The following is a 72089-nucleotide window of genomic DNA, read 5'->3' as shown; positions in this document are numbered from 1 at the left end:
GATACACCAGTGTATGTGTGCACATAGCAATCATTTGCACTTATAAAACAATGCAATAACATAACATTGAGTAGGCAAGCTGATGGCTCACGTGTGTATTCATAACTATTCAGAAACCTAAGATCTGAGGACTGTGGTTCAAAGTCAACCCTGACATGAAACTCTGAGACTCTTCAATTCACCAGCAAAAACCAGGAAATGACACTGGAGCTCAACAGGTAGAGATGTAAAGCAGTACCCTTGACCTGAAAACCTCAGGAACAAACCCAGGACGAGTTCAGAAAAAGTTCAAACAGACACACACACACACACACACACACACACACACACACACACACACACACACACACGCCCCCCCCACACTATTACTTTACCCTCAATTGGTGCTATAGGATCACTAATACAAAGGTTGGCCTTTATTTTCCATTCATTCGTCACATATGCCATTCTACTATATTTTAACCTCAATTGTTAAAGGTAAAAATTTGATCCAGGAATTTACTGAAGTTTCCCTGTGCAAATAGGCATAACAAATTATCTACTTGCCTGAGTGTATGACTGACTAGCTGATCAGTCAGGAGAGGGGCTTCTTCATAAAATTCTCCCTAACATTCACATTTTCCTTTTCCTCTTAAAGGAGCATCATTTCATCTTCCTTTATCCTTCTCCTCACCTGTTTACTTTCAATATGTGTAAGTAAGATATTGCACCCACAGTGAGGAGTAACGAAAGACAGAAGTCATACTAAAAGAAATATCACATCCCAGATCCTGCTGTCTCACAGCTGGGCAGAAGCCACTGGATATTACATCCATTAGTATTTTGCTACTCAAGTTCTATTAAAGTCTGAAATATTCCCAATCACCTTATGTATCCAAATTTATACTGACATTCTCCAAAAGAAATAAGAGAAACTATATCAAAACAAAAAAAATGGCATGAAGCCAATGAATTGAGTATTATAAATATATTTGCACACCCTTCTTCTCTCCATTTCTCTACCCCTTTCTTCTTTATTGCACTCCCCTTGACCAACCATGATTTAGATTCTTGGTGTTCATTTAACTGTAAATAGGGTGATCCAAGGAATTAAGTGTCCAGATGGAACACCAGCAGAACTGTTCATGTGAGTGGCACTGTACTTTTCCAAAGGTGCTTTTAGTGTAAGGATCATAACACAGGCAAACTGCTTGGATTCCTGTACGACTTCTCTTTTAAAATGTATCTTTCAGGAGCGTATACAGGATTTGCCACTCAACAAAGCAGTTTATAAAGACAATGTATCTTGATCAATAGCATTCCTTCCATCATTCTCTCCCATCCCTCCCTAACACATCTTTTATGTCAGCTTCCTTAATTCTGTAGAATATGAATTGAATTTCATGATTGCACTCTCTCCCTCCCAACCTTCACATTCATTTCCTCTTTGCAGAACACTTCTCCAAATATACACACACTGTGGGACACAACTCTTTAGAGAGGGCTTTGGTTCCTATAGAGAAGACAGGGATAGAAATGATGCCAGGTTTTTGGGCTCAGAACCAGAAAGAGCAGAGGCTTTCTCCCCCAAACCCATCTTGCTAGAAGGAGCTGCCTAATGTGAGTATGTGTTATGGACTGTTGATGTGTTCAGGGTTCTGGTGGTCTCTGGTGACAGCAGACAGATTTCTATTTCCATTGTATTCTCAGATAGGCAGCTCTGTGTGAGCACTGTAGGGCCTGCCATCTCGTGGTCTGACTGTGACATTGCAACTCTTGATTACAGACACTGGATTTCACTGATGCTCTGCCCGGCCACCAATTCTTCCATTTCCTCTACATCTCCCTTAACATAAGTTGTGCAAATGAGTTCCATTATTAAACTGCCATACACATATACAATTTATTTGGTGATGCTTACCACCTCATACTTTATTCCCCTACTATCTTCTTTTGATGATTTTTTTAATATTGATGGCTATACTGTACTTCACTTACGTACACTCCATCACCCTCTCCCTTCCTTCTGCCCCTCATAATGGATTTCCTCCCCAAACACAAACATGGTTCTTCTTTACATTCATCTTAGTCTCTCTGACCGTGGTCATCTCTCTCATATCTCTCTATCCCTCGCATCTGCATGCACACACAAGTGTACACACGCATGCACACATACTGTAATTCTCCAATGCTGTTACCAAGACGTGGAAAGGTGTGTGTCTTTAGCTGATATACTGAAACATCAAGTTAATATTTCCAGGGATAGAAACATTTGTTTCAACCAAGAAACATTTGCTTATTTTATGCAATTAGCTACTTAATTGTAATTGTTTATTACCTTTAATAATACTTGGACAAAAGCAGTTTAGGAATCCAATCTATCTTGATTGATGTCATCTCTCAACTTCCTCATTTCTTGGCCATACAAAATTGTCACTCAGCAGGAGCACCATGGGTGGTAGAAGAACACATCAGACAACGCATGTCTGATTTGCACATATCAAATAATGTTCCACTCCTGTCATCCCTCAGTATGGATGTTCCCTACCCCTGTAAACCAGCCCAATATCTTCCATCAAAATATTCCACAATGATAATGCCTAGATCTGAGCTGTCTAATCAGTCATCAGTCACATATGGTTCTGGAGCCCTTGAAAGGTAATGAGTGACATGAAAAATGTTTAAGTTAAAATTTTACTAAAACAAATTGAAACACACATAAATAGATAGTATTTATTATAGGAGACAGAACATTTTTTTTGTCCATTTGTGGGACTTGAATTCTTATCCTAGGTGTTGTCCCTAAGCTCTTCAGCTCAAGACCACCAGCTTATCCCTAGAACCAGAACACCACTTCCAAGACAGCACATTTTAATATCTATATTCATGAATGGTATTTTAACAACCGGGCTGGTAATTATTAGCATAGTTGTCTCACAGTCACTGGGCCTTCAGACAACTGCTGGTAAGAGTGACATTCTTGTCCACTCAGCTGTGCAAGGCCCTGGGCTTTAAAATGGAATCCTAGGAAATATCTTTACTATTTTTCTCTTTGAACCACTTTAGATAGTTTTTCTTACCTGGTCACCCATTCTAATATTTTTTTTGTAGCAGCACTTGGGTTATCCTCAGGTTTTCCTCAAGGCTGACACTCAACCACTTGAAGTATCACTTCACTATTGGTTTGTGATGGTTAACGGGAGATAAGATTCTAAGTTGAGTACTGGTGGATCACTTCTATAATCCTAACTATTCGGGAGGCTGAGATCTGAGGATCATGGTGTGGAATTATCTCAGGCACAAAAGTCCATGAAACACACAAGTGGAACTGAGACTGTGGTTCAAGTGGTAGAGTGGTAGCCTTGAGCAAAAGAAGTCAGGACGGTGCCCAGGCCCTAGACAAGGGACCATAAAACGTGTCTCATGTATATTTTTCTTCCTAGAGTTCAGATTGGCTTCAAAATACAATCCTCAGATCTCAGCTTCCAGTGGATCAAGGATTACAGATGTAAGACCTATGTTTCCAAATAACTTTTTGACTATACATTTTAAATGATTTTTGGAACATGAAAGGAATCTCAAGTCTTCCAGAACAGTTTTTTCACTGAAGGTAGCTTTTCAAATACAAATTTAATCTGAAAACTCTTTTCTTTACTAAGTAGGAATTCATGGCTATATAATTTGATTTAATCCCAATGAATTTTGAATCTCATGAGTTTTATTATGTAATTTTTTATGATATCTTTAACATGATTTTTATTTTCTTCTTACACCAACTTTAAAAAAATAAATGTAGTAACATTGTCCAAAAAAGTACTCTTTATCAAACTTATGTAGCTGTAAAACCTGTCTACATCACCTTTATAACAGCAGTAAAGAGTTAAAAACAAATGATGAATTTATCCTTTATATTTGTAAAAATTCCAGGATTCTTTTTGCTACTGATATGTATTTTCATCCTTTTTCTTCAATGAAAACAATCAGATTTTCATTCTCTATTTAAATTTAAATAAGAAGTTTTAAACTAAGCCGTATAATTATGATCACAGAAAGAATATTAAATAAAATGTTTATTTTATTTATATGGAGATGTAATGTGTTTGATATCTTGAAGGTCTAATTAGTCTGTACTTTTAAAGAAATAAAGATTTCATCCTTTTCATTACAGAACTTCTACCACTATTCTATTATTGGAAATAGCCTAGTAGAATATTCTCTACTTTTTTATGAAAGAATTTATTAGCATTGATTTTTACATAATATTTCAATGACATGTTTACCAAATAAGTATTCAAGAAGGGAATCTCTATACACAATCACAAGCTCTTAATTTTTAGAACATAATCAAAATTAGGCTAAGGGTTTGTATATCATAACTATGTATTAATCAATGTAATAAAATATTATGTCTATAGAGTCATAAGTTTTTAGGTCTATGTAGTTGTGTGGCATTTGCAGGGAAGTGGATGAATCTAGAGTGAATCATGTTGAGTGAGACAAGTCAAGACCAAAGGAACAAAAGGCACACGGTATCCTTAATATGTGGCTATTAGATCCAAACAGTGCAAGAGCAAGGACTCAATATTTGCATACCCAATGATATGGACATAGTATGGGAAATATAAACACAACTACATAGACATATTCTCTAAATTTTATAAATCTATTTCTCCCATTTATTTGTTTATCTATTTATTTTTACCAGTCCTGTGCTTGGACTCAGGACTGTCCTTGGGCTTTCTCAAGGCTAGAGCTCTACCACTTGAGCCACACAGCACCACTTCCAGCTTTTTCTATGTATGTAATACCGAGGATTCAAACCTGGGTCTTCATGCATGCTAGGCAAGCACTCTACCACTAGGCCAAACATTGGGCCCTATTTCTCCCTTTTAGTTACTACTCTTTCCAAGTATCCCTTTTAGTCAATGTCCATTTTCAGTATCTTACAGCTCTGATGTTGGCTTCACACATGATGAGTGACACACACCTGGAACAGGCATGAGAAAGTGTCCTTAGTGGACCAAATAGCACCAGAGATATTAGCATGCACAGATCCCCTCCCACGATCCTGACAGATCCTCCCCACCTCCATGATACTAGCCACGGCCTTTAGGGAGAACTCATCAGCCATTTCCTTCTAAACCTTTTTTCCTTAGAGAACAAACAAGAGGCTACTAGGTTGTTGTGGCCACTGTTTGGTTTCTGCTTCTGCAGGAGGACTGACTGCACTTGTGACTGGGGCTTCACTGGACTGCTTCTCCAGGATGTGCAAGCATTTCTACTAGAGACAACTCTATGTTCCTCATGTACACTGTTACTTCTTTTCAGCTGCCACTGTTGCATTGCAGATGTCAGCATAACATGGGTAGTTAGTGCTTTGGACTGTCCCTAGATTCAGGTTCCCAATGAGTATCCAGCTCCGAGATGCGTGTGCAGGGTCCTTGTACTTCATGTGGGGGATTGAGTGAGATCAGCAGAACTTAGTATAGTCATATTTTATATATATATTGAAGAAATATAAATATATATCCTACATATGTTTCTTTGCTATTATTTTATCTGCACAGGTATAGAATTACACTGGAAATACAATCCATATCTTTGGAGTTAAAAAAAAACTCAAGTAGTATGTAGTAACCTTCTTTGTCTTTTCTTACTAATTTTAGTTTGAAGTCTATTTTATCTGATATGAGAATGGCAACTCCAGTCTGTTTATGGGGGCCGTTAGCTTGATAGAGTTTATTCCAACCTCTCACTTTCAAAAGATGATTGATTTTTTGGGTAAGATGTGTCTCTTGAAGACAGCAGAACAATGGCTCTTGCTTTTTGATCCAACTAGACAGCCTATGCCGTTTAATTGGAGAGTTAAGTCCATTGATATTGAGAGTTAGGATTGAGAGATATTTATTAGTTCCTACCATTTTTAAAAGTTTTTATTAGGGCCTGTGTCTTGACAGTTCTTGTGGTCCTTAGATGGTATGCTGTTAGGTGCCATTTCTTTCCCTATATTGCATTTATTTTGGTTTTCTATGTGTAGAACATAGAATTTTCTGTAGTGTTGGTTTTGTTGCTACATATTGTTGCAGCTTTTTCCTGGAATGGAATGTTTTTATTGTTCCCTCAGTTATGAATGAGAGCTTAGCTGGGTACAGTATTCTTGGTTGGTAGTTATTGTTGGTGGGAGTGCAAACTCGTTCAACCACTATGGAAAGCAGTATGGCAGTGCCTCAAAAAGCTAAACATAGAACTCCCCTATCACCCAGCAATTCCACTACTTGGCATTTACCCAACCATCCAGACACAAGGGCATACTAAATCCACTAGCACAACAATGTTCATTCCAGCACTATTCACCATAGCAAACATATGGAACCAACCTAGATGTCCCTCAGTTGATGAGTGGATCAACAAGTTGTGGTATTTGTACACAATGGAATTCTATGCTGCGGTCAGGAAAAAACGACATCGACGCATTTGTTAGGCAATGGAAAGACTTAGAAAAAATCATATTAAGTGAAGTAAGCCAGACTCAAAGGAACTTAGGCTCAATGGTTTCCCTCATTTGTCATAATCAGTAGAAACCTTGGGCTCTTCTAGCAGAGATCTGCAATAGAGCAAAACCTTGATACAAAAGGCCATATAGTATGAAGCTAATTGAAAGGACCTCCAGGATATTGAAACAAAAGCCATATAACGAATGATTGTTGTCCTTAATGTACTATGTTATCTCTCATCTCCTTTGCTGTCCCTTGGGTATCTCATATTGGTATAGGATCTCACTTTGTTATCTGATATATTAAATTTATTTGTATTTGGTTATTTGAAATTTGATAGGGAAGGGGGGAAAAACCAAGACGTGGGGTAGGTGGTGGGTGGGGGGGAGGGTAATGAGTACCAAGACATGTGAAATGGTATCAATGTATGTGAATTAATGCACCTTCTATCTGGCAAATATCATGTAACCCTTTTATTCATTACAATAAAAATATTAAAAAAACACTCAATAAAACAGAGATTATTTCCTTGGGTTGTTTGTCCTGATCATTTAATGATCTTTTTTTGTTTGATTGTTTGTTTCTTATTTTTATTATTATGCATATTTTATTTGCACATATCAATAATTTAAACAAAACAATCAACAGAGGGAAATGACAAATTGTGTTGAGTGAAAGAGCTAAAAAATATTCAACATTGCAAGGCTAGTCAGAATTATGGGAAAACAAGAGAAAATAATTAGGACTCAAAAATAAGGCATAATATTTTCAAACCTTGTAGAAATGCCTATCATATGTACATATATAGATTCATTTAACTATCTTTATACTGTGAATGGCGTGATACATAATTGCAATGAAATACTTCCAAAAATTTTGACCATAATTTTTATCAAAAACAAATACTATCCCAAAGGTGATTGTTGATACATTATACAAATATAATTAACTTTTGGTAATTGACAATTACATGTGAGTGGTTTTTTTTCTCAGATATCACAGAACTTCATTCACTTTAAAATCAGACGCTTTTAAATTTGCCCTCTCTACAACATCAGCTGCATTAAATATAAAAAATTACTTCCATTTTCTGGCAAGAATAACATTGAAACTTAGAATAGTTCTTCAAAACTGAGCACCGCAAACGTACAAATAGTGTATAATGGAATGGTATAGTAATATCACTAGGAAGCAATAAACAAGACATGGGCTACATGATCTAAAATTCCAGACTACATAAATGATCATAGTAGTTGAACTTGGGACATTAGCTATTCAGATTACTTATCATAGCTGCCACATTTGCACCTAGGACAAAGTTTTAACTAGACACAAACGTTAAAAAACACCAACAGAAACCACAAAGAAAAGCCTCTTGTTTCCATATCTGGGAGATCATTTTGCTTAGCATCATTTTTTTGTTTTGTTTTGTTTTTGTCAGTTGTGGGACTTGAACTCTGGGCCTGAGTGTTGTCCCTCAGCCATTCAGCTCAAGGCTACCACCCTACCTCTTGAGCTACAGCACCAATTCAAGCATCACCTTATATGATCATATGCTCATAGCTATTGAGCTGTTATGGTCTTCTGCTGGGTTAATTCCTAGACATATACCAAATATTACAAATGAGGGAACTTATGAAGCCTATGTTTCTATGGTTCTTTGGTTTCTTTAACATGATTTTTTCAGTCTTTCTATTACCTTAAAAATGTTGCGATGTCATTGTATCTGATGGTAGTATAAAATTCCATGGTGTATATATATACTGCATTTTCTTGACCCATTTTCTATTGAGAGGCATTTGGTTGGGTTCTACATCTTATCAGAGGTTAATTTTTGGAGGGTGATGTACAGGGGGGTTACAGTTACATGTCAGGTAGTGGTTACATTGCTTTCTGAACATTGATACCCCTTCCTATGTTTTTCCCTCCCTCCATCCTCTCCAGATCATCTTGTTTCTCTGCTTCCCATCCCTATTTCAAATAAACAAATAAATGTGTATATAATACACCAGTACCAAAGTCACATATAGTAAAAACATGAGATAAACCATAGGGGAAAAAAAGAGAAAAGAAATACCTTCACATAGTACCTGAAGAAAAACGATCACAAACATAAATATCTTGTTTCCATATCCTAGAGTTCATTTTGCTTAGCCTCATTCTATATGGCCTTATGTACAGCTTTTGGGCTGTTATGATTCTTTCCTAGGAGAACTGTTACAAATGAAGGAAAACATGGAGCTTATGTTCCTTTGAGTCTGGTTTACTTTACTTAATATGATTTTTTCCAAGCCTTTCCATTTCCTTACAAATGGGGCAATGTCACTCTTTCTGATGGGTGCATAGAATTCCATTGTGTATAAGTACCACATCTTCTTGATCCAAACATTATGTGACGGGCATCTGGGTTGGTTCCATATCTTAGGTATGATAAATAATGCTGCAATGAACATGGTGGTGGTAGTAGCTTTAGTATGTTTTTCTTTATTGGCATTTGGGTAAATGCCCAGAAGTGCATCATTTATCTGTTAAAGGATCATAATTTCATCTTCCTTTATCATTCTCCTCATCTGTGTAATTTGAATATGTATAAGGTGGCAATTGCCTCCCAAATGAGAATTAACAATATAATAGAAGTCATGCTAAAACAAAAATTACATCTCAAATCCTTCTGTCACATTGGTGGACACAATCTACTGCATATCATACTCACTCTGTGTGTGCTTTAATTTAGTTTAGCTTAGTATATTTTCTCTTATATTGGAATGTGAAATCATTTTTCCTTCATCTTTTTTTCAACTTTATTATATGTTTATTTCTCCACATTGAACACAAATGAACACCTGCCTTAGTATCTTCAAGGGGGGGGGGCAAAAGATAACACAAAGATGGCTTAAAGCAGACTCCATCAGAATTTGATGAGCTTGTTTATGAACAATGATGAGTGAATTAAAAATAGCTGAAAGGCTGCACACATGAGAAGCTACTGTGGCGGTTTGTCTATGTGTTACAGAATTCTAATAGAAGGGACCGGTCCTTATTTCAGTCCATGGTGTGATGGTGCTAGTAGTTGGGAAAGGCTGGATGTGGGCCCCAATTCTTGTCTTAAGCTGATACAGAGCAATGTCAGTCAATGCACTCTGAATTTTTTCCAGAAGCAAGTCTCCGCGATAAACAATGGCTTCCAGACAGGTAGCAGCTTTGTGGTTGTCTTTCTCTAGCTTATACAAACTAGCAGCCTGCAATGCAGCTGTGGATTCTTCACTGAGTAAGGAATCTATCAAAACATCAATGTCATTTGCTGTCCAGGCAATCAGTGCAGCAAAAAAGCAGGCAGTCCGCCATATTGTTCCCACACCTTACTTCATCTTTATATGAGATATAATGCCTTATAAATAATTCTTCAAGTTTTTAACTATATCATTGAATTATCAGTTCTCAGGAATCAACCTTCTTTTACAGGGAAGGAAAAGTACATTGTGCCCATTATTTATTTCATTTTTTCCATAATACTGCATGTGGAATTGACATACAGTTGTAATATCTACCACAATTTTTTTTTGCCAGTCCGGGACTTGAGCTCAGGGCCTGAGCACTGTCCTTGGACTTTCTCAAGGCTAGAGCTCTACCACTTGAGCCTCAGCACCACTTCCGGCTTTTTTTCTATGTATGTGGTACCGAGGAATCGAACCCGGGTCTTCATGCATGCTAGGCAAGCACTTTAACCACTAGGCCAAACTCCCGGCCCCTTACCACAATTTTTCTACCCATTATTCTGAGTTTTAAATGAACACTTCACTATGTTCAGTAGTACTATAGTTCATAAGCATTTTTTCTTTGAGGGCTGGACATGGTAACTCATGCCAGTAATCCCAACTAAACTAGAAGCACAGATTTTAAGATTGGATTCACATCTGCCACCTGAATGGCAGTGAAACACTAGCTCAAAAATCAGGTTGAAGTAGGTGGTGCATGTTTCTGCAGCTATGCAGGTGGTGAAATTAGGAGCATTGCAATAGAAAACCAAGCTAGGTAAAATCCCAAGAACTCAACTAAGAAAAAATCTAAAGTAAAAAAAAAATCTAAAGTAAAAAAAATAAAAAAGATGATGTTGGGATGACTTAATTTGTAGAGGCCAATAAGCAGGAAACCCTGAGTCCAAACACCATTAGAACCAAAAAAACCCAATAGAACCATATGTCTTATTTGAAATTCATCATTTACAACTTACTACTATGCATATAACATCCTCAATAAAAACATGCTTTCAATTCCCTCTATTGTCTATAAAGTCAATATTTTTTTTGCCAGTCCAGGCTTGAGCTCATGGCCTGAGCACTGTCCTTGGACTTTCAAGGCTAAAGCTCTAGCACTTGAGCCTGAGCACACTTCTGGCTTTTTTCTATGTGTGTGATACAGAAGAATTGTACCCAAGGTTTTGTGCATGTTATGCAAGCACTCTATCAGTAAGCCAAACTCTCAATGAGTATTTAACATTTTATCACTCAAGTGTTATTAAGGAATGCAATGTTCACTATCACCATCTGAACCTAAAATTGTACTGAAGTTCTCCAAATGCAATATGAAAAGCTAAAATCAAAATGGAAAATAAAAACACAAAAGGCATAAACCAGAACAATGAAGTAGCAAAATGTCTTTAATTGGTAATGGAATTTATGCATAAAGTGTTTTGAAATCACAAATCAAAAGTTAGGCATAATAACATAGAGCTCCCCTATGACCCAGCAATTTTACTACTTGGCATTTACCCAATCGTCCAGAAACAAGGACATACTAAATCCACTAGCACAACAATGTTCATTGCAGCACTATTTATCCTAGCAAAGGTGTGGAACCAACCCAGATGTTCCTCAGTTGATGAGTGGATCCACAAGATGTGGTATTTATAACAACGGAATTCTATCCTGCTGTCAGAAAGAATGACATCACTCCGTTTGTTAGGAAATGGAAAGACTTAGAAAAAATCATATTAAGTGAAGTAAGCCAGACTCAAAGGAACATAGGCCCAATAGTCTCCCTCATTTGTCAAAATCAGTAGAACCTATGGCTCTCCTCACAGAGATTTACAATAGAACAAAATCTAGAGACATAAAGCCAAATAGTGTGACACTAAATGTAAGGACATCCAGGATAAAGAAACAAAAGCCATATAATGAGTGATTGTTGTTCTTAATGTACTATGTTATATTATCTCTTATCTCTTTTGCTATCCCTTGGTTATAACATATTATTAAATATTTCACCTTGTTATGTGATATTTTTATATGAGCTTAATTGGTTATTTGAAATTGGATAGGGAAGGGGGAAATCAAAATGAGCAGGGATGTGTGTGGGGAAAATGGGGACCATGTCACAGGAAAGGGTATTAATGTTTGTGAAGTAATGCACCTTCTATCTGGTGAATATAATGTAAATCTTCTATTAATTACACTAAAAATAAATAAAAACAAAACAAAAAATAACTTAGAAGTATCTCTGTGCAAGGTGTGAAAATCTGTTAGTTGTTAAAAGACACAAGAATAAATACAGTGCATTTTGATGTTTGTAGTCTTGACTCTACTTTTAATATTTCATCATTCAGCCCAGGACACTCACTGCAGAGACTGAGATATAGACGTTCACTGTCCTGTGATTCTAGGACAGATCGTGCAGGTAGAAGCATGAGGAGTAGCCCTCACTTCTGCTTCCCTTGTATTTTATGTTATGACTTGTATCACTGTGGGAGGATCATCATAACCCTGTTGACAGTAATAAGTGGCAGCATCTTCAGGCTGCAGGCTGCTGATGGTGAGAGTGAAGTCTGTCCCAGATCCACTGCCACTGAACCTGGTTGGGACTCCATCTTCCAAATTATCTGCACCATAGATCAGGGGTTTAGGAGACTTACCTGGATGTTGATGATGCCAGGCTAAACCATATCCAATGTCCTCACTGGCCCTGCAATGATGGTGACTCTGTCTCCTAGATATGCAGCCAAGGAAGATGGAGTCTGGGTCATCTGGATGTCACACCTGAACCCTTTGTACAAACATAAAAGCCAACATCCACATTGTTAATCAACCTCTAAGAAGATTTCCGTGAAGAGTAAAGCATAACGAATAACACTGATCTGTGTTATTCTTCAGCATTGTTCTTTCTTACCTGGGATCCACATCAGCAGGAGCCCCAGGAACTGAGCAGGTGTCCTCATGTCCATGCTGTGTGCCGACTGCTGGACTGACTCCACCACAGGGAGTGAGCAGTCTATTATAAAGTCTGAGGGCTGTGGGCTGTGCTTTGGGCACATGCAAATCAATCACCATGGGCTAGCCTGTGCGGTCTGTCTGGTGAGTAGAACAAACTTTTTACAACTAGGCAAGGCAAGCAGGTAATTTCCTATTCAAAGCTATAGCAGTGGGACAGCAGTTGAGTCCAATGAGCAGACAGTATTGTATTCTTCTATGATTAGAAATAATTCTGAAGATTGTCAGTTAAAATTATGTTCCTAGCTTACTGCCACTGAAACAGACTGGAATCCCAGAGAACATGGTGAAATCCATTCAAGATGAGCCACAGAGAATGGCCTGGCATCCACAAAAATCAGTTCAATTAACTATTTCCATCATTGTGCAGAGCTCTGCTTAGGCCTGTAGGAGGTAGAGGTCAGTTCTCCATGGATAGCAGGCTGGGGAGTAGAGTCTAGGTCTTCCCACCATTTCTACTGATCCTCAAGTAATGAGAGGGAAGCTCATGGCTCTGCACATCTATTGGGAGACTTATTGTTTCCCATCAGTCACTTATTTACTACCAAAAAAGAATGGGTGGGTATTGTTTTATGTCACACAGCAGATCATTTAATTTGACAAAGAATGGAGATTTTCCAAGGCAAAAGGAAACTCTAGAATTTGCTGACGTTATCCTCACATTTTTTGGTGAGACAGGTTCTACAAAAGTATAAGTTAATGCTGCTGCTTTTGGAATTTTCCTCAGTCTAACAGGTGGAATCTACAAATGCTGATCCTAGAGGACAATATCTCATGGCCTGTCACTGACACACAACACATGAGCAGGCAGCAGTGGGACCAGAGACCATAGTGTCAGACTTTGTCTTCACTTGGGCAGAAGTAAGTGGGTATCTTAATTCTGGTCTCTGGAGCCTATGATCAAACTCTCACGTTGTTGGCAGTATCATGAGCTACACCTTCAATCCCTCTGTATGAAATTCTCAGGTGAAATTAGTCTGAAACTTTGTCAGAGTTCTGGCATAGACCCCTGGATAAACTCATTAATGATCCTTTCACTGGTTTTAAAATTGCTCAGTATGAAAATAAATATTCATTTTCTTTTGTTGTGTGAATTCATGTGATACCATAATTCAGAATCCTTAGAGCTCTAAACTATGTCCCTTATTAAGTCAGGAGGGCATATTAGGTCTTACTGAACTTGAACATGAAAGGGACAACTATGATATAAAAAAACATAAATCCTCACTCTATAAACAAAACCTTAATGATTTTTTAAGCCAGAATGCCTGTGAGAACACTGTCAGAATGTAAAGGTATGAGGGGGAGCAGCTGGGGCAGCCCAGCCTCTCACTTCTGCTTCCATGGGAGGTTTTTGTTATGACTTGTATCACTGTGGGTGGCAAATTATTATACTGTTGACAGTAATAAGTGGCAGCATCCTCAGGCTGCAGGCTGCTGATGGTGAGAGAGTAATCTGACCCAGATGCACTGCCACTGAACCTAGTTGGGACTCCATCTTCCAAATTGTCTGCATAATGGATCAGGAGTTTAGGAGCTTTCCCTGGATGTTGTTGGTGCCATGCTAAACCATATTCAATGTCCTCACTGGCCCTGCAAGTGATGGTGACTCTGTCTCCTAGAGATGCAGCCAGGGAAGATGGAGACTGGGTCATCTGGATGTCACACCTGGCTCCTGTGTGGAAACATTAATACACATATCCCTATTACTAATCAAGTTTTAAGAAGGTTTCCCTAAAGAGTAAAACATCATAGATCACATTGAGCTGGGTTATTCCCTAGCATGGTCCTTCCTTACCTGGGAAGCAGAGCAGCAGGAGCCCCAGGAGCTGAGCAGGGGTCCTCATGTCCATCTTGGGTGCCCACTGGACTGACTGCTGCACAGTGGGAGCAGCAGCCTATGAAGAAGTGCTGAGGGCAGTGGGCTGTGCTGTTGGCCATGCAAATCAGCAGCCTCTGGGCAGGGATAAGCACAGAGGTCCCGCTGCTTCATCTCAGTGATTGCACCCATTCTGAGTCTCAGGGGACCTAGATCATCAACAGAATCACCATGTTGCTTTCCTATAGGCTAATCAGGTCAACTATCCCTTTGAGAATCAAATTTCTTTCTATTTCTTTATTTGAGACAAGACATGTAGACTGAAGTTTAGTTCCAGAAATTTACAGACATATTTTGCACAAATTTGGCACAATTCTTTACTATCCAGAAGGGAAAGTGTTGGAATTTCTCTCATTCACTGATAACATTTATGTGGCAACTTAACAGCACTGTAATGAAATTCATAGAAGTGAAATAGGAAAGGGAATCTGTTACATTGATAACAAAATACTTCATGTACTACTCAACCTTATTTTTTCCCTGAATTTCTGAACTTTTATCACAGCTGACCTGCAAAAGCAAGTTCTTTTCTCCCTTCGTGCCTGAGCAATCTTTTTTTTTTCCAAGTGAGTCTTGCGTATACTTTCAAATGTCCATGCTTGAGGTCCTCATATTATTCCATCTGGGTTTAAAATGTCTTCACCTAACCTACTGTGTTTAGAAGCAGAGATTATCCTTGAAAAGGAAAATAAATTCAGTTTATTCTGGAGGCTACATTTTGCTCAAGTTGCATATGTCCCCTTCACTTGGTGGTCTCTTCTAGTTACTAAGAGAACATTGTGTTCCATACCTGGGTTAAAGTTACTGGGCCCAAGTAGTGTGAGTAAAAACCTAAAAAGGAAGATCTTGTTCTTGATATCCATGAAGAGCGTTTTGAATCCAGCAGACTTAGGAGCAACTGTGAGGATAGTTGATTGTGTACAGGAGGGAGAAACAGCATTGTTTACTATATGGAAGCTGCTAAGCTGGAGTAATACAAGGGGACACCCATATGTGTGTGGTGATTTGCCTATGCAGTTGTCGGTGCCCAGGAAGTCACTACTGCATGGATGCAAAGTTGTTTCATCTTATCACCATTACCACAATCTGAGGAGTGTGTAAAAAAATGTGTGGGAGGAAGGGGGAGGGAGATGAGGTTTGATATGCCAATATAAATGGCAGTGCCACAAGAAATTTCACATCATCCAGAAGAACTGTTGGTCACATGGCTAAAACTATGAAGGATAATTAAAGTTATTGATCTTACTCTTGAGGTAAAAAAAGAGTAATTAGATGAAAATTTTGCCTAACTTTAGTTACATATTCATAGATTTTATACAGATTGTGCTGCGGAAAAAGGAAAATAATAGATTTTGTGTAAGATTTTATTTAATTATAACCTTGAGTTGTGGACATAAGTGGAGAAATCACCATAAATTCACATGTGTGTATGTAAAAATACATATATAAATATATATATGAATGTGTGTATATGAATAGATGAAGGTATCTGGATTGATAGTTTTTCCTAGTGTAGAAGTAATGATTCTCTAGTTCCAATAACAGATAAAACTATCACTAAGGGACCTCCAAGCTCTTCTCTCATAAATGAAATTAGTGACTCTTGCAGAAATAACTGATTCTTTATCAAAAGTAGAAGAGCACGATGAGTTTGGACTATTTTGTGTCACTAACTGTGAGATCCTCATGAATGAGGAGAAGGAAAATGTGGAGAGAAAAATTAATATACTCCATTAAATAAATTATAAATCCTTGGCTTAGTAATGATATTTTGATGAGGGATGCAATATTCATGAACTACCAAAACCACAGATTCTCACAATTTCAAAGGGGAAAGAACAACCAGGTAGCAGAGAAATCCAACAGCCATCACCTTAATCTAGAATTGAAATGGAATCATCAGTGATTCAAACCTGGGCCTCCATTAAGAGGATAACACAGGGGGCTGGGAGTTTGGCCTAGTGGTAGAATGCTCGCCTATCATGCACAAAGACCCGGGTTCAATTCCTCGGTACCACATATATTGAAAAAAGCTGGAAGTGGTGCTGAGGCTCAAGTGGTAGAGACCTAAGCCTTGAGAAAGTCCAAGGACAGTGCACAGGCCCTGAGCCCAAGCCCAGGACTGGCAAAAAAAGAGAATAACACAGCAGCACTCCCTGATTTCTCTCACATATATTTCTTATTGAATATACCCTGACGGGAAAAATTCCATAAACCTTTTTGTAGAGACATTCAGCAACATGGCTGATGAAAAAAATTGTAATCAATCTACAAGAAAATTGTGTCCAATAATTCATTTTAAAAAAAGCTATTTTGGAGAATGCAAGTAGAGAAATCACCAAAAATTCACATATGTATCTATATGCAATTATGTGCAGATTTATACATACATATATATTAATAAATGAAAGGATGCATGGATGAATAATTTTTCCAATCCTAGAATAATGATGCTCTAGCTTTGATAACAGATAGCACTGTCACTTAATGGTTCTTCAATCTAGTCTCTCATAAACTAAAACCAATGAATATTGCAGAAATAATTAATTTATTAAAAACAAGAAAAGTGCAAGATAATTTTGGAGTTCAAGCCCTAAGACTAGCAAAATATAATGGTGAATAAAAATATACATAATTCAGATTATCTTAAGTTAACATAAAATTTCTAAATGTCTCCAGTCCCAGTGTAATTTAGCCATTCTCTGCTTATTTATGTCAGAGATTTTTTTTTTGTCTTTTCTCTTTTGGTGCTGGGATCGAACCTAGGATGTTGCACTTGCTAAACAAGCACTTTGCCACTGAGCTACATCCAGCCCTTCTGCCGGGATTTTAGTCTTTATTTCACCTGAGAAGAAAGAACACCTGGAGAAGGATCCTGGTACTGATACCCAATGGACAAAATTTGCCATTGGATGAGGAGACTTTGGGGAAGTGATTAGGTCATTTGAGGTGCTTCCCTCTGGAGGGTTAAAGCTGCTCTTATGGAGTAAATCAGTTCTGATTGTAAATATTTCATTATAAAATGAAAACAACCATATGTTTGGCCACCTCAGCTTGCAGATAGTTCTCTTTCTGTTGTGACAAAAACAATTCAGACCTGATCTGAGTACAGACACATAAGGATATTGCATCTAGGAATTTCTGCATCTAAAACTGTGAGTTAAACAAAACTCATTTTTACTCAGATTTAAGTCAGTTAGTTTGTTCTAAAAAGGGACTGTTGCCTGCTGTGCTTTATGTGTTTGTGTGTATGTGTGTGGGGGTGGATTAAATAATAGAAATGCACTTAAATGATCTAATTGTGAAGGAAAAACCATTTCTCTATCTGTGATACTAATCTACCAAAAACAGCTTGCTAATCCTTACAGCGATCACTTGTTAACTTGCTGAAATACAGATTCATATCTGAGATAATTTTGTAAATTTGTATTTATAACATGCTCTCAAGGATGCTGTTGATTCTGAATTCTAGACACATTCTGAGTAGGAAAGAAAATAATATCTCATCCATGTTTAGTTGTGTTTTCTTCCATTTTATATCAAGAAGTATTCCTGTTTGTGAAATGACCTTACATATTTCATGCAAATACTTCTTTTTCCTTGGACTGAAACTGACTGAAACCCATGCTATTGAAGGGATTGAGTCCTGCCTTAATTCCCCAGGGTCAAGCAAGACACCAAGATCACACCAACAAGCTGGAGCACATACCTAGGCAATTCCTACCTGGGCTGAAACCACTCTCTGTCCCCAGGTGGTAATAGCCCCTCAAAACCGGTGGAACATTCCACTGTGGGCCTGACCGTGAACATCACCCTCAGCCCCACGAGACCAGAACCCATTTTCTAACTTTGCTTCCTTGTTAAGCCCTATAGAAACCTACCCACCAAAGGGGGCGGAGGTGTCCCAGCTCACAAGCCCAACAGGTTCCTCTCCCAGGCCACTGGGTCTGGAGAGTGGGGGGTGCTGAGACTCTGCCTTACAACAGCGGGTGAAACAGAAAAAGAAGGAGCAATACCAAACTCATTTTATGAAGCTAATATTACTCTCATCCCCAAACCAGGGAAGGACCCAACAAAAAAAGAAAACTACAGACCTATCTCTCTAATGAACACAGACGCAACACTCCTCAATGAAATATTGGCCAACAGAATCCAGAAACAAACTTAAAAAATCATACACTATGATCAAGTAGGCTGCATCCCACAGATGCAAGGCTGGTTTAACATTCACAAATCAATCAATGTAATACATCACATCAATACAGCTAAGGATAAGAATCATATGGTAATTTCTCTGGATGCGGAGAAGGCATTTGACAAAATACAACATCCATTCATGTTAAAAGCACTAGAAAAAATAGGAATAAGAGCTACATTCCTCAAAATACTGAAATCCATATATGAAAAACCTACAGCCAGTATTATACTAAATGGTGAAAGACTGGAACTATTCACCTTAAAATCAGGAACTAGACAGGGATGCCCACTCTCTCTACTTCTCTTCAATATAGTGCTGGAACCCTTAGCCAGAGCAATAAGGCAATAAAAGGACATCAAAGGGATCCATATAGGGAAAGAAGAAAGTAAACTATCCCTATGGAAGCCTACCCCAAAATCTAGTCCCCAGCACAATCTCCATTCCTTCGGGAAGCTTTGTGGCCCTCACTGTTGCTCACTAAAGTCCTGGCCTGCTGACAGTCAAGTCCTGCCTCTTCTTTTTCCATTCTCCTCCATTTTGCTCACAAGTACGGTTGTAAGTTGTTGACTAGGAAGAGACAGGGATGACAATGGTGCTGGGCAATGCCTTCCTGGATATATTCAGAGAATTTGGCCATGACCTCACTGGGTCATCAGCTGTGAACTCCTCTCATCTTAGTCTCTTCAGGAAGGACATTTCCCAGCGTTCCTCTCCCTCTCTACTTCATATGAATATTTTGAATTCCATGTGATCTGTTCTAATTTCATATGAGATTAGAAGCGAGGGTAGACTCAATTCTATTTATTCACAAAATACAAAGACATTATGTCCAAATACCTCCAGAACAAAAACACAATTACTTTTCATGCTTTAGGTTACTTTAATTCTTTTTTCATATAATTTTTATTGTAGCTAATAAAAGGGTTACATTATATTCATCAGATAGAAGGTGCATTACCTCACATACATTGATACCCTTTCTCATGTCTTGGACCCATTTCCCTCCCCCATCCCAAGCCCTTCATCTTGTTTTCCTCCCTTCCCTATCCAACTTCGAATAACCAAATATGCATATATAAAATATATCAGATAACCAGGTGAAATACTGTAACAATATGAGATAACCAAGGGACAGCAAAAGAGATGAGAGATAACATAGTACATAAAGGACAACAATCACTCATTATATGACTTTTGTTTCTATATCCTGGAAGTCATTTCATTTAGCGTCATTCTATATGGCCTTATGAATCTAGGTTTTGTTCTATTGTAAATCTCTGCTAGGAGAGCCCAAGGTTTCTACTAATTATGACAAATGAGGGAAACCATTGAGGCTATGTTTCTTTGGGTCTGGCTTACTTCACTTAATATGATTTTTCAGAAATACAAATTTGAAGTCATCATTTTTTATTTATAGTTAAGTTACCAAAGAAACATTTATTCCACTATATTTTCAAGGGGTTGGATCATTCAATTGAAAAATAATTATGAACATGGACTTTAATATCTCTGAACAAATATAATTGTTTATCAGACAAATATGTTGATGTTCTGCCTACAATTTGTCTTAAAAGGTTTTATTTGCTGAATTCTCAAAGCATAGACTCTAAAACATTCCCTCAACACTTGTTACCTAGACAAAACACAGCACATCATTCCTTAGCCACAAGTAGATCTGCAATTTTGCTTTTGTAACAAGTGATTAGAGATGATGAGGCTATTTCTGGTTTCAGAAGGCAATGAGCAGCTAAGTATATTTTAAATATATATTTAAGTAAATAAGGATTACACAGTTATTTTAAGTATGTGTATTTACATATGTATATATTTTCTACAAAGATTTTCCACGACTTGTCCAATGTTGGCTGAAAATGTTCAATGTAATTTCTCATTTTTTATCAATATATTACAATGAAATTTTGTTCCTATGACCTTAGGCTCAATAAAAATATCTGGAAATACCTATAAGTGACCTCCAGACCCATCACTCAATTGGCAAAATACCTAGATGGAAAGTGGTGACTATCAGTCACTGAGCATCAGAACTGCGTTGGATGTACAGGTATGCATTTATGTTACTATGATCTTACACTCAGTATCAGGAAATTCCTCCAAAGTATACTGCAGGCCCAGTGCTCAATTGGAAAAAGTCTTAGATGGGAAAAAGTGATAAAACTCTAGCAACACTCATGCAGTAACAACACTCTCCTAGAGGCACAGTGATAATGTACTCTTTTTCCTGCTGACTTGTACTATGAGGGGCCTGGGCAAGAATTAGAAATCAGAAAGTTATCCCTGTCTACCGTGGTAAAATGCCCAGACAGGTGAGAACTCAGACAAAACTCTGATTTGGTTCTGCATTTTCTTCTACAGAATGCTACAGTTGTGGCTAAATTTTGCATTAACTTTGCATTAAATTTTCATATGTGACTTAAGCTATTCTACTCATTCATATACATTCCAAACCTCTATTTCTCTTATGAATGATACCTTGATGAGCTCAGATCATTTCTAACTTCACTCTCTTTTTTTTCCAGATGGCTTTGAAAGCATCATGATGACACAGTTTATACCATCAGAGCCAGATGCAAACTGGACACTGGTGGAAGTTAGAGATTCCCCTGAGCCCGGGGCTGTACAATTTCATAGTTCCAGGCCTCTGAAAGGCCCATTACAAGGAAACAACAAATGCTTAAGGTGATAGAAGTGGATGAGAGATATCCTTAAGTATTAATGATGCCTTTCTGACATGGTTTTCATATAAAGTCACAGAGGTTCACCAGGTTGGATTGTGAATGCTGTGGCCATTGATCAGAGCTCAGTCTCAGACTTCTGGGACTTACAAACTACGTTGCATGGCTCTACCACACTCCACTGTCCTAAGAAGGTCCAGAGATCCAGGACACAAAAGGCAGAGACCACTGTACCCTGTGCAATTTTGTGTCTTCCCCAGATTGATGGAGCTAAGGGACAGTGATCAAACTCTGCAAAAGTCTTGATGGTCAGGCAGAGTTTGAAGAACACACAGAGCAGAAGCTAGAAAAGACTCACTGGGCTTCCAGCTCCTGAACACAAAGCCTCTCATAAGGTTGGAGGCAAGGATGAGCTTGATGGAAGTATTGTAAGTTTCATTGGAAAGGAAAAAAAATCACAGAAGTCATTTGATTCTTAGATTGTTAGTTGGCTTTAGTATTACTGAAGAGAGAAGTGAATTAAAAATATATCCCTCATGTTTTAATTGAAGTCTCCTGGTCTCTGTATTCAGATAATTGTTCTCCTGGTCTTCATACATTGTATTTTACCGTATTGCAACATACTCTTCATTTCCAGTCACTCTCACATGGACCACAATATCTTCCTGCTAGGCAGACTCACACAATGTGCTCTGCTGCTCTGCAGACCAGTGGCCCCTGAAGCCGCTCAGCCCTCCAGACTGAGGAGAGGTTTTAGATTAGGGCTGTATCACTGTGGGAGGAAAATATGAACCTTGCCCACAGTAATAAACTCCAATATCCTCAGGCTCCACCCTGCTGATTTTCAGTGTGAAATCTGTGCCTGACCCACTGCCACTGAATCTGTCTGGGACCCCAGTAAATCGATTAGATATCTTATAGATCAGGAGTTGTGGAGACTGGCCTGGCTTCTGAAGGTACCACTCCAAATATGTGTTTCCACTACTAAGCAGAAGGCTCTGACTAGACCTGCAAGAGATGGAGGCTGGCTCTCCCATGGTAACAGGCAGGGAAAGTGGAGACTGGGTCATCACAACATCTCCACTGGATCCTGAAATCAAAATGACACAAAAGTGTAAGATCATGTATAAATGTAAGAAGACATGCACTTATTACTATTTAGATATACAATGCCTCTTATTCATATTTATGATTTGATTTATAATCTAAGATATCAAAAGAGAGATTTTTTGAAACACAGGTATTATCTGTGGCAGTATCCTCACCTACCAGAGTCCTTATCCAGGAACAGGTTCTAGCTCTATCTGAATTATTCCCCATTGTCCCAGACCTAAACCTCACTTGCCCTATCGTGCACATTTAACACATAGGGCATAACTGGACCCTGAGAGTCCAACCTCCCACCCACTCTCACTCCTCATCTCCCTTTGTCCTTACCAGGGAACCAGAGCATTAACAGCCACAGGAGCTGAGAGGAGGACTTCATTTCTAGGAGTGAAATGAGGAGTCTTCACTGGTCAAGGCAAGTTCAGACCTGAGCCTTTATCACAGACTTAGAGAGGAAGGTCCTCCCTAGGGAGCAGTATGCAAATATCCAGGTGGGGGCAACAGAGTGAGAAGAGCCAAGGGAGGGTGAGGCCTGCTCTTCTGAGAAAAGGACCAATCAGATGAGTTCTGTGTTTGATGAGAATCACTACAAATCCATGGTGTCTTGAAGGGGGACCTTGCTGTGAAAGTCTAGAACTTCACATGATGCTGCCATCACACAATGGGCAGGTTTATGTCCAGGACAGTCTTTTGGAAAGGAATGTGGCGACAGCAGGCCTGGCTCTCCTGACTGCTTCAGTTAGTCTAGAGAAAGACACAGCACCCACCATCAACAGCTGGGATCGTCAGGGAGTTAGCCAACAGGAGCCCAGAGTTGAGGTGGATGAAGAGGCATCTGACACTAGAATTACCAAGTGTTCTGTTAGGGATGTTAGCTACAAGTGCTAGAAACTCTCTTTCCAAGGAACTTCCTGTTAAGAGTTAGGGTTAAGAATCGTCGTGGTGAACAAAGTGTTCTCTTACAGGTAGTGAACTAACTGAACTTATAAGGGAAAAAGAAAATGATCGACATGTTTATACTTAAAAGTGTGAATATATTCCGTGTATCTATTTTTAAAATCCACTTGATATTCTTTCACTTCTGCATTATAATTGTACAGCAAATTGATTAAATGATTTATTAAAATTTCCCTCGAGAGAGTGGTGGAAAGGTGAAATTGATCAAGATGTTGCACCCAAACACTGAAGTGGTGAGATGAAACCCTTTGTGTAACTTTGTGTAACTTTGTAAGTATAATCATCTTTGTACCTTGTTTGCGTAATGCTTTCACCAAACCATGAGAAACATCTACCTGCACAAAGACTCTTCTGTGGTGTTTCATAGCAAATGTCATGTTTCCAATTGAAAGCAGTTGGGTACATTCTACTGACAAACAAGCTTTGAAGAAGTTTTCCCTTCTATCTCTTCATTTCCTTTAACCCAAGCTCTGTAGAATGCGGTGGCTGAACACGTTCTTTAAATGTCACAGGTCTTAGACTTGAAACAAGTGTCAGCTAGTTAAAGGAAGAACTTAACAAAATCTACTATCACCCTCAACATTTCCTGTATATTTTACAGTTCCTGTCTAAGGGAACATTGACTCTCTATGCCCCCCACAACCCAAATACACTTCTCACAGTTCCTAATCCATGGCAAACCTAGAATTGCCTCCTTGTAGTATTCCTATTCTGATCAAATCACATAAACAAAGCAATACAGTACATAGCCTTTTCACAACGGATTCTTTCACTAAACAGCCTACATTTTCAGATCCATCCATAGCTGTGTGAATTGAAAAACCTTTACATCTGTCATTGACTGAGATTCTATTTTATGGAAGTTTCACAGGTTGCCTATAAATTTATCTTTTTAAGAAGATTGTTATTTTTTACCTGGGTTTGTAAGCATGAAGAAAGGCACTGTAATTTTCCACAAGCAGTATTGTGTGAGAACATGCTTGCTATTCAAATGAACCTATGAGCTGAAAGAAAAATACTCATAAGATCGTCTGGATGTCTGTACCAAGTTGCCAAAATGCCTTCCGAAGTACTACTTACTGTTTTAGGTTAGGAATAGCCAAGGATGAGAGCCATCAATGAGAATCCTACTCAGCATTTGACATTGAGAAACTTTCTGGGTTTTTTGACAACCTACTAAGTGTATAGATATTTTCTGTTTTAATTTCCATAGAGTAAGCAATGTTGACGATCATCTTTTCACATGATCATTTGTTATGGTTACCTTTTGCCTATTTACCAATGTTGTTGGGCAATTCCTCACAGCTGAGCACTAAAGGTTCTCTGCATTATTTTTTAGTGTGGATTCATTGTACAATGGGATTGTGTTGTGATACTTACATACATGACAGTGCAATTTGATCCAGTTCAGTTTATTGACCTCTTACTCATTGTACCTTGACAATTCAAGTCTTTTATTAAAAGGGGGATTTACATTATTTTTAAATCCACAGTTCATACCAGGAAAGCTGGTGGCATCCATCTGTAATCCTGCCTGCTTCACATCTGTATTCCTGCCTGCTTCACATCTGTATTCCTGCCTATTCATAAAGCTGTGATGTGAAGACTAAATCAGATAAAAGCTAACCCATCAGGAAAATCTAGGAGCCTCTTATCTCCAATTAACCACCCAAAATGTGGAAATGAAGATGTGGCTTAAAGGGGTAGAGCCCTAGTCTTGAGCACCAAAGTTCCGCTCAGAAACAGTGCCCAGGCTCTAAGTCCCACAACTACAAAGTAAGAAAAATACAGAAAAAAACTAAATGTTCAGACTTGAATTCTCTCTATTAAATCAATATTTACTGGATACATTTTTCAGGAAGCTGAGATCTTGGATGACTGCATTTCAAAATTCCTGAGAAGAAAATTCTGATAGATTTCATCTCCAAAATAATCTGGAAAAACCCTGTACGGAGACACAGTTCAAGTGGTAGATGGCTGCACAAGTAAGCCAAGGAAGCACTAAGTTCTGAGCTCAAACCTTGGTACTGGTGTGTGTGTGTGTGTGTGTGTGTGTGTGTGTGTGTGTGTGTATCTTCATGTACATATCAGATGCTTGGATTATCTTGATCAGTGTATACTCCTCCCACCTGGGATTCCCATAAGATTCCATAACCCAGTATCTACAGGTAAAATATTTTTTTACTTTAAATAAAAAGAGGCATCATGATGGCTAAGAAACAGTGACCAAGAGGGAAAATGACAGAAGGGGCTATTCTGTCCACTTCTTCCCAGCACTTCCAGTGACTTCTGCAGAACACCTGCATTTGTGAACCACTCTCAGTGGGTGGAAGCAACAGGAGGAGCAGCTGGGGTGCTCAGGCTCTCACTTCTGCTTCCCTGGGAGGTTTTTATTATGACCTGTATCACTGTGGGTGGGTAAGCACTATGCTGTTGACAGTAATATGTGGCCACATCTTCAGGCTGCAGGCTGCTGATGGTGAGAGAATAATCTGTCCCAGATCCACTGCCACTGAACCTGGATGGAACTCCAGATGCCAATGTATTTGTTGTATAAATCAGGAGTGTAGGAGCTTTCCCTGGTTTCTGCTGGTACCAGACTAACCAACCACCTATACCCTGACTGGCCTTGCAAGTCATGGAGACTCTGTCTCCTGGAGATGCAGACAGAGAGGATGGAGACTGGATCATCTGGATGGCACATCTGGAAACTGAGATTGGAAACATAACAATGAATGTCCATACAACTAATGATGTCAGAAAAAGATTCCAATGAAATGCCAAAATTATTGATAACACTGGACTGAATAATTTCCCACTTTGTTCTTCCTTACCTGGGAGGCAGAGCAGCAGGAGCCCCAGGAGCTGAGCAGGGGTCCTCATGTCCATGCTGTGTGCTGACTGGACTGATTCCTGCATGGAGTGTGAGCAGACTATGAAGAAGTCACTGGGGCAGTGGGCGGTGCTCTCAGCACAAGCAAATTGGCAGGGTTTGGGCAGGGCTGGGCACAGCTGCAAGTCAGGCTCCTGTCTTCATGGCAGCACATGCTCAGGGTCTCCACATGTCCCATGTAAGAGCATCCTGACAGCACAGATTTTAATCAGGCAACCTGTTTTTCCAAAGGCGAAGAGACAAATTGTCTGATGTGAAGGGAGTGATCTGTGTCTTGATTCATGGCTCAGAATAAATTGTCTTAAACTTCTATTTTTCCCTTTTTGGGCATCAGTGTTGGGGCTTGAACTCAGGACCTGGTGGCTATCCTTGAGCTTTTTGGATCAAGGCTAATAACTCAACACTTGGTCCCCACAGTTCCATTTCTCATTTTCTGGTGGTCAACAAGAGATAAACTTCTCACAGACTTTCCTGCCAAGACTGGTTTTGAACTGAGAACCTCAACATTCATCCTCAGTCTAGGATTACTAGTGGCCAGGATTACATGCATGAGCCATCGACCTCTGGCTACTCTTCTGTTTCTTATGAACATTCTATGTGAATTACCTTTGGAAAAAGGGTGACTCAAGGAAAACGAGTGCTGTTTCATACTTAGAAGGGATGAAAACAAGAAGAAATAGAACTCACAAATATTAGGTTGCCAACTTTCTCTACATATTCTAGTCATGATTAGCATAGAAATTGTAAGGAATCAAAATGATTTTTTTTGCCAGTCCTGGGCTTGAGCTCAGGGCCTGAGCACTGTCCTTGGACTTTCTCAAGGCTAGAGCTCTACCACTTGAGCCTCAGCACCACTTCCAGCTTTTTGCTATGTATGTGGTACCGAGGAATAGAACCCAGGTCTTCATGCATGCTAGGCAAGCACTTTAACCACTAGGCAAAACTCCCGGCCCCTGAAAATAATTTTTTTCTCAATCATTCCAACATCTTCTTGAGAACAAGAGTAACAGGAAACTTTGAACTGAGAAAAAATATTAATCACTAACAGTTAAGGGTGTATATTGTGGTCCCATGTGAATGCCAATAATGCTGTTTCAAAATAGATTTCTGAAGAAATTTTGGGCTTAATGGGAGGGCTGGTGTGGAGTCTTGGCCTCCGTGTCTATAGCTGTCAGGGAAGGCGCATTCCTACTGTCCCAGAAACTTCCCAAGTCAAGTGTGAGGCACATCACACTGTGCCACTTGTGGAAGTACCTAAGGCCACAAGGCATGCGGACACGGAGCCCAGACTTCTGTCGGGCAACACTGAGCATACTGGGATGAGAAATTCCCATGGCTGCCCTTCTTTATCTGGAGCCAAGGCAGCAGCACCCCTGGGAGCTGAGCGGAGCCCTCGTGGGCATGCTATGTGTCATTACCAGCACTGAGTCCTGCACCAGGTGTGAGTGTCTTTGCAATACTCAGGGCAGTGGGCTGTGCTCTGGGGGCTTGCAATTCAGCAGAGGCTGAGCATGGCTGGGTACAGCTGCAGGACAGGCTTATGTCATTAGCACAGCAAATGTTGGGAGATCGCAGGTCAGAGAAGAACAGCAGGATTTTCCCTGCAAACAACATGATTCTCCCACTACCTCAGAGACTGTGTTCTATAAGCAGAGTGCTTTACTGGGCCATTAAGATCTGTGGAAAGACTTTCTTAAGCTTCCTAATTCTAATTTCATGCTAATTTCCCTTGGTGGACACAGAGATTAAGAAAACCAAGAGGTTGTTGCACAGTTAGAATATATTACATTGCCACAGTGTGAGATGCCAGGAAGGACATAAATTACAATGGTTTGAATGATCTTAATAGGAATTACTTGCAGGGCACTGGATAAGTAAAGACGAACACATGTACCCAAAGTCACCAAAGTCATGAACTCTTCCTACCAAGTTCTGGTTTATATTTTAATTGCCTGTAAACCAGCCATAAAAACCTGTCCCTAGCGCGCCCCCTAGTGGCAAAACAGCAAACACAACTACAGGCTCAAATGCACTGCCAGGAGAAGCACTGTACCCTGGGAAAAGTATTTCTTTTTGAGACTGTGTCTGCTTTCATCATGAAATCTGCTGTCTCAAACAGCTGTTTACCTGTAGGGAGGATGGCTTGTTCTGCTGCAGTGTGGCATACAGGACAGCTCTAGGACAACTGACTCAAGTGGAATTACTGAGGGCAAAGATTCAGAGGATTCTATATGCCAGCAAAAGAAACCATAGTGTAATAATGGTTCACATTAAGAAGTATGAATCCTGGAGAACAGCCTTCACAACAGTGTGATGATGACAGACAGGACTCAGTTTCCTTTGGAACCAAGATCTGGTAGACCATTCAATATCAGGCTTAATGCCTCATGATGGCAAGAGAGCTGCAGTGGTGTTGGGAGCCAGAGTGGAATCAAACTGTCCTTTGATCTGTATCAGACAACCACACAAGCTCAACTAGTTACCAAGTTCTCTCATAAAATAACCCGAAAAGAGTTTGAGGGACAGCTCTTATATTTCCAGTTAATAGAGGAACACAATCTTTTTTAAATAGCCACTCAAATCACCCAACACACACACACACACACACACACACACACACACACACACACACACACCCTGTAAGATCTCATCTGAGCTGACATCGCCTTAATCTCTCCTTTTGTCCTGAGTGAGATATTGGGATGCACTCCAAACCAGAACTGTGATATATAGGACACGTCACTCAGGCTTACTTTGCTATTATAAGATAGGCAGCTCTTTTTTATTTTAAACTATAGCTGCTGTCTAATAGTCTTTTTGTGACATTGCAGCTTATTGAATTTCATGTGAACTAGATGTCCTTATTTTGGGGAAGGAAGGAAGATATTTTTTTATATTCCCTCCAGATTCCCTTCTAGTGGTGGATGACAAAGATCCACAAGAAACAATGATGGGTGAAAAGCATCACAAGTACAAATGGAGTTTGTCAATTACTGGGGTCTAGACTCTCAAAATTCATCCAGAATGTTTATTATATTTTTATTTTTACACATGTTGAATAGAGTTTTTTCATTTCAATTGTGGATAAATTGTAACTAGTTAAAACTAAGTATTAACTTTCATGTCCTTCTTGGCTTCTCCTTACCCAAGTGTAGCACAGACATTCTCCCCTGTGTGTGCCCTTGCATGCAAAGAAATACATGCTATATGTAGGCAGATAACAACAATGGAGGAAAAAGAATTTTCTGCATATTACCAAGTGCTATACGAGAACACCACCAATATTAACTCACTAGTAATAAATCAAATTCCACCGGGATTGATGCCACAATTCCAGCTCCAATTGTTATACTTACACTGTATAAACAAAATAAAGGACTTGAGTATGAGCTTTCCAGTCAGCTCTCCAAACATCAAATCTCACTGTTCCATTTCCCCCAAAGGTTCTGCCATAATTCTAATCCTTTGCCTTCCCATGGGAAAAGGATAATCCAGGCATCTCATGGGTTGTTACCAACTTGAACACAGTAATTCCTTGATATGTTCCTCTAGTACAGATCTAGGGAATAATGCCTGCTTGTTCCACACTGAAGGGCACATTTGTAACTGGGCAATCCAAGCAGGTAGTTTCCTGTTCCAGAAATGGGACAGCAGTTTAGAACAATGTGCAGAGGAATTGTGATCTTTCATGCTCAGAAATAATTCTGCAGAGTTCCTCCAGGATGTTGGTGACCACAGCAAAACACACTCAACTTGCATACTTACATGGAGCCAACCCATGTGTTAGGTACACATAGAGTAACTCCATGCACACTCATCCTGCACAAGCATGTACATTATCCATTGCAAGAATAACCAGTGAACACTGTAGAAGCTCTATGGATTGTAGCAATGTCAATATCATGGCAATAATACATTAATACACAATGCAATAATATACAATGTTAGCATTGGGGCAAGCTGGGGACAGATGCAAAAACTTCCTATTAGTTTTCTTTATGGGAATTCATAAATGTTTGCAAATATTAAGAACCCATAATAGTTTTCATTCTTGGAAACCCTGAAAAAGTGATTTGCAATTTTCCAAATGGCAAAATTCAAAACAAAGCTTTCTACCTCCCTGTAGTGTTGGAATTGTAAGAGAATATTTTGAATAACTGTTTTTGAATATTTTTTCTTGTAAGTGATTGTACAAAGGACTTGCCTGTCAATACAGCATTTGATAAATACAGCCTTTTTTAAAAATCATTGTTACCCCTTTAAACATTCTCACCTGAACTTTTCCCTCACTTTTCATAACTTTTGATTATATACTGAATTATTTGGCCATTTAGCAAAGCAATCTGTAATGCATTTTGGCTTTTACATGACTTCAATAACTTCCCCCAACTTTGACCCACCCATTCCCTTATTTTTCCTCAATTTTCTGGTATAAACAGTGAATTCTTGCTTGCATTCTATCCCCTTCTCATCATTCTTCTATCCTTCTTTCCTTATCCTTCCTCTTACAAATACCCATTTCATGGTATGTTTGATGAGAACAAAATGCTTATGAGTAAGAGATGAATTACATGATTCAATATTGGACAACCTGCATTTAAACCCATAGAACTGCAATCTGTAACACATAGTAGAGGTTGCACTGAAATAATAAATTACAAGGCATGCATCTACCCTTTATTAAATTTTTTTTACTTATGGACTTTCAAGAAATAGATATATCAAAGCCAGGAGTGGTGGTTCACTCCTGTAGAACTAGCTACCCAGGAGGCTGACATCTTTGGAGCAAGTTTCAAAGCCAGCCCAAGCACAAAAGGACCTGAGACTCTTATCTCCAATTAACCTCTAGAAAACGGGAAGTGGGCTTGGCCAAGGGTAGGGTGGTTACCTTGAGCTGAAGAGCTCAGGGACAGTGCCCAGACCCAGAGTTCAAGCCCCATCATACACACACACACACACACTCACACACACACACACACACACACACACATACACCCACTCATGCGCGTTCGCACGCAGAATAGAAGATATATCAATGTCTATAAAGTAACTAACTGTGTATGGAAGCTTACAGTGATGGAAGTCTTCATGTGCATGTGTGTGTCACCGGAATACTGTTGGCATTTGTTGCCCTAAATGCCTATATAGTATATTTAGAAAACTTACATGTTAAGTGTGTAACATCTAAACGTGTTTAAATAAATATCACTGCAAGCACATTGCTTAGAATTGCAAAATAAAATACCAAAAGAAAACTTTTACAAATAGATCTTTTTAATGGAGTAGAATCTTGTAGCTGAACTGAACTCTAATAATTAAATGAAAAATACTTGTCCCCATCACCAAATGGGAAAATAACATATGAACAATTTTTCCCTATGGAAGAGCCATAGCTAAAACAGTATCATCAATAGTAGGTTAGTTGTGGTATATAATGTGATAAAATATCACATGGCAGTGAAATTAAACATCTGGATATTGGCTATTCCATTCTTCTAATATTTAGGTAGATGGTGGTAATATGGAGACTCATCTAAGAAATATCCTTACAATGTACATTTGTTCCAAGGAGGAGAGCTTTTGTTGTATAACCCCAAAAGTCATCAAAAATGATAAGTTATTGGGGTTGTTATTTTGGCCCGGTGGTAGAGTGCTTGCCTACCATGCACAAAGACCTGGGTTTGATTCCTTGGTACCACATGCATAGAAAAAGCCACAAATGATATTGTGGCTCAAGTGGTAGAGCCACAGTACAGTTTATGACCAGTGAGTGACACAGAACTTCCTGTGAGTTTGGAGGTTGTGTGAGGGACTGGATATTGGGGTGGGCTTCTATAGGGCTTAACAAAAAAGCAAATTGTCAAAGAATTTGAACTAATGTTCACTTCCTCTAATCAAACAGGATAGTCCAGTGATTGAAACCAAAATTAGGATAAACCTAAAACCTTGCATTAATCCTGATCCATTGAGAAACAATACCTCCACAGAAGGATAAAAACTGTTGTATTGCCCTGAGATCACAAAGAGAGGAAGCTTGTGAAGATGGAGATGAAAAGTATCATGACCAACAAAAACATGCCATAAAGTCCTCAGAGTCTTGATGTATTATGAAAGACCCTACGAAAAAGGTAAGGGTCAATTCAATTCCTTGTCTTCTGTGTCATTTGGAGCTTTATAATATCACAACAATAATCAGTGTCTCATTAACAAGAATCACTTTGATAACCAAGCAAGAGTGATATCCCACTTTAATATGTTTCTGTGATCCCCAGAAATTAAACCCTTGACTTAGCTCTCCTTCCATCATTCTGACAGAATGGACAATTCAAGAATCAGCTTTCCCTAGAGGGATGGGGATGAATAATGATAGGGTTGACATGATGTAGTGAACTCATGGACTGATTTATAGAATGGTAACTTCTATAACTATTTTAATAAAAACACAACTTACAAGGTACCAGTTTTATGCATCCACATCACCCCGTGGCTGCAAAAGCTTCAAAGCCTAAATTTCATGGACTCTATGTGTCTTCTCCTTGGATCTATCCTGTTTAGAGTGCTTCTGTAGGAGGTGGTCTATTCCCAAGATCCACAGTGAGGCCACCCCTGCTGTAGGGGGAGAGAATTCAACTGTTCCTCTGTTCTTGTTTGTCTTAAGGTTTGAAAGCCTGGAATATGATTCAGTTTGGCTTCTTCTGGTAGGTCCACAGAGATAATATCATAATTACAAGAAAGAGGTTAAATGATATTCTTGGAACAAATTACATGTCCTTGTGCCTGAGTGAACTGGCTGCTCTTGCTGCTAGTTGTAAATATGAATAGCAGCAGACAAGTGCACATTCTGGAATGTCAAATCTGTTCACACACTGTTGGGAAGTCCTATGAAGGAGATTCCTGCAAGGCATCTAGAAACAGGTCCACAATGCCACTCCTAATGAAGCTATGGAAAGACCCCCAACACCAATGGCTCCCATTCCAGGCCACCTCATCAGAGATTAGAGTTTTCCCATAACTTGAAAGGACTACAACAGTGTCAGCAGCTGCCTAAGACCTGGACATTTGGCCTGTAGCCTTTCATGTGTGGACTATATAACCCCCTGTGTCTCCTGAAGCTTCATGTGCTGATGGCAGGCTGCATGTGCTATTTTTATCCCAATCTACCATTTAATCTTCAATATAAATTCAATGTACATTTTCCCATTACAAACTCTCCTGATATTTATGAAATACCAGGAGAAATGTGTGACCACAGAGTACACTGTAAACATGTTTATAAATTAAGGTCACTCATCTTACTTCAGATAATGGGGAAACACAAACCAATTTGGTGGTTATCCTCCAGAAATCTCAAATGTAATCTACAGATCAAATCATAATGGTAAACACCAAATACAGTTTCATTCCTTTTATAGTCTTTTGAAGAAAATAAAATCAAGATAACTATTGACACATTAAATATAGCATCCTTGGTGGTTTGTGTAAATGAATGTTGTATAATTACATTCTGTATGTGTGCTGATGCATATGCTTTTCTAGAAAAGTTTACAACTACTTGTCAAGGGTTGGCTGAAAAATATTTAATGTAATTTCTCATTTTTTATTTATCATATTACAATGAAATTGCATTGCTAGGATTTTAGACTTAATAATATCTAGAAATACATTCAAGTGAGTTTTAGGCCAATCACACAATTGGCAAAATTCTGATATGGAAAATAATGATGACAGCTCACTGTCAATCACCCAGCATCAGCACCACAGTGGAGGCACAGTAACAATTTACATTTTCTTTTCAGTGATTCATAGACTTGCACAATGAGGAGCCTCAGTGAGAAGTAGAAATTGGAAGGGTGCCTCTCTGTATCCTGGTAAGATGCCCAGACAGAGGGGAGAACTGACAATCACCTCTGGTAGTTCTGAGTAGATAAGATTGGTTGGAAACTTCCAAAGGTTACATGAATGCATTCCATTTGTCTACACAAAGATCCAGATTGGGGACCTGGAGCATGGCTTAGTGGTAGAGTGCTTGCCTGGTATGCATGAAAGCCAGGGATCCATTCCTCAGTATCACATGCAGAGAAATAGCCAGACGTGGTGCTGTTGTTCAAGTGGAAGAGTGCTAGCCTTGAATCAAAAGTGTCTAAGAACAGTGCCCAGGCCCTGAGTCCAACCCCAGGACTGCAAAAAAAATATATATATATATATATAATAAAATCTAGATTGTATTTCTCCTATGAGTATTACCTCAGTGACCTCATAGTACTCCAACTTTATCCTGCAATTTCAGAGATTAATTTGAGAGCACTGTGGAGAAACAGCTTGCACCATCTTCGGAGACAAATACACATTGGACACTGGTGGAGACCAGATCATTCGCAAGTCTTAGACTATGCAGTGTCACATTTCCAGGCCTATGAAAGGCTCATTACAAAGAAATGTCAGAGATGTAATGTGACAGAAGTGAATAAAAGATAAACTAACTATTAACGATGCCCTCCTGCAATAGACCCTTGTGCAGAGTGTAGCATTGCATGTGCCCTAGTTTGATAAGGTCAAATACTTGTCAAACTCTGCTAATGTCTTGATGGACAGGCAAGATTTTAGGAACATATATAACAGAAACTAGACAATGCAAAACTGGACTTCCCAGCTCTGAACAGAAAACATAGCATGTGCTATGGGTTTGGGGCAAGACCTCATGCTTGATAAAAATATTATAATTTTTGTTACAAAGGAAGTAGAATCATGGTAGATATTTGATTTTTATATTATGGGTTGTCCATGATGCTATTTAAGTCACAAAGAATATTTTCAATGAATTCCTCATGTTCTATCTGAAGTCTCCTGGTCTTTGTACTGCCATGATTATTCTCTTGTTCTTGTTAGACTGTATGTTGGCACATATTCTTCTACACTCAGAGTCAGTCTCACATTGACCATTGTCTGAATCTCCTAAGCACACTCACACAATCTGCTCTGCTGTGTCCCTAGACCAGAAGCCCATGATGGCAGCTCACTCAGCCAGAAGGGAGATTTTATTACAGGGCTGCATCACTGTGGGAGGATCATGTATATATTGCATGCAGTAATAAACGCCAACATCCTCAGCCTCCACCCTGCTGATTTTCAGTGTGAAATCTGTACCTGATCCACTGCCACTGAACCTGTCTGGAATCCCAGGTACTCGGTTGGAAGCCAAGTACATCAGAAGTTATGTAGAATGGTGTGGCCTCTGCAGATACCAATTCAGAAGGTTATCCCCATCACTATCTAGGAGGCTCTGACTAGACCTGCAAGAGATGGAGGCTGGCTCTCCCAGGGTGACAGCCAGGGAAAGTGGACTCTGGGTCAGCACAACATCTCCATTGGAATCTGAAATTATAAGAAGACAGAAGTGCAAGGTTGTATATAAACATTGATTAAGTTTATGTATTTTCCTTATTACTCACATTTTATGGGTTCATTCAGAATTACAATAATAAATACTAAAAATAGACAGTTTTCTAGTATAAATCAGAGTCCTCAGTCAAACAAAGGGTCAAGCTATTTTTGAAAAATTCCTCATTCTCCTAGACCTCAACCTCACTTTCCCCAACATTGATAACCATACCTACACATGTAACACAGATAGGGCACCACTTTTCCTTGAGAGCTCACCCTTCCACCCATTCTCACTCCTCATCTCCCTTTGTCCTTACCAGGGACCCAGAGCATTAACAGCCACAGGAGCTGAGAGAAGGACTTCAGTTCTAGTAATGAAATGAGGAGTCTTCACTGTTCAAGGCAAGTTCAGAGCTGAGCCTTTATCTCAGACTTAGAGAGGAAGGTCCTCCAGGGAGCAGTATGCAAATATCCAGGTGGGGGCAACAGAGTGAGAAGAGCCAAGGGAGGGTGAGGCCTGCTCTTCTGAGGAAGGTGACATCAGATGTGCTCTGGGTTTGGTGATAACCAATAAAATCCAGGATGCCTGCAGCTCTTGGAAGAAGGACCCCACTGAGAAAACCTGAAACAGCTGGGAGGATGGGATGCACATGGGTCTTCTAGCCTAAAACAGCATCAGAGACCCCAAGATATGCAAGTTTATGTCCAGGACACTCTCCAGGATGAGAACGGACACTCTTCCGGGTTCTCCTGCATCTTCCTCAGGTAGTCTAGAAAAGGACACAGCACCTAATGTTGGCTGAACAGTTTGTCAAGGAATTGTCTAATAACAGTAAAATGATGAAATAAAGAGACTGGTGATTCTCAAAGTTACCAAGGTATGGGTTTAGAGATGTCATCTAGGAGTGATAGAACCTTTGTTTGCTTGCTTGCTTTTTATCTGTTGTTGGGCTTGAAATCTGGGACTGGGCGCTGTAACTGAGCTCTTGAGCACAAGGATACCACACTACCCCTTGAGCCACAGTGCCACTTCCAGTTTTCTAGTGATTAATTGAAGATAAGAGTCACAGACTTTAGTGCCTGGGCTGGCTTTGAACCGACATTTTCAGATCTCGGCCTCCTTAGTAGCTAGAATTACATGCATGAGCCAGCACACTCAATTAGCACCTCTGCTCATCAAAATCTTCCAATTAAGACCTAGGGGAAGAAATTGACAGGAAGAACATTATTTCCTCTTACAGGTATTGAGTAATCAAATGACCTTTTTTAAGGGAATGAGGAAATGGTAGAAATGATTATATTTAAAAGTGTGATACATGCTCAATGTAACAATGTTTTAAGTCCACTAAATATCCTGTCATTCTTGCACACTATGTTTGTACAGCAAATTAATCAAGTGATTTCTTAAAAGTTCCCTCTGGAGAGAAATGGAAGTCTAAAATTGATCAAATTGCATTGTACTCATACACTGACATGCTGAACTGAAACTTCTTTGTGGAACTTTCCAAATAATTATAGATGTGCATATGTTTAATTCTGATTACCTTAAATTAGCATAATATATTCAAATGCCTCTAGTCCCCAAACTACTTTAATCAGTCTTTTCTTATTTCAGAGATTTTAGTGTCTACTTCACCTGGGAAGAGATAGCACATGGAGAAGTAGACTGGTAATGATATCCTATGGAACAAACTGGCCATGGGAAGAAGTCCTGACCACTGTCCACGGGAAGGTGAAAGTTATTCTCATGGAGTGAATCGGTTCTCATAATAGTTGCTTGAATTAACTTAAGACAACTATATGCATGGCTACTTGAACTTGCAGCTGTTTCTTCATTAGCAAACCATTTTGTAAAAAAGATAGGACTGGCCTCACCTGAATATGGACAGTTTGTGAGAATAATCCACTTCCTGCACCTATAACTAATGTAAACAAGACACTTATTTATTCAGAGCTTAGGTCAGTTACTTTGCTAGAGTAAAGGACAGACACTGGTGTGTGTGTGTGTGTGTGTGTGTGTGTGTGTGTGTGTGTGTATGAGAGAGAAAGAGAGAGAGAGAGAGAAAGAGAGAGAGAGAGAAAGAGAGAGAGAGACAGAGATAGAGACAGAGAAATGTGGTTTCAATAATAATGTTCTTAATGGGCTGAGGAGTAAAATGCATCCCTTTACCTGTAAAACTTCCTAAGCCTAACAGGAATTCTATTGTTAACTGCTGATGTGCAGAATCACATTCAGGAGACCTGTTGTAGTTTTGTACATGTGGCCTGCTCTCAACAATTCTGATAGTAATTCTGAATTCTGGACACATTCTGAGCAGAAAGGAGAATAAGATTTCATCCACGTCTCATTGGATTTGCTTGAGATGTATCAGGGTATACAATTTGCACACAAAAATCTGTAGCTTTTCTGTATGGCAACAATGAGAAGAGGGAGGCAGAAATCAAGAAAGCCTGATTCCTTGAGTTATAGCCTCAAAAATAATTTTAAAAACCCTCAGAATTAACAAAGAAATGAAAGCATTAAAACCTAATGACAGCATAGAACTCCATATCACATCTTCCTGATCCATTCATCATCTGGGTGTGAAAAAAGAAAATAAAGCAGGTTCAAGGAAGTAGAAGACCCTCTAATGTTCCTGCATTGGATTAATTAAGTGAAAATGGTAATACTGCCAAATGCTAGCTACAGATCCATTGCAATACCCATCAATATCGTAACAACATTCTTTTTTCTAGATTTTACAGTGTATTAATAAATGTAATAATGAAGTTATTGGAAAACATATTAATAAACATAATACAATATTGATGTTTCATTAATAAACTAAATTTTAATGAACATAATCATGAAGAAGAAATTATTGATAGAGAAACATACCCATCTCAACAAATACAATCCAAGTACATGGAAAATCTTCTACCCAGGAAACACTGGATGTAAACATGGACAGTCCAACAAAATTCCTTAATAAAACGGAAAAGGTGATCTAAAAGGTCCTATACAATAATAAAAGACACTGGATAGCAAAAAGAAAAATCCTTAACAGGAAGAACAGTGCTGAAAGAATATCAACATCAGACTTCAAACACTATTATAAAGTGGTAGTTATAAAAATAGCTTGGTAATGGCAAATAAATAAGCCTGAGGACAAATGAAATAGAACTGAAGACATGGAAATGATTTTATAAAATTATGGTCAACTAATCATTGATAGGGGGATGAAAGCAAGCAAGCAAGAAAGAACAAATAAAAGGAAAGAAAGAAAGAAAAAAGAAGAAGAAGAAAAGGAACAAAAAATCAGGATGAAAGAATCACAGCCTCTTCAAATTTTGCTGAAAGTATTGCTATACATACACAGAAAACTGAAGTTAGATCCTTATATATTACCCTACACCAGAATCAATTCCAAATGGATCAAAGACTTCATAAGATCAGGTGCCCTAAAAATATTACAGATACTGACCAGGGAAACATTATGGTTGCTTGGCACAGGTCAAACTTCCTAAATAAAGATCCAGAAACACAGCAGTCTGAGTTAGTTTTTGACTTTATAACATGTTCTCAGTAATGCTGCCACTGCTGGTTCTGAATTCTGGACAAATCCTGAGTAAGAAAGAAAATAATATCACATCTATCTGTAGCTGTGCTTGCTCCCTTTGTGTAAAGTTTTTTTTTGAGAAGTGTTCCAAATTTAGTGCAAATACCTCATTTTCCATGGACTGAGACTGACTGAAGCTCTTGCTATGTTATAAGTTACTGACAAGAAGAGGCACATGTGAACCTGGTCTTAGGCAAAGCCTTCCTGGATATATTCTGAGAGTTGGGCCATGACCTCACTGGGTCCTTAGCTGTGAACTCCTCTCATCATAGTCTCTTCAGGACATGCATTTCCCACCACTACTCTCCTCTCAGATTTCCTATAATATTATGAATGAGATGATAGCTCTTCTAAATGCATAACCTCAAATGGGATTAGAAGCCTTAAGAGACTCCATTCTAAGCAGCTGGACAGAGATGAAATGAGAGACATGTGAGAATTTCATACACATTTCTTATTTTTAATTATATGTCATTATCTATAAAGATTTGTACATAAGTGACCATTAAACATGTCTATGTATACATGCAATGCATATTGAGTGCTATAACAACTTTCATCTTCTCAATCTAACTCCTCCCTTCCTGACATACATATTTCTATGATTAAAAATACTATCTGAGCAATTCAATGTGAGTGCATGGCTCTGTATATCTAGATGGTACATTAAAGACACTTTTCTGATAATTCTGACAAATTAATGTAACATGAGTCCCTATTTATCTATACCTACTACATGTTTCTATAAAAGTTTTCAATATATCCTACTTTTCACAAGCTTTCTTATGTTTGTATTTCTTTTTTTATGAAAATAGAAGTTTTATTTTTGTGTTTGTTGTTCTTTTCTCATATATTTTATTGTAATTAATAGAAGGGTTAGATTATAATCACTAGGTAGAAGATGCATTACTTCACAAATATTGATACCCTTTCTCAGATATTTTTGTATTTCTATGTGTGGACTTATTTGAACTTGGCTGAAAGCCAATGGTGCTTTGTCCATTTGCTCTGAATAACACCCTGAGATCAAGCAACAGGAAAAATATTTCTGGTTTAGGAGAACAATTCCTAAACAGATATACAGAATTTTTATTCTTTTGCCTTGATATTTATTCACCTAACTAAAATTAATTATTCCAGTCTACTTTCAAGGATGAGATCATGGCATTGATTTTGACATTCAGGATCAAAGATAAATGAATTATCTGATTATTAGAGAATGCACTAGTTGTTAACATGTTATATGAAATAAGGGTTTTAATAAAATACTTTATTTGCAGAAGAAATCAGAAACCTGACTATGAGAGACTGATGTGTAATGTGATGAACTTGACAAGTATATTATTTAGATCATTGCACAATGTGTGCACATAGCTAAATATCCAGTTGCACTTAAAATACAATTAAACTGTGGCAACAAAAATTATACTAAAAATGAATGTCTATAATTGTTCACAAAATTGTTTTTCAAAAAATCATCTCAAATCTATTTTAACTTTCTTTAAAAAGTCTGCTATGTTGTACCTATTGTGGCTTCTTTTTCTCCATCTGCCTGAAAATTTATTTTTTAAGATTTTATCAACATTGATTTTTACATCATATTTCAAATGACTTGTTTAGCAAATAAGTATGGGAATCTCTATATAAAATCACTGGTACATAAATTTTGGAACATAATCACAATTAAGCAAAGGGTTTGTTTGGATATTAGATCCAAACAGTACAAGAACAGTGACTCAATATTGGGTACCCACGGTTATAGACAATGTCTTAGAGAGAGAAAAATAACTACATAGATATAAAAATCAATGATGGGCTATTACTGACTTCAAATTTATAACAAAACTGAACCACAAATGAGTAGATATGGTGTCCTTTGTACGTCAGAAGATGAATTGTCAGATGTGTGCTGCTGGGGAGGAGCAGGAGGACAGAGAGTGAGGATGTGCAGATGCCTCCATGTCCTTCCTTCAATACTTTCCAGTGACTTTAATATACTGGCTGCATGTGGGAAGCTGTGTCAGCAGGTGGAGGCAGCAGGAGGAGCAGCTGGGGAAGCCCAGACTCTCACTTCTGCTTCCTGGGAGGTTTTTGTTATGACTTGTATCACTGTGGGAGTACTACTATAAACTTGTTGACAGTAATAAGTGGCCGCATCTTCAGGCTGCAGGCTGCTGATGGTGAGAGTGAACTCTGTCCCAGATCCACTGCCACTGAATCTGGATGGGACCCCAGAGTGTAAATTCTTTGCATAATAGATGAGGAGCTTGGGAGCTTTGCCTGGTTTCTGTTGATACCAGTGTAAATTACTACCAATGCTCTGACTGGACCTGCAATTGATGGTGACTCTGTCTCCTGGAGATGCAGACAGGGAGGATGGAGACTGGGTCATCTGGATGGCACATATGGAACCTGGGAGTGGAAACAAAACAATTATCCTCCTTGCTATCCACATTACAAGAGGTTTTCCTGAAGTTCCAGACAGCCCTGGATGTACTAGGCTGAGTCAATGCCCAGCACTGTCCTTCCTTACCTGGGAGGCAGAGCAGCAGGAGCCCCAGGAGCTGAGCAGGAGTCCTCATGTCCATGCTGGGTGCTGACTGGACTGACTGCTGCCCAGGGTGTGGGCAGACTCTGAAGAAGTTGTCAGGGCAGTGGGCTGAGCTCTGGGCACATGCAAATGAGCAGGGGCTGGGCAGGGCTGAGCACAGCTGCAGGGCTGGCTCCTCTCTGAATGTCACTCAGCATAGGTTCCACGTCCCCAGATTCCCCAGCTCAAACCAGGAGAGCACATACTCCCCCAAAGTTCACAAGGTGTAACCAGTCTCTCTACCATGGGTAAACTGAGCTACCTTTCTCTTCATGGCTCAGTAAATGATTTCTCTGTACCTTAATGACAGTCTTTGTGAATGATGAGTGGAATTGGAAGGAGTTAGATAAATGAAAGGGTATTTCCCATTTAGGATAAGAAGAAAATCTCAGGAAAAATTCATAAACATCTTGGATTGCATGACTCGTTCTCCCTAAAAACATGCTTATATATGCTTGCACATTCTAAGATTCAGTCAGGTTCTTCTTCTTATGTGCCCTTTGGGATAAGTTATGTGTCTTTTAGATATATTATATTCATAAACTACTTTGATAAATGGTAACTCCTTTGCACAACTATTTTAGGAAATGTCAAAGATAAATTTAGTTGATAAACACAAAAAAAGAATTAAGAAAGCAAGAAGGAGAAACTTTAGCAACGATTTAAATGACACACTGTATGTAGTCTGAAATCTGGGAGCTGACTGCAGATTTGTGCCAGCAGAAAGGACCAAAACTCCTTCTTTATCTTTTTGAGATTGGGCAAAATGCCCCATAGTCTCAAGAGGGTTGCAGCGTCTCTGCAAATATTCATCAAATACAATTCTCAGATTTCAAAACAGTCTGAAAAACATTTCAGAGGTAAAGGCTGACCTTCCTTCTTGTTTCTTGATTACCAAGAACTTTCTCAAAATAACAACCTGCCCCCTCACTCCTGATATGTCTAATTTTTGAACTAATCACAGAAGATCAAAACTATGTTTCCTTCCCATTATGAAAAATACTCATTTCTACACCTAGGAGAACACAACTGATGCCCTACAAAGAAAATGAGAGGAAGGATGCTACTGAGGACAGTTTATTAAAGAATTTTCCCATTTTAAATATCGCCTTGATTACAATTTAACTGAAGAACGAGAAAGAAAGCAGAGTGATCCGCAAGAAATATACACTGGAAAGGTTGGAATAAGCCTGTGCCTTATGGTGAAAATGAAAGCAAACTTCTAATTACTCAAAAAGAACCACAGATCTCTGCTTGGTTTGGGAATATGGCCTGTGAATTTAAGGCCATGAAGACTTTCAGAATCAGAAGTTATTATTGAGAGAAACTTGAGAAGAATTATCCGAAGATGACCCTCAGAAAACAGAGATGCAGAGAGGAATCCAGAGGTGCTCCAGTCAGGAAACAGAGGAGGAGATGGGCAGGGCTGTATGATGTACTATCAGAACTGTCCCCTGCTGGCTCTCCTAGCAGCTGGAGTGAGGTTGCCCCCTGCTGGTGGGGACAGAAGTTGGTCCTTGTGCCTCTGAGGCAATGGTGTTGCTGATAGTCAGAATAACCACAGTCCAGAGCCCCCAACCTCCCCTCAGTAGGCATGGTGCCACAGAGAGAACAAGCTTAGCATCTGTTGGTTTCCACTCAGGGTGCTGTTAGTCTTCTTGCTGATCACCTTCCCGGAGGACACAGGGAGGAACTAGAGACAGGACCCCCCAAAACTGTGCACTGACATGGAAGTGTGAGAAGTAAAATCAGTACTGATCAATCTGATTACTTAGTAAATGCCATTCTATTCAGATAACCAAACCGGCCAATACCTTCATCCACAAGGAAACCTTCACGCTCAATGCAGACACACTGATGGTGGAACCCGAGTCCTTCCTCACCCTGGTGAGAGCAGTAGGAGGGAGATTATCAAGATGAGGACACCATGCCCAAAGCTCAACTCCTGAGGTTGACTCTGCACAGGGAGAGCTGGTTTGGTGTATTTGTTTGTCTAGACTGCCATAGGGAAACAAAATAGCAAGAGAAATGCTACTGAGATAATGGAATTTCTTTTCTCAAAGTTCTGGAGGTTGGGGAGGTGCAAGAGCTGTCCACCCAGATTGTTCTTTCTTCTCATGTCCTCCCAAGTCTTGATGCCTGGAAATTGGGCATGAGACAGAGTGCCTTGCCATCTTTTCTTCCAACAGCACTGGTGATATGAAATCGCTCTATCCTGTACGACTTCTCTTTTAAATGTATCTTTCAGGAGCTGTATAAAGGATTTGCCGCTCAACAACGCAGTTTATAAAGACAATGTATCTTGATAAACAGTATTCCTTCCATCATTCTCTCCCATCCCTCCCTAACACATCTTTTATGTCAGCTTCCTTAATTCTGTAGAATATGAATTGAATTTCATGACTGCACTCTCTCCCTCCCAACCTTCATATTCATTTTCTCTTTGCAGAACACTTCTCCAAATATACACACACTGTGGGACACAACTCTTTAGAGAGGGCTTTTGTTCCTATAGAGGAGGCAGGGATAGATGTGATGCCAGGCTTTTGGGCTCAGAACCAACAAGGGCAGAGGCTTTCTTCCCCAAATCCATCCTTCTAGAAGGTGTTGCCTAACTGTGAGTTTCTGTTATGGGCTGTTGATCTGTTCAGGGTTCTAGTGGTATCTCTGGTGACAGCAGACAGATTTCTATTTTCATTTTATTCTCAGATAGGCAGCTCTGTGTGAGCAATGTGGAGCCTGCCATCTCGTGGTCACACTGTGACATTGCATCTCTTAAGATTACAGACACTGGATTTCACTGATGCTCTGCCCAGCCACCAATTCTTCCATTTCCTCTACATCTCCCTTAGCATAAGTTGTGCAAAGGAGTTCCATTATTAAACTGCCATACACACATACAATTTATTTGGTGATGATTACCACCTCATACTTTATTCCCCTATTATCTTCTTTTGATGATTTTTTTTAATACTGATGGCTATACTGTACTTCAGTTACGTACACTCCATCACCCTCTCCCTTCCTTCTGCCCCTCATAATGGATTTCTTCTCCAAACACAAACATGGTTCTTCTTTACATTCATCTTAGTCTCTCTGTCCGTGGTCATCTTTCTCATTTCTCTCTATCCCTCACATCTGCATGCACACACAAGTGTACACACGCATGCACACATACTGTAATTCTCCAATACTGTTACCAAGAGGTAGAAAGATGTGTGTCTTTAGCTGATATACTGAAACATCAAATTAATATTTCCAGGGATAGAAACATTTGTTTCAGCCAAGAAACATTTGCTTTTTTATGCAATTAGTTACTTAATTGTAATTGTTTATTACCTTTAAGTACTTGGACAAAGGCAGTTTAGGAATCCAAAATAGCTTGATCGATGTCATCTCTTTCAACATCCTCATCATCTCTTGGCCATACAAAATTGTCACTCAGCCAAAGCACTATGGGTGGTAGAACAGCACATCAGGCACACACGTGTCTGATTTGCACGTATCAAATAATGTTCCGCTCCTGTCATCCCTCACTATGAGCATTCCTTACCCCTGTTACCCAGCCCAATATCTTCCAACAAAATATTCCGCAATGACAATGCCTAGATCTGAGCTGTCTAATCAGTCATCAGTCACATATGGCTCTTGAGCCCTTGAAATGTAATGAGTGCCATGGAAAATACTTCAGCTAAAATTTTTTAAAACAAATTGAAATACACATAAACAACTCGTATTCATTATGTGAGACAGTATATATTTTTTCTGATTGTGAGATTTGAACTCGGGGCCTAGGTGTTGTCCCTAAGCTCTTCAGCTCAAGACTACCACACTAACACTTGAGCCACAGCCAATTTTGAGACAGCACATTTTAACCTCAATATTCATTAATGGTATTGTAACAACCAGGCTGGTAATTATTAGCATAGCTGTCTCACAGTCGCTTGGCCTTCAGGCAACCACTGATAAGAGTGACATTGTTGTCCAATGCACTGCCACTCAGCTGTTCAAGGCCCTGGGCTTTCAAATGGAATCCTAGGAAATATCTTTACAATTTTTCTCTTTGAACTACTTTAGGTAGTTTTTCTTACCTGGTCATACATTTTATTACTTTTTTTTAGCAGCACTTGGGTTATCCTCAGGTTTTCCTCAAGGCTGACACTCAACCACTTGAAGTATCTCTTCACTACTGGTTTGTGATGATTAATTGGAGATAAGATTCTTAGTTGAGTACTGGTGGATCACATCTATAATCCTAACTATTCTGGAGGCTGAGATATGAGGATCATGGTGTGGAATTATCTCAGCATTAAAGTCCATGAAATGCACAAGTGGAACTGAGGCTGTAGTTCAAGTGGTAGAGTGGTAGCCTTGAGCAAAAGAAGTCAGGATGGTGCCCAGGCCCTAGACCAGGGACCTTAAAAGGAGTCTCATGTATATTTTTCTTCCTAGAGTTCAGAATGGCTTCAAAATACAATTCTCAGATCTCAGCTTCCAGTGGAGCTAGGATTACAGATGTAAGCCCTATGTTCTCAGATAACTTTTATCACATTTATTGAAACTATATGTTTTAAATGAATTTTGGAACATGAAAGAAATCTCAAGTCTTCCAGAGTTGTTTTTTTAATGAAGTTAGCTTTTCAAATACAAATTTAATCTGAAAACTCTGCTCTTTATTAAGTAGGAATTCATGGTTATATAATTTGCTTTTATCAGAATAAATTTTGAATCTCATGAGTTGTAATATTTAATGTTTTCATGATATCTTTAATATGGTTTTCAGTTTCTTCTTGTACCAACTTTAGAAAATAAATGTGGTAACATTGTCAAAAAACCACTGTTTATTGAACTTATGTAGCTGTAAAACCTGTGTATATCACCTTTATAACAGCAGTAAAGAGTTAAAACAAATTATGAGTTTATCATTTATATTTGCAAAAATTTCAGGATTCTTTTTGCTACTGATATGTACTTTCATCCTTTTTCATCAATGAAAACAATCAGATTTTTATTCTCTAAATTTAATAAGATGTTTTAAACTAATCCATATAATTATGGTCACAGAAAGAATATTACATAAAAATATGTATTTGATTTAGTTGGAGATATAATGTGCTTTATACCTTGAAGGTCTAATTTGTCTGTACTTTTAAAGAAATAAAGATTTCATCCTTTTCATTACAGAACTACCACTCTTCTACGTTATTGATAATAGCCTAGTAGATTATTCTCTAATTTTATAAATCAATTTCTCTCTTTTATTTATTTATTTATTTATTCACTTATTTATGTATTTATTTTTGCCAGTCCTGTGCTTGAGCTCAGGCCTTGAGCACTGTCTTTGTACTTTCTCAAGGCTAGAGCTTTACCACTAGAGTCACATAGCACTACTTCCAGCTTTTTCTATGTATGTGATACAAAGGAATGAAACCTGGGTCTTTGTGCATGCTAGGCAAGCACCCTATCACTAGGCCAAACACCAGGCCCTATTTCTCCCTTTTAGTCACTACTTTTTCCCAATATCCCTTTTAATCACTGTCCATTTCCAATATCTACAGCTCTGATGTTGTCTTCACACATGATGAGTGACAGTCACGGGGACCAGGCATGAGAAAGTGTCCTCAGTGGCCTAGAGATAGTAGCATGCACAGATCCCCTCCCAAGATCCTGACAGATCCTCCCCACCTCCACGATACTAGCCAGTGCCTTTATGGAGAACTCATCAGCCACTTCCTTCTCAAGTTTTTTCTCTTAGAGAACAAAGAAGAGGCTACCAGGTTGTTCTGGCCAGTTTGCTTTCTGCTTGTTCAGGATGGATGACTGCACTTGTGATTAGGCCTTCACTGGACTGCTTCTCTAGGATCCTCAGGCATTTCTACTGGAGCCAACTCTAGGTTTCTCGTGTCCACTGGGGCTTCTTTGCAGCTGCTGCTGTTGCATTGCAGATGTCAGCCTAACACGGGTACTTAGTGCTTTGGACTGTCCCTAGCTTCAGGTTCCCAATGAGTGTCCAGCTCTGAGATGCGTGGCAGGGTCCTTGTAATTCAGGTGGGTGATTGAGTGAGATCAGCAGAACTTAGCATACTCATATTTTTATAAATACACATATATAGTGAAGAAATATATATATGGCCAAATCCTTACTACATATGTTTATTTGCTATTATTTTGTCTGCACAGGTAAACAATTACATTGGAAATATAAACCATATCTTTGAAGTTAAAAAATTCAATAAAACAGAGATTATTTCCTTGGGTTGTTTGTCCTGATCATTTAACTATCTTTAGACTGTGAATGGCATGATACATAATTGCAATAAAACTACTTTCTATAAAATTAACTTTAGGTAACTGACAATACCATGTGAGTGTTCTTTTTTCCAGAGACCACAGAACATTCATTCACTTTAAAATCACACACTATTAAATTTTCCCTCTCTAAAACATCAGCTGCCTTAAATATCAAAAGAACTTCCATTTTCTGGCAAGAATATCATTAGGACTTAGAATAGTTCTTCAAAATTGAGCACTGCAAAATTATAAAATGTATATAATAAAATGTTATACTAATATCACTAGGAAGCAATGAACAAGGTATAGACTGCATGATCTAAAATTCCAGACTTCATTAATGATCATAGTAGTTGCACGAGGGACATTAGCTAATCACATTGCTTATCATAGCTGCCACATTTGCACCTAGGAAAAAGATTTTACCTGGACACAAAGTCAAGTGAAGAAAGTAAGCTGAGCTTTGGAGGTTCACAAGCCATGATATCTCATCAGGCCATTTTCCCATGGGACATTTGCTGAGATCTGATGCAGGAGAAAGGCTGTGTGGGGACCTACGTAGAAATCCCCCACTGACGGAATATTTTGCCTCATTCCTGAAAACTCATCCTCAATGTATATCTCTTACATGGGCTATGGTTCTGTCTCTCCTGTGCTTCAGTGATGCATGTGCTGCTGGGTCTTCTGGTCATCAGGTGCTGTATGTTCTGTCTCCATGATACCAACCATGGAGGCTGTGGGGCCTCCTCTAAAGTAATGTATTTCACCACTCCGCATGTTGATGTTGTGTTGAATGGGGATCGGCTATCATGATTCCCTGCCACCACTCCATAAGGAAAGCAGTGTAGAACGCTACTCCACTATGTCTATGGAGGGGGAAGGTAAGTGCTACATAGAGGAACTAGGATACTTGGAATAGGAAAACCTTATTTTTTAAAACAAAACAGAAAAATATTTGGTACTTCTTGTGCTCAGGATGTCTACTTTTTGAGCAAGTCCAATCAAATCCCTTTGCATCAAATATTTCACAACACATAGGATTCCATTAGACGAGAAAACTCCACATGCTTTTGATATTCTAGGGATAAATCCTAGTTTCTTGTATTTTCACACCCACAGGCTTTTGACACACTATGCATTTGTACATGGGAACAGCAGTTCTAGGTTTAGTGCCATACAATAGCAGAGAGGATTGTACAAGGCTCTTTGCAGGTTTTAGTTCTCATGCCATCTATCTCTGTTCTTTTCTGATGACTACTCACCATTGAAAGTTCTTCCATGCCTGAGAATGAGACTGTACTAAGGCCTTTCCACAGGGTTGTATACATACATAGGATGTGGTTAGTTATTTATTCAGTGGTTATGACAACAATGTGGTTATGTCTAATACATTTAGGTATTGTTCATTTTTTTTCCTTTTTTGAACAGAATCTCGTTATGTAACCAAAACTGCCTGGAAATCTCAATATAGCTTAGGCTAATACTGAGCTGGTGAATCCACCACTACAACCAAAGATGAGACTTATTTGAAAACACTTCTTTGTAATATTACCGAATACAATCCAATTTGTAGTGTTCAAATGGGATTGGCAAATGACAGAGAAGCAGGTGGGATCAAAAGAGGATTAACTCGATTAGATCATGAAATATCATAGCAGCAGCAGCTGAACAAGACATGTGGTTGCCTATGCCACTCCATGGCTTTCACTGGAATATTTCTGAAGGGCAGCAAGGTAGTCATGGCTCAGAGAGCTCAACAATAAGTTGCTATCCTGACTTCTCTAGCTTCTTGCTCTGACAACCACTCAGGAAAGCTGTTGTGCTGCTCCTGAACAAAGCTACAATTGCAGCTGTGCCCCCCACCTCCAAGCAGGGTGGTTTTTGTTCAGGGCTGTATCACTGTGGGAGGAGCATGTATACTTTGAAAGCAGTAGTAAACCCCAATATCCTCCACCCTGCTGATTTTCAGTATGAAATCTGTGCCTCATCCACTGCCACTGAACCTGTCTGGAATCCCAGGTTCTTGACTGGAAACCCCATAGATCAGGGGTTGTGAAGACTGGCCTGGTTTCTGCAGGTACCATTCCAAATAGGTGTTTCCATCGCTATAGACCTGCAGGACATGGAGACCGTGTCTCCCAGGGTGACAGGCAGAGAGAGTGGACTCTGGGTCAATATAACATCCCCCCTGGATCCTAAAATGAGAGACAGGGTTAATTGCAAGAGGACATGGTTATTTACAAGCATCAGGTGCGATTTTCATAATCTTTGCTTATTTCAGGTTATAATTTTTTAAATTTTTATGAACATGTTATGTAAAATGTTCATAAAATACATTATGAAAGAACACAACACACACACACACACACACACACACACACACACACACGCGTGTAAGAAACAAAGGGGCTCTAAAATTTGCCACCCCTTCCCGTTATCAAGTTCTAGGCAGAACATATATCTTTGCTCTCCCTGGAATCTTCCTCACTCACATAGATCCACGTATCCCATGTGCATCCAGGAAGGCAGATCTGCTCATCTCATGTGTGGACACAGCACACACGGAGAGCAGTGGACACAGAGCTCAACCCCTCCCTGGTTCCTTCCCCAGCTCCACTGTGCTCTTACCTGGGATCCAGAGCATGAGCAGCCGCAGGAGCTGAGCAGGGCACCTCATTTTCACAGGAAGCAGTCCTGCTCAGTGCAGGCAAGGTGAGAGCTGAGCTCTTATGTGGGACTTGCAGGGAAGCTCCTCCCTTGGGAGCAATAGGCAAATGACCTGGTGGGTGCAGTGGAGAGAGACACACTAACAGGTAAGGTGGAAAGACACACCAGGAGGGTGGGGCCTCTCCTGAGAGTCATAACATTCACTGTGATCAAGAAGAGCAACAGAGATCTAATGATCTAATGAGTGTGTCCTACAGAGGGACATGCCTCATGATTCCTCCTGCTCTTGGCTTGCTTCCTAATTCTTCCACACCTTCCCAGGTACATTTTACACTGTTGTTTGAGAAGGATGAGTTTCCATAAATACTGAGCCAGCTTTCTTTATTTTCTAGATATTTACTTAAAAGTTTAGGTCTAGTAGTTTGATTTTGTTTAAGATAAACTACATATAATGCAGAAAGCAGAAATATGAAATGTGCAGTGAATACAGTTTTGCACAGATATAATTCAGACAAACCATGAAATTCTGTATCAAGTTCCTTAGATGCATGTTTTGCCCTCACTAACCATAACAGATGCTGTTATCATTGTGGCAAATTCCTGACATAGGCCACAATAGTTTGGGTTTTCCTAAACCATCACATAAGCTGAAGAAACAACCTTTCTTCCGTTTTAGCTTCTTCCTTGTTTCTGAATTATTATTTTTGAGACCATTGTATTCCCCTGGGTTCAGAACCCTCCCTGAAGTGTCCTGTGGTTTAAAAGGCTTCAGGGTACACCAGAATATGTATACACATAGCAATTTCTCTTCATCTAACTTTGAGGTATAGGGTCATGAACTCAGAATTCTTTTTTTTAATTTAATTTTACTCTCAGAATGATGTACAGAAGGGTTACAGTTATGTAAGCAAGTTAGCCAGTACATTTCTTGTCAAACATAGTTACCCATTCATGCATTTTTCTCCCAATTTCCATCTCCTCAGCCCCCCTCATGTTGTAGCACTCATTTCCAACATATTACCTTGTTATTATCACTGTTACATTGGTTTTTTTCCTTTGTCTCACCATTGTGTTGTCTGCCTTCACTTCCCTAATTCAAGTACACATATATAAAATTCACCAGGTACCAAAATTAGATACAGTGACAGCAGAGGATAAACCATAGGAGGGAAAACAAATTAAAAAGGAATAATTTCACATAGTACATTAAAAAATCAACAACAGAAACCACGAAGAAAAGCCTCTTGTTTCAATATCTGGGAGTTCATTTTGCTTAGCATCATCTTTTTGTTTTGTTTTGTTTTGTTTGTCTGTTGTGGGACTTGAACTCTGGGCCTGAGTCTTGTTCCTCAGCCATTCAGCTCAAGGCTACCACCCTATCTGTTTAGCTACAGCACCAATTCAAGCATCATCTTATAGGGTCATATGCTCATAACTATTGAGCTATTGTGATCTGCTAGGTTAAATCCTAAACATATACTAATTATTACAAATGCAGAAAACTATGAAGCCTATGTTTCTTTGGTTCTGACTTACTTTCTTTAAAATGATTTATTTAGTCTTTCTATTTCCTTACAAATATAGCGATATCATTCTACCTGATAGCAGCATAAAATTCCATGATGTATATATACTGCATTTTCTTGATCCATTTTTTTATTGTTTTTTTATTCTTTTTAAAAGTATGGAACGCTTCACAAATTTGCATGTCATCCTTGTGCAGGGGCCATGCTAATCTTCTTTGTATCGTTCCAATTTTAGTATATGTGCTACCTAACCAAGCACTCTTGATCCATTTTCTGTTGAGGGGCATTTGGTTGGGTTCCACATCTTATAAGCTGTTAATTTTGGGGAATTGTTGTACAGGGGGGTTACAGTAATATGTCAGGTAGTGGATACATTGCTTTCTGAACATTGATGCCCCTTCCCATGTTTTCCCGCACTCCATCCTCTTCCGATCATCTTTCAAATAAACAAATAAATGTATATATAATATACCAGATACCAAAGTCAGATACAGTGAAAATATTAGATAAACCATGAGGGGAAAAAAGAGAAAAGAAATAACTTCACAAAGTACCTTAAGAACAATGATCACAAACATAAATTTCTTGTTTCCATATCCTAGAGTTCATTTTGCTTAGCCTCATTTTATATGGCCTTATGTTCATAGCTTTTGGGCTGTTATGATTCTCTACTAGGAGAATTTTACAAATGAGGGAGAACATTCCTTTGAGTCTGGCTTACTTTACTTAATATAATTTTTTCCAAGCCTTTCCATTTCATACAAATGGGGCAATGTCATTCTTTCTGATGGCAGCTTAGAATTCCATTGTGTATAAGTACCACATCTTCTTGATCCAAACATTTTGTGAGGGGCATCTGGGTTAGTTCCCTTGCTTAGTTATGGTAAATAATGCTACAATGAACATGGTTGTGGTAGTAGCTTTAGTATGTCCTTGTTTATTGGCATTTGGGTAAATGCCCAGAAGTGGATCCTTTATCTCTTAAAGGACCATAATTTCATCTTCCTTTATCATTCTCTTCCTCTATGTAATATGAATATGTATGAGGTGGCAATTGCCTCCCTAATGAGAATTAGCAAGATAATAGAAGTCATGCTAAAAGAAAAATTACATCCCAAATCCTGCTGTCACACTGATGGACACAAACTACTGCATATCATCCTCACCCTGTGTGTGCTTTAATTTAGTTTAGCTTAGTATTTTTTTCTCTTGTATTGGAATGTGAAGTCATTTTTTCCTTCATCTTTTTTCATCTTTATTATATGTTTATTTCTTCATATTATGAACACAAATGAACACTTGCCTTAGTATCTTCATCCAGAGGGGGTAAACGCAAAAAGATGACACAATGATAGCTTAAAGCAAATGCCATCATGATTTGATGAGCTTGTTTATCAACAATGATGAGTGAATTAATAATAACTGAAAGGTGGAACATATGAGAAGTTACTGTGGCGATGTTGGTCTATGTCCTGCAGAATTCTAATAGCATGGATGGGTCTTTTTCAGTCCAAGGTGTGATGGTACTAGTTGTTGGGAAAGGCTGGGTGTGGGCCCCACTTCTTGTCTTAAGCTGGGAATAGCGATGTCAGCCAGAAATAAGTCTCCTCGATAAACAATGTCTTCCAGACAGGTAGCAGCTTTGTGGTTATCTTTCTGCAGTTTATACAAACTAGCAGCCTCAATGCAGCTGTGGATTCTTCACTGGTTAAAAAATCTATCAAAACCTCAATGTCTTTTGCTCTCGGGGCAATCAGTTCAGCAAAAAGCTGAGCAAACTCGAGTTCATGGCATCTTGGAGCTGCATGAGGCAGTTTACCATATTGTTCCCACACCTTCCATCATCTTTATATGAGATTTGTTCAGTTATAAATAATTCTTCAAGTTTTTAACTGTATCATTGTATCACTCCTTATCAGTTCACAGGAATTATTCTTCTTTTATAGTGAAGGAAAAGTACACTGTGTCCATTATTTATTTCATTTTGTCCATAATAATGTATGTGGAATCAACATACAGTTGCAATATGCACTACATTTTTTCTACCCATTATTCTGAGTTTCAAATGACCACTTCATTATGTTTAGTAGTATTAAAATTTATAAACATTTTTCCTTTGAGGGCTGGACATGGTAACTCATGCCAGTAATGTCAACTAACCTGAAAGCACAGAATTTATGATTGGATTCACATCTGCCACCTGGATGGCAGGGAAACTCTAGCTCAAAAATCAAGTTGAAGTAGACGGTGTATATATCTGCAGCTAGACACGTAGTGAAATTAGAAGCATTGCAACAGAAAACCAAGCTAGGTTAAAATCACAAGACAAAATCTGAGTGAGAATCTAAAGTAAAAAAGAAAAAAAAGAAATGTTGGGATGAGTTAATTTGTAGATTTGATGTATTTGCTTTCGTAGATTGCTAAAGGAAACCAAAATACCAAGAGAAATGTTACTTTGATAATGGAATTTCTTTTCTCAAAGTTCTGGAGGTTGGGGAGGTGCAAGAGCTGTCCGCCCAGATTGTTCTTTCTTCTCATGTCCTTCTCCCAAGTCTTGATGCCTGGTAATTGGGCATGAGACAGTGCCTTACTATGTTTTCTTCCAACAACACTGGTGATATGAAATTCACTCTATCCTGTACAACGTCCCTGTTAAAATGTATCTTTCAAGAGCTATATAAAGTGATGGTGGGATGACTTAAATTATAGAGCCTACTTAGCAAGAAACCCTGAGTTCAAACACAACTAAAACCAAAAAACCCATTAGAACCAAATATCTTACTTGAAATTCATCATTTATCATTTACTATTATGCATATAGCATACTGGATAAAAACATACTTTCAATTCCCTCTATTGCCTATAAAGTCAATATATTTTTTCCAGTCCTGGGCTTAAACTCTGTCCTTGGACTTTCTCAAGGCTAAAGCTCTAGCACTTGAGCCTGAGCACCACTTCTGGCTTTTTTCTATGTATGTGGTAAAGAGGAATTGAACCCAGTGTTCTGTGCATGCTAGGCAAGCACTCTATTAGTAGGCCAAACTCGCAATGAGTATTTAACATTTTATCACTCAAGTTGTATTAAGCAATGCAATGTTCACTCTCACCATCTGTACCTAAAATTGTACTGAAGTTCTCCAAATGCAATAACAAAAGCTAAAACCAAAACAGAAAATAAAAACACAAAAGGCATGAACCAGAAGGATGAAGTAGCAAAATGTCTTTAATTGCTGATGGAATTTATGCATAAAATGTTTTGAAATCAAAACACAAATGTTAGACATAATAAATTAGAAGTATCTCTGTGCACAGTGTGAATATCTGTTAGAGGTTAAAAGATGCAAAAACAAATACAGTGCATTTAGATGTTTGTAGTCTTGACTCTAATTTTAATATTTCAACTTTCAGCCCAGCACACTCAGTCCAGAGACTGAGACATAGAAGATCGCTGTCCTGTGATTCTAGAGCAGATCCTGCAAGTAGAAGCATGAGGAGTAGCCTCTCACTTCTGCTTCCCTTGTGGTTTATGTTATGACTTGTATCACTGTGGGAGGAACATCAAAAGTCTGTTGACAGTAATAAGTGGCAGCATCTTCAGGCTGCAGGCTGCTGATGGTGAGAGTGAAGTCTTTCCCAGATCCACTGCCACTGAACCTGGTTGGGACTCCATCTTCCAAATTGTCTGCACTATTGATCAGGGGTTTAGGAGCTTTCCCTGGATGTTGCTGGTGCCAGGCTAAAGCATATCCAATATCCTCACTGGCCCTGCAAGTGATGGTGACTCTGTCTCCTAGGGATGCAGCCAGGGAAGATGGAGACTGGGTCATCTGGATATCACATCTCACCCCTGTGGAGAAACAAAAAAGCAAACATCCACACTATCCATCAACCTCTAAGATTTCTGTGAAGAGTATAGCATCACGAATAACACTTAACTGTGTTATTCCTCAGCATGGTTCTTTCTTACCTGAGATCCAGAGCAGCAGGAGCCCCAGGAGCTGAGCAGGGGTCCTCATGTCCATGCTGTGTGCTGACTGCTGGACTGACTCCACCACAGGGAGTGAGCATTCTATTATGATGTCTGAGGGCTGTGGACTGTGCTTTGGCACATGCAAATAAATCACCCTGGGCTAGCCTGTGCGGTCTGTCTGGTGAGTAGAAGAAACTTTTGCTGTCTTCAAGATTCACTCTAATTTTCTTTATTCTACATTCTATGTTAATGACTCTTAGAAGAGAGATGAATTAAAGGGAGAAAAGGTTCTATTTCATTTCCCCGATATAAAACCTGAAGACTGGATGAAAATAAACCTCACATTGTCTTGTTTTTATTTTGCTAGGCACTGACATTATAGCTTGGCTACAAAAAATAAAGATCTACATCTTCATGGTTTCCAGACTTTCAGGCCTCAGTCTCCCCTAAACCGATGTATAAGCAACTGACAATTTCCTGTTAAAAGTAATAGTTCTAGAGTAGGTCTTCTTCATAAGTATGTGCTTGTCAGATTATTATAAAACACTCAAAAGAACTGATGGTCATGGATAAAGCCATAATGTACTTCTGGGACTGAAGAACTTCAGATGGGGCTGCAGCTTGGTGATAACCTAATTATTCCTGATTTGAACATATGTGCACGTAATTTTTCTTCCTTGTGTTATATGACAATACATTTTCACACATTGAGTCATTGCGCTAAAATAAGTGCTCCTTACACAATCTCACAGAACCCTTTCCACTCAACATTCCTCAGTAGCATGAGGCCCCAAAACCACCCCTTTGCTCCTGTTGCTGGAGCATTCATCCTTCCTGTTTCTGAGGATTTACAGTGACATAAGGAACCTTGGGAGAAACAGTGGATCTTCATTGCAAGGGCAAAGAAGCTTTGGGTACAGAACTCACTGGAAAAAGCTCCTCTCCTAGAGTTTTTATCACCTAAGGCAACACATGTTTATTGGCTCTGAAGTGGCAGGCCAAACCCCCTCCAGAACCCACAGAAAGCCTAACCTTTGGTACCTAAGAGAGACAATATAGACATCTCAAAATTCTCATACTGATTTAATACTTCAAACAGGTGATAAGATTCTAATCAGAGAGCCAAACATGCAGACACTCTCCTGTCCAAGAAAGCATAAGTATTAAATACACACCCAGTGAGAATATGGCCTATATTCTTCCGCATGAATGACCTAAGGTACACTTCATTCTCTTCTTATAGCTCTTTCTCCAAGTACACCCTGATTTGGTGCAGGATTTCTACATACCAACTTGGAGGACACACTTCAGTCCTTAGGAGATGGACTGTGTGGACACAGAGGAAGCAGGGATAGAGGCAAGACTAGGTTTCCAGCCTCAAAACCTAGCACAGAGTGGTTTTCCACAAATGTCAACAAGCCACCTGTGCATCCCACATGTGCTTGGTTCTTGCAGGGTTTTCATTCAAGCCTATGGGACTCCTTGTTGGTAATAGCACCCCATCAATCTCTAATCAATCTCTACTGTTTCTACATAGACAACTCATTTATAGACAGTGGAGTTTGTTTGCCATCTAATGGACTTTCTGTGGCATTGCATCTCACAGAATTTTAAGAGACTGAATCTCAGTAACTCTTGACAATGGATCTTTCCACTTACTTAAGAAGCTGGATCTGTTTTTCTTACTCACCAGGAAGGATTCTGTAGGAAAGAGCAAATGGTGCTTCCTCCCAGTAATTCAGACACCTAGTTGTGGAAAAAAACAAAAAAACTAGTAATCAATATTCAATTTAGGAAAAGACAATAGTCACAAGACAGTTAAGGGCTGGATAGTGTGATCCATGAGAGATGGACAATAGTGTGGTTTTGGGAATCCTCCCTAAGTGCTGGGCGCAGTGGCTCATGCTTGTAATACTAGCTACTCAGAAGGCTGAGATCTGAGGATCGAGGTTCAAAGCCAACCCGGGCACAAATGTACCTTGAATCTTATCTCCAATTAACCTCTAGAAAACAAGCAGTGTAGCTTGGCTCAAGGGTAGGGCGGTAGCTTTGAGCTGAAGAGCTCAGGGACAGCTCCAAGGCCGAGTTCATGCTCCATGACCCACAGAAAAAAGAAAAGAAAAGAAAAGAAAATTCCTAATACTGTAAGGTGTAATGGAGGGGTGGGGGCTGAAGCTATAGTCTCCTGTTCTGAAGATGCCGTGAATGCCTCATTGTTCCAAGACCAAAACCTGCTTCAAAACTTGTTCTTTATTTATGTAGGCATTCACAACTATGAACTCTGTTCCTACTATAGCTTTTGCTACATTTAGTAAATTCAGGTGTCGTTGAGTGCATTTTCATTTGTCATAATATTTTATAATAGGACTATTGATTGCTACTTTGTCAAATTTTGAAAATAAATGTGGGAGGTTTTGTCCTCTTTTTTGTGAGCTTTGTAGTTTTCATTCCAACATTGGTTCACAATTTCCTTCTACTTGATTTCCTCTCCTTATATTTACCAAGATCTGATGTGGCTTATCACAGAGAATGTTCCATGTGTACTTGTCAGAAGAAGAAAAATTGTGTTCTGCTTGTGGTGTAGAATGGTCTGTATATGTACTTCTTTTTGGTAAAAAAATTTAAATAAAGCTAGTTTCTGTGGCTCATGCGAGTAATCTTAGCTATTCAGGAGACTGAGATCTGAGGATGGAGGTTCAAAGCCAGCCTGGACACTAGCTAGTGAAATTCTTATTTCTAATTAATCACTAGAAAATGGGAAGCAGGTCTGTGGCTCAGTCCAAAATGTGTCTCATACAAATCTAGTTTAATAGGATTGTTTAAAGAGCACCCGATTGTCTGGAGTTGACTGCACATATCCAAGTCTTTAACTGTGCCAACCAAGATCTGAGCTCTTATTTAATGGAGCTGTAACCAAATAATGCAAATTCAGATCTAGATCATCACCTCGTATGAAAACAGCAGATAGAACTACAGTCTCAAATGACATGACACTAGAAATATCCTATTGTCTTTCTGCACTCTGACTTGCCTTTATCACAGAATCTGATGATCTAAACAAGCTGTGCAATTATAGGAGGAACAGCTTGGTCTGCTGCAGTGTGGCATAAAGAACAGCTCTGTGACAGCTTACTGCAGGATGGAGTTAATCAGGACAGAATTCAGAGGAATCATCTCACTACTCAAGCACAAGAAACCACAGTGGAGCACTGATTCACACAGAAGTCTGACAAGTATGGAAGTGCAGGCTTGGGCAGCAACTTGATAATGGTAGAAAAGACATGAGTCCCTTCTGTCTTCCTGTTTCAACATGATCAGTTAGATTATTTGACCTCATTATCTCAAGAAAGATGCAGTGTTTCTGTCAAGTTCTCTCTGCTGATTATATATTCCTCTAATCCCTATTTCTTTTCCAGGGCAGGGAGACACTAGCCTAATCTTGCAACATACAGAACTGTGATCTGCATAGCAAACTGCTCATTCTTACTTTGCATTGTAAGATAAGCAGCACTTTCATTTATTGTGGAATTGGTTTGCTTTCTAATCATCTTTCTGTGACACTGCAACTCATAGAGTTTCAGAGATTAGAGCTCAGTAGTTGACAATCTCCACTTTTACTTGTGATGCTTTTTTTCCTAACTGTATCTTGTGGGTCCTTTCCATCCATCTCCAGAATGGATTCTGTAGGGCACATAAAACAATCCTTCTTCTCAATAATTGATACATCGAGTTCAACATGAACATGTAAAAGACAACCTGAAATTCTTAAAAATATTCATCACAAGATATTTAAAAATGAGCTACTAAGATGTATTTGGAAAGTTAATAACAGGGTTTTGGAAAATATTCCTGAAGAACTCTAGGGCCTAACATCAGGGTGGGTGGGATAAAAGATGAGGTCTCCTATTCTAGTGCTGTCAGGGCAGCATCTTATCTCCTGTGTCACAAACCTCCCAGAGCTAACTCAGATAGGCATAGCTGCTGTGGCACTTGCACATGGTAGCACTGAGGCCACCAGACATGTGGATCAATAGCAGCTATTGTAATCCAGGGTATAACCTAGTGATTGATCACCTTCATCTTTTAGAACCATACCTGCCACAGTGTTGTGAAATGAGGATGGCATCCATCTCCCTAATTTCTGTCTGAGGTACACTTTTCTCTTTCTAAATAGAGCTCAAGTGGTCTTGTGTCCTTCCTTTGCTTGAAAGTGTATTAATGGGGCCTCTTTCATATAGGAAAACTACCAAATGTTGAAGTATTGATTTGCTACTGCCAAGATATTTCCTTCCAAAAGGTTTCTATAGGACTGTTACATTTTAATTGTACTCTTTATGAAATATATTTGTATAGAAATGGCAAAGTTCACAATTGTTTTCTAAAACAAAAGCAGAATAATTTTTCTTTGGTCTAGCTTTTGCTCATTGCTACTATGATAGCATAATTGATATTATATGTTAACGGAACAGCAACATTCTACAACCCCTTCTTTTTGTATGTTCAAATGTGGTCACATTCTCTGTTGGTGGTCACACTCTGAACTCAGATTGTTTTGTATTTCTATGTTGGAACTTTAAATCTCATTCTGAGCCCAGGTTGGCCTTGAACTCCTTGTGATTTTGCCTTACCCCACAATGTGGGTTTTACAGGTGTCCATGTCCCCTGCTTATGATAGCTTAAGACTTGGATAGTTAAAACATTCAATATACAGTACAGCATATAAGTGTTGGCCATTATCATTGTTTTAAGTTGTCAACAATTTATTTTCAGTATGCATGTGCACATTTTATTTGCATTTTAAAGGATTCTGGTGCTTTACAATCTAAAGTATATAAAACATAAGATCAACTGTGTAATGACAAAATTATATTTATTTTCATGTAGATCTGTGGTAAAATATAAGCCGGACATGTATGACTCCTTGAGTGAAATCCCCAGATCCAAGACATACACACACACAGAAACACACGCACACACACACACACACACACACACACACACACACACACACACATGGTAGAGAGGCAGAAGAGAAGGCATGATGAGAGGGAATTGGAAATAAAATGATTGTTTTTTTTATTAAAGTGATTTGAATGAGATTTCTTAAGGTCATTTAGTATTACATATTAATTTTTAAATGCATTGAATAGAGTTTATCCATTTTAACTCTGGATAGATTGTAAGTATTTGAAACTAAGTGGTCAAGTGCTCATTGGCTTCTCCCTTAGGATAATGCTCTCCTGAATCCACCCTCATCCTGCAGAGGAATACATGGTCAGTAAAGGAAGAAAACAATAGTAGAGGAGAAACGAAATGAGTGTCTTCACATTACCAATATTATACTACTTAATATAGATCACTAAGAATAAATCATGAGTGCTAAACCAAACAGCATGAGTATAGTTTCCGCAAATTCAGCTTCAATTATTTTTCTTGCACTGTGTAAACAAACTATAGAAAGTTCATCTAAAATTTCTTCTCAGCTCTACAAACATCAGGTCTCACTGGTCCATGCTCCTAAAGGTTTTGCTATAATTTCTTCCTCTGACACTGAATGAATGAATTTACAACTAGGCAAGGGAAGCAGGTAGTTTCCTATTCAAAACTATAGCACTAGGACAGCAGTTGAGTCCAATAAGCAGGTAGCATTGTATTTTCATGCTCAGAAATAATCCCGAAGATAGTTAAAATTATGCTCCTAGCTTATTACCACTGAAACAGTCTGGAATCCAAGGGAACATGGTGAAATCCAATCATGATGAGCGACAGAGAATGGTCTGGCATCTACAAAAAACAGTTCAATTAAATATTTCCATCATTGTGCAGAGCTCTGCCTAGGCCTGCAGGAGGTAGAGGCCAGTTCTCCATGGATAGCAGGCTGGGGAGTAGAGTCTAGGTCTTCCCACCATCTCCACTGATCCTCAAGTAATGAGAGGGAAGCTCATGGCTCTGCACAACTATTGGGAGAATTATTATTTCTCATCAGTAACTTATTTACTACCAATAAGAATGGGTGGATATTGTTTTATATCACACAGCAGAACATTTAACTTCACAAAGAATGGAGACTTTTCCAAGGCAAAAGGAAACTCTAGAATTTGCTGACCTTATCCTCACATTTTTTGGTCAGACACGTTTCACAGAAGTACAAGTTAATGCTGCTTTGGGAATTTTCCTCAGTCTAACAGGTAGAATCTACAAGTGCTGATCCTAGAGGACAAGATCTCATGGCCTGTCACTGACACACGACACATGAGCTGGCAGCAGTGGGACCAGAAACTATACCTTCAGACTTTGTCTTCACTTGGGCAGAAGTAAGTGGGTATCTTAATTCTGGTCTCTGTAGCCTATGATCAAACTCTCACGTTGTTGGCAGTTTCATGAGCTATACCTTCAATCTCTCTCTATGAAATTCTCAGGTGAAATTAGTCTGAAACTTTGTCACAGTCCTGACATAGACCCCAGGATAAACGCAATAATGATCCTGTCACTGGTTTTAAAATACCTCACTAGTAAAATCATTCATTTTCTTTTGGTGTGTAAATTCAGGTGATAGCATAATTCAGAATCGTTGCGCTATAAACTATGTTCCCTTCTCAAGAAGGGAATATTAAGTCTTATTGAACTTAAGCATGAAAAGAAAAACTATGATATAAAAAACATAAATCCTCTCTTTCTAAACAAAACCATGAAGTGACTTTCCAAGCCTGAATGCCTGTGAGAACACTGTCAGAATGTGAAGTTATTAGGAGGAGCAGCTGGGGCAGCCCAGCCTCTCACTTCTGCTTCCATGGGAGGTTTTTGTTATGACTTGTATCACTGTGGGAGGCAAATCATAATACTGTTGACAGTAATAAGTGGCAGCATCTTCAGGCTGCAGGCTGCTGATGGTGAGAGAATAATCTGACCCAGATCGACTGCCACTGAACCTGGTTGGGACTCCCTCTTCCAAATTATCTGCACTATAGATCAGGAGTTTAGGAGCTTACCCTGGATGTTGCTGGTACCAGGCTAAAGCATATCCAATGTCCTCACTAGCCCTGCAAGTGATGGAGACTGTTTCTCCTAGAGACGCAGCCAGGGAAGATGGAGACTGGGTCATCTGGATGTCACACCTGACTCCTATGTGGAAACATGAATACAAATATCCATATTATTAATCAAGTTTTAAGAAGGTTTCACATTGAGCTGAGTTATTCCTTAGCATGGTCCTTCCTTACCTGGGATCCAGATCAGAAGGAACCCCAGGAGCTGAGCAGGGGTCCTCATGTCCATGCTGGGTGCTGACTGGACTGACTGCTGCAAAGGGGAAGCAGCAGCCTATGAAGAAGTGCTGAGGGCAGTGGGCTGTGCTGTTGGCCATGCAAATCAGCTGCCTCTGGGCAGGGATAAGCACAGAGGTCCAGCTGCCTCATCTCAGTGACTGCAACCATTCTGAGTCTCAGCGGACCTAGCTCATCAACAGGATATGTTGAGGACACGGAAGAGAATCACCATGATGCTTTCCTGTGGGTTAATCAGGTCAACAATCCCTTTGAGAATCAAATTTCTTTCTTTCTATTTCTTTATTTGAGACAAGACCTGTCCACTAAAGTTTAGTTCCAGAAATTTACAGAGACATTTTGCACAAATTTGGCACAATTTTCTATTATCCAGAAGAGAAAGTTTTGGAATTTCTCTGATTCACTGATAATATCTGTGTGGTGACTTAACAGCACTGTAATGAAATCCATAGAAGTGAAATAGGAAAAGGAATCTGTTACATTGATAACAAAATACTTCATCTCCTGTATTGTACTACTCAACCTTCTTTTTTTCCTGAATTTCTGACCTGCAAAAGCAAGTTCTAAACAATCTTTTTTTTTCCAACTGAGCTTGTGTATGCTTTCAAATGCCCATGCTTGTGGTCCTCATATTATTCTTTCTGGGTTTTAAATGTCTTTACCCAAGCTACTGTGTTTAGAAGCAGAGATTATCCTTCAAAAGGAAAATAAATTCAAGTTATTTCAGGAGTCTACTGTGCTGGCTCAAGCTGTATATCCTCCCTTCAGTTGTGGTCTCTTCTAGTTACTAAGAGAACATTGTGCTCCATACCTGGGTTAAAGTTACTGGGCCAAGCAGTGTGAGTAAATCCCTAAAAAGGAAGATCATGTTCTTGATATCCATGAAGAGTGTTTTGTATCCAGCAGATTTAGGAGCAATGGTGAGGAGAGGTGTTTGTATACAGGAGGGACAAATAGCATTGTTGACTACATGGAGGATGCTAACCTGGAGTGACGCAAGAGGACACGCATATGTGTGCGATTTGCCTGTGCAGTTGTCAGGGCCCAGGAAGTCACTACTGCATGGGTGCAAATTGTCTCATCTTATATCAGCATTACCACAGTCTGAGGAGTGTGTAAACAAATGTGGGGGGGGACAGAGAGGGAGGTGGGGTTTAATATGCCAGTATAAATGGAAGTGTCACCAGGAATTTCCCATGTTCCAGAAGAACTGTTGATCACATGGCTAAAACTAAACTATGAAGGATAATTAAAGTTAATAATCTTACTCTTGAGGTAAAAAAGTGTAACCTAATTAGATAAAAATTTTGCCCAACTTTAGTGACATATTCATAGATTTTATACAGATTATGTATGGAAAAAGGAAAATAATAGATTTTGTCTAAGATTTTATTTAATTATAACCTTAAGTTGTGGACACAAGTGGAGAAATCCTCATAAATTCACATATGTGTATGTAAACATACATACACATATATATGAATGTGTGTATGTAAGAATGCATGCATGTATATGAATAGATGAAGATATGTGGATTGATAATTTTTCCTAGCCTAGAGTAATGATTCTCTAGTTTCAATAACAGAAAAAAGTACCACTAAGGGACATCCAAGCTCTTCTCTCATAAATGAAACTAGTGACTCTTGCAGAAATAATTGATACTTTATCAAAAGTAGAAGAGCACAATGAGTTTGGACCATTTTCTGCCACTAACTATGAGTTCCTCATGAATGAGGAGAAGGAAAAGGTGGAGAGAATTCAGCAAACTAGAAATGCCCACTGGCTGATTCTGACACATTTTTGAGTATTAAATAAAAACTAATATACTCCATTAAATAAATTGTAAATTCTTGGATTAGTAGTGATATTTTTTAAAGAATTTATTAATGTTGATTTTTACATCATATTTTAAATGACAAGTTTAACAAACAAGTGTTCAAGGAGGGAATCTCTATTTACAATCACTGGGACTTAGTATTTAGAACTTAATCAAAATAGGCTAAGGGTTTGTATGTCATAGAAACATATTAATTTATGAAATAAAACATTGTGTCTATAGTCATAGGTTTTTATGTCTATATACTTATGTTTATATTTCCATTACCATGTCCATAGCTTTGGGTATGCAGTTATTGAGTCCTCACTCTTGTACTCTTTGGGTTTAGTAGCCACATACGAAGGATACCATGCGCCTTTTGTTCCTTAGGTCTTGACTTGTCTCACTCAAGATGATTCGTTCTAGATTCATCCACTTCCCTGCGAATGCCATTATTTTATCTTGTCTGTTGGCTATGTAGAATTCCATTGTGTATATATACCATATTTTCTGTATCCACTCATCTGCAGTAGTAGGGCATCTGGCTCATTTCCATCGCCTGGCTATTGTGAATAGTGCAGAGATGAACATAGCTGAGTAGGAGTCCTTATAATATCTTGGGTCATGATGTTTAGGATAGATGCCCAGAAGTGGTATGGCAGGATCATAGGGAAGGTCAGTTTTCAGTTCTTTAAGAAACCTCCACACTGCTTTCCAGAGTGGCTGAACTAGTCTGCTTTCCCACCAGCAGTGTAGTAGGGTTCCTTTTTCTCCACAACCCCGCCAGCAACTGTCATTGTCTGAGTTCAAAATCTTGGCCATTCTTGTTGGGGTAAGGTGCAATCTTAGGGTTGTTTTGAATTGCATTTCCTTTATCTTTTTTGCCAGTCCTGGGCCATGAGCTTAGGGCCTGAGCACTGTCCTTGGACTTTCTCAAGGCTAGAGCTCTACCACTTGAGCCTTAGCACCACTTCTGGCTTTTTTCTATGTATGTGGTACCAAGGAATTGAATCCGGGTCCTCGTGCATGCTAGGCAAGCACTCTACCACTAGGCTAAACTCCAGGCCTGCATTTCCTTTATGACCATAGATGATGAATATTTTTTCATATGCTTTTCTGCCATTTTAATCTCTTCTTCTGATAAGTCTGTCTTTAGTTCCCTTGCCCATTTAGTGAATGGTTTATTGGGTTTGGGGGGGATTAGGTTCTTGAGTTCCCTGTAGAAACTGGATATTAAGCATTTGTCAGATGTATTGTTGGTGAATATCTTTTCCCAGTTGGTTGGCTGTCTCTATAATTTTGTGACTATGTTTTTATCTCTACAGAAAATTTTTTTTAGGTAGTCCCATTTATTGTGTCTCTCTCCAATCTGTTGTGACCCTGGGATTCTCTTCAGGAAACTTTTGCCTATGCCTATGAGTTCCAGTGTCTGTCCTACTTTATCATGTAGCAGTTTCACAGTTTCTGGTCTGACATTGAGGTCTTTGATACACTTTGAGTTAATGCTTGTGCATGGTGAAAAGCTAGGGTCAAATTTCATTTTTCTGCATGTGGCTGCCCAGTTTTGCCAGCACCAATAATGGAATAGGCTGTGTTTGTATCACTGTATATCTTTGGCTCCTTTGTCAAATACAAGTTGACTATAGGTATGTGGTCCTATTCCTGGGTCTTCTATTCTGTTCCACTGATCGTCTGGTCTGTTTTTGTGCCAATACCAAGCAGTTTTTGTTATTATGGCTCTATAGTAGAGTTTGAAGTCTGGTATTGTAATACCACCAGCATTGCTCTTTTTGCCTAGAATTGTTTTGGCTATTCTAAGTCTTTTCTTATTCCATATAAATCTTTGGATTATATCTTCTATTTCCATAAAGAATGTCTTTGGGATTTTGATGGGGATTGCATTGAATTTGTATATCAATTTTGGCAGTATAGCCATTTTCACTATGTTGGTTCTCCCTAACCATGAGCATGGGCTGTCTTTCCATTTCCTAGTGTCCTCTTTAATTTCTTTCATTAGGCTTTTATAATTTTCATTGAATAATTCCTTTACATCTTTGGTTAAATATATTCCTAAGTCTTTTATTCTCTTGGGGGCTATTGTGAATGGGATCATTTTCTTGATTTGGCCTTCTGTTTGTGTATTGTTGGTGTACAAGAAGGCTACTGACTTCTGAAGGTTGATTTTGTATCCTGCCACTTTGCTAAAGTAGTTTATTAATTCTAGAAGTTTGGGAGTGGAGTTTGTTGGGTCACTCAAGTAGAGGATCATGTCATCTGTGAATAGGGGTAGATTAATTTCTTCTTTCCTTATGTGGATCCTTTTGATGTCCTTTTCTTGCCTTATTGCTTGGGCTAAGGGTTCCAGTACTAGACTGAAGAGAAGTGCAGAGAGTGGGCATCCCTGTCTAGTTCCGGATTTAGTATAATACTGGCTGTAGGTTTTTCATATATGGCTTTCACTATTTTGAGGATTGTACAACTTATTCCTATTTTTCCTAGGGCTTTCAGCGTGAATGGATGTTGTTTTTGTCAAATGCCTTCTCCGCATCCAGAGAAATTATCATATGATTCTTATCCTTAGCTTTATTGATGTAATGTATTACATTGATTGATTTGCCAATGTTAAACCTGCCTTGAATCTGTGGGATGAAGCCTACTTGATCATAGTGTATGATTTTTTAATTTGTTTCTGGATTCTATTGGCCAATATTTTATTGAGGAGTTTTGCGTCTGTGTTCATTAGAGAGATAGGTCTGTAGTTTTCTTTTTTTGTTGGGTCTTTTCCTGGTTTGGGGATGAGAGTAATATTAGCTTCATAAAATGAGTTTGGTATTGCTCCTTCTGTTTCTATTTCTCGGAAGAGTTTCAAGGGTATTGTTTCATCTTTAAATGTCTTGTAGAATTCCGCAGTGAAACCATCTGGACCTGGGCTTTTTTAGTTGGCATTTCCCTGATTGCTTCCACAATTTCATTGTAAGAAATTGGTCTGTTCAATTTGTTTACCTCAAGGTTGTTCCGTGTGGGTAGCCTATATTTATTTAAGAAATCATCCATTTCTACTAGATTTTCTTGTTTCTTTGAATATAGGCCCTGGTAGTACCTATTCATTATGGACTGAATTTCTTGGGAATCAGTTGTAATTGTTCCCGTGGGGTCTCTAATCTTCTTTATTTGAGTCTCCCCTTTCCTTTTTTTGATTAATCTTGCCAGGGGTCTGTCTATTTTGTTGACTCTTTCAAAGAACCAACTTTTTGATTTATCAATTTTGTGTATAGTAGATCTTATTTCAATCTCTGATATTTCTGATTTTATTTTTGTTATTTCTGTCCTTCTAGTTGTTTTAGAATTAACTTTTTCTTGTTCCTCCAGGTGTTTCAGGTTTTTTTTAGGTTATTTACATGCTCGTCTTCTGTCTTTTAAATATGGGCTTCTAGTGCGATAAATTTGCCTCTTAGAAATGCCTTTGCTGTGTCCCATAAGTTCCTTTGTGAGGTTTCTTGATTCTCATTACATTCAAGAAAGTTTTTAATTTCATTTCTGATCTGATCTGTTACCCAGGAGTTATTCAGAAGTGTGTTGTTCAATTTCCAATTGAATGAATGATTTTTGACTTTGACTGCATTGTTTAGAATTAGTCTGACTCCACTGTGGTCTGATGGAATGCATGGGAATATACCAGTCTTCTTGTATCTGCTAAAGGTTTCTGTATGAACTATTATATGATCTATTTTGGAGTGTGTTCCATATGCTGCTGAGAAAAATGTAAAAAGTTTTGCCGTTAGTTGGAAGACTGTGTATATCTGTTAAGCCCCGCTGGGCTATTGTGTCATTTAAGTGGATGGTATCTTAGCTTAACTTTTGTTGAGTTGATCTGTCATTTGTTGAGAGTGGTGTATTGAGGTCTCCCACTATGATTGTGTTTGAGTCTATCTTGTTCTGTAATTCTAAGAGAGTTTGTTTGACGAATTTGGGTGCTCCCATGGTGGGGGAGTAAATGTTTATAACTGTAATATTATGGGCATGGATTGTACCCTTTAGTAATATGTAATGGCCATCTCTATCTTTATGTACTGATTTTACTGAGAACTTAATTTTGTCGGAGATTAAGATTGCTACTCCTGCTTTTTTGCATGGTGCATTGGAGTGGAAAATTCGTGTCCATCCTTTCACTTGGAATTTGTTTCTGTCTTTGGCAGTGAGGTGGGTCTCTTGGAGGCAACATATGGATGGGTCTTATTTCTTAATCCAGCCTGCTGCTCTGTGTCTTTTGATTGGATTGTTCAGCCTGTTCACATTTAGGGCGATTATGGAGAAGTGGTCAGTGTCCATTGTCGTTATTTATTTTTACTTCTAAGTTTCTTTCTCTTTCTTTTTCCCCTTTTGTGTTTAGTGAATTATAGATGTTTGCTTCTTGATGGGGGTTCTTGATGTTCTACAATTTGTTCTTGATTAATTAGTATTTTTTTGAAATGCTGGTTTACTGTGCATGTATTCATAAAGCTTCTCTTTGGAGTGAACTATTATGTTTCTCCCTCAAATGTAAATGCCAGTTTTGCTGGTTTATCAGTCTGGGCTGGCAATTGTTGGTCTTCAGGGCATCAATGATGTTTTTCCAAGCTTTTCTTGCATTTAGCATTTAGATGTTGCATGGAGAGATCTGCTGTGATTTTAATTTTTTCCCATTGTAGTATAGCTCCTTCTTTGTTTTTGCAGCATTTAAGATCAATTCCTTGTTATTCGGGTCTAGTGTCTTTACTATGATATGTTCAGATGAGTTCCTTCTAGGATCTTGCCTGTTTGGAGTCCTGAAACCTTCAATAATGTGAGTATTTTCCCTTTTGAGGTTGGGGAAGTTCTCTGCTATGATTTTGGTGAATAGGGGTTGAATTCCTGTCTCCTGAAATTCTGCACCCTCTTCAATCCCTATTATACGAAGATTAGACTTCTTTGTTGCATCTGCCAGGTCCTGGAGTTCTCTTTGTTGGATTCTGACTGATTTTTCCAAGGTGGCGATTCTCTGTTCCATCTCTTGGGTTTTATCTTCCATTCCTGATGTTTTATTCTCCATCTCAGTCAATCTGCTACTTAATGCCTCCATTTTTGATCATGTCTGCTGAGAGGGTATTGAACTTTTCTTCCACTTCTCTTTTGAATTCGAAGAGTTCCTTGGAAATTTCTTGTTTTTGTTTTTGGAATTCAGCCTTCATTTCCAAAATCAGCTGCTTGATTTGAGTCATATTTCATGTCTATTCAGGTGTCATTTCTTGGGATGGTGACGTCTCTTGTCCCTGGGCTCTTGTTTCACTTTGGGCTTTGTGTGGAACTTTGATTATTTATGTATGTAGTAATTCGTCTTTGTGTTCTTCTAGGCATCGAGCACTCTTGTTGTAGTTCGCTCTGTGGTTGGTAGGTGGTGGTCTTTACTTGGATTGGGACTGGTGGTTCTCAGCCAAATTGATTCCTCTGCTGACTAGGTCAGAGTTTGCAGTTTTTGCAGGTGTTCGGCGGGTTCCCAGAGGCTGTGTGCCACTGTACGACTAGCTTTCAGCCCAACCAGTGGCCTCACAGTGGGCCATGGGATGGGTCTCCGCGCTTCAGTCTCAGGGGGCTGGGCAAATGGCTGGTTTTCCTGCGCTGTTTCCAGATGTGGGCCCCCAGCCAAGGGTCTGGAGTTTGGGAGTTTCCAAGAGCTCTCAGGTAGGCCAGCTGATGTCCTCTCTGTTCCCAGGGGCAGGGCCCAGCAGAGGACGTAGGCTCCTCCTGAAAGGCGGAGCTGAGCCTTTCTGGTTCTCAGAAGGCGAGCTTGGCTACTGATCGGCCCTTCAATTCCCTGCTGTGTTTCCACTGCTTTCTCCAGGAGTCTGTGACTGTGGGGGGCCCCTTGGTGCTGTCTTCCTGGAGTTTCCCAGCTGGAGGGTGCCCTGCTGGCTCATGATTTGAGTGGGACAGATGCTGGTTCCCAGACTCCCTCAGACCCCACCCACTGTTGTAAGGCAGGGTCTCAGCACCCCCCTCACTCTCCAGACCCAGTGGCCTGGGAGAGAACCTGCTGGGAGAGTGGGGGCTGGGACACATCCACCTCCCTTGGTGGGGTGCTGGGTCTGAGCGTCTGCCCACCTGTCAGTCTCCAGTCAGTGGTCTGGGGGAGGGGGCTGTTGAGGGAAGGGACAGGATTCTAAATTCCTTGCCCCACTGCCCTTGCCAGTCTTTCTCAGGCAGGGTGGGGGCAGTTCTATAGCTTGGCACCAGCTCTGCTTTCCCGGTGGGTTTGGGGTCCCACTGGACTACCTGCTGGGCTACTCACTGCTCTGCGTTTGGCTGCGGGTGCTCCACAGTGTTGGGGATTCATTCATTCCCCTCTGATCTCCGCTACTGCCTGTGGTCCGCGTCTGGGTTCCCCTGCTTGGTGTTCTGGTCTGTGCTGTTTCCTGTGTCTGGCTTCTGCTGCTGGTTTCTGCGGTGGTCAGGGCTACCCAGCCCAGCGCCCTCCACCTGCCTCTGCT

General features: G+C 39.2%; 1 non-coding gene and 3 pseudogenes across 2 annotated transcripts; all 4 read right to left on the bottom strand.

Annotated features, from left to right (window-relative positions):
- Positions 1-12190: 12190 nt before the first annotated feature.
- LOC150060360 (immunoglobulin kappa variable 1-39 pseudogene) lies at positions 12191-12690 on the bottom strand (annotated as a pseudogene).
- Positions 12691-13464: 774 nt separating this feature from the next.
- LOC150060359 (immunoglobulin kappa variable 1-16 pseudogene) lies at positions 13465-14589 on the bottom strand (annotated as a pseudogene). The gene is made up of 3 exons (XR_016536300.1): positions 14535-14589; positions 14070-14411; positions 13465-13493 (listed from the first exon to the last, which is right to left on the bottom strand). The product of XR_016536300.1 is annotated as an immunoglobulin kappa variable 1-16 pseudogene (transcript).
- Positions 14590-36277: 21688 nt separating this feature from the next.
- LOC150060358 (immunoglobulin kappa variable 1-39 pseudogene) lies at positions 36278-42031 on the bottom strand (annotated as a pseudogene).
- Positions 42032-52669: 10638 nt separating this feature from the next.
- On the bottom strand, positions 52670-52776 carry LOC150060357 (U6 spliceosomal RNA). The gene has a single exon (XR_016536330.1). It is a non-coding gene; the product is annotated as a U6 spliceosomal RNA (small nuclear RNA).
- Positions 52777-72089: the final 19313 nt, after the last annotated feature.

This window comes from Megascapheus bottae, chromosome 7 (assembly GCF_031878675.1).
Source record: "Megascapheus bottae isolate mThoBot1 chromosome 7, mThoBot2.hap1, whole genome shotgun sequence".
NCBI classification, from domain to species: Eukaryota; Metazoa; Chordata; class Mammalia; order Rodentia; family Geomyidae; genus Megascapheus; species Megascapheus bottae.
This window is presented reverse-complemented; position numbering and strand designations above follow the sequence as displayed.